We start from the raw sequence: 70,624 nt of genomic DNA, 5'->3' as shown, positions 1-70,624 counted from the left end.
ATCTTTAGTAGACAGTATAAAGAATTCTAGTTCAAGGCTTACAATTAATTAATGCATTTGTAACCCAAAAATCAAGTAATAACAATTTTCCTTTTTAACAGAAACGGGTGCACGATCGAGTTCTGTCAGTGAATATAACACAGTGGGAGAAATGAACAGTTTCCCGAACTGCTAATGAAAATTACCCATTTTTGCGATTTATTATTAAGGGCTGCTAAAATATGATAAAATCCAATTCAATTGTACTGAATTGAATCCATTGTATTGGATTGAATCCTTCCGCGTTGATCATGAAGTCAAAATATATTATTATCAATACAGGCGGCCAAATTGAAATCTGCCTTCTTGAAAACACGCGCTTTGCGGGCCGCAAATGACTCCTAGCGGGCCGTTAATGCATTAGCGCCCCTGCAGCTGATTGGTTCTCGATTCATCATCCGATTAATTTTAACCAATCAGCGTCGCTGACGCGGGAAAACCATTCAGGTGCGTACGCGTACAAGCGTACAGCAAGCTTTGAAGTTCAGTCTCGAACAGTTTTTCCACTGAGGGAATTGTGTTCGGATGGAAACTTCAAAGTCCATTGGTTGTAATATTGGGCAAATTCCAGCCAAAAAATCGGATTTAGAAGCAAATGCACAAGGCGAAGAGACAAAGAGTGCCACTTATTGTTGTCTTGCGAGAAACGAAACATATCTGCCTCGACCAGTGGAGGCACTAGCTTTCCGAGCTAACTTTTCCTTCCCGAGCAAATTCTTGGCGAACAATCAAGACAGATATGGCGTGCGAACTGGCCTTGTGTACATACTTCGCATGAGAACACACCAAAAGGATTGTAGTCAGGCTGGTCGCCGATTGGGCAGAATAATACAAAAAGAATGCAAAAGATTTTTCTGCCCAATCAGGAGGCAGTATTCAGAGAGCTTTTTGAACTGATCTGGTAAGACTCTTTTCCCAGGGGCACTTTTCAGTCGCTCCAACTTTTATATGCCGATTTTTTCCCCGCAGTTTCGCGCTATTTTAACCCGCATTTTCGCGGTTCCCTCGCCCCACTAACTGCCCCTGGGTCTCCGGGGATAAATTGCATCGCGTTCGAATGTGTATTAAACAGCAACTTGTCCGATGAGATTCAGACATCTACAAACACCTTAGTCGTCATTACCAACGACAATAACGTCACTATGACGTCTTAAATGTTAGAAATCACCAATTTGTATATTCATCTTGGATTTTCTTTAATTCATTACATTTGTGTATTTCGTTAATTAACTAAAACAGGGAAATCAGGTGATGTTTAAAACTAGTAGTAATGCAAGTAATTATAATAATAAAGAAAAAAAAATGTATAAAACGAAACTTAAAAAAGGGAGTAAACGAAGAGAGAAACTTCACTTCCTAATATATTATATGAGAAATAACAGTAGCAAATGAAATCATTCATCTTGTCATTTGACATTTCAAAATTCACATTTTATTCTCTAGTTAGTATAGTTAATTAAAAAAAATCTTTTCAGTTATAATTTGGTGATTGCAGCTTGAATAGTTTGGAAGTTACACAGCTTTAAATTTAGAGCAGGCCTTAAATGTATCACGCCGGTGTGTAGGGTAAATTGCAAGAACGCTTTTGATGGATAACGTGAATAAATTTATCCCCATTGGGCCCTGACATGTTTACCTCGGCCAGATTGTCTAAAACGATCTTCGTTTCAAAATGATAAGTCCTTTTTTCGTTTTTTTAAAGTATACTCCGTGGTGGGTGATACGCTGATGAACAAAAGGAAATCGGAACCTAAAAACACAATTATAACCATTTACAAATATATTCTCTAAACCCTATTGAAGGGCAACTTTTTATCTTCAACAACAGCTGCGTATTGTGACATTTGATGAAATCGATTTGTCACAACTCTTCTTATCTTTAATATCAAATCCTGAACTGGCCAATGATCAAGCTCCTCTTTCAAATATCAATCCCCCATTATGTAAACAAGGATGAAATGAGCGGTTGTTTTTGAAAGCATGACTGACTGTTTGTTTCCCCTTTATCAGCAGTAAGGTTTGATTAAGTAAACAGGGCTATGAGCAATACATTAAAAGCTGTAATGTTTTAGCTTTAACGAAAGGAGAAAAATAATTAATTCTAACTTGAACAGACATGTTTTCTACATTTTGCAATGATAAATTAGAGGAACTAACTGTATTGGTTCAGTTTCAGCCAGCTGCAATTTTATGTGTCTGTGTGTTAAACTTGTTGTCTTCCTTCTTGGCGACTGTTGGAAATGTTTTTGTCATTCGCGCCCTGTGGAAAGCATCGTCCATACCTGCTGCGCTACGACTTTTGTCCGTAAGTCTTGCCATCTCTGACCTTGCAACTGGAGCTTTTCAGTTGTTCAACCAGCATTTGCAGTCATTCTTGAAGTGATTCTGCATATAGCAGGGAATGATAACTTTGACTTTGACCATCTCTGCCCATCTGTTAGAGTAGCAGTGTACATATTTATTCCTGGGAGCGTCGTTTTTCACGATTGCCGCTATCGCTTTGGACAGACATCTAGCCATGTTTCTGCATCTGAGATACCAAGAGCTTGTAGTGGGCTTGCCACCTTTGCATTTATGTCGCTTCCCAGCCACAACGACTTAGTACCGGTAGTTGTTCAAGCTGCTGGGCTCCTCTTAATATCCGTAGCATATATTGCCATTTACAACGTTGTTCGATATCATCAGAATCAGATACAGTGCCAAACTTAGATCCAAAATGATGGATCAATGGAGGCTGCAAGAGTAAAGAAGTCGGCTTTGAATGCTTTTTACGTGTACATTGTCTCCCTGGCTTGTTATTTTCCTAGCTTAGTTGCAGGAATTCCGTTAGCACTCGATCATTTGCAATTAGCGTCTTTGATAGCATACTATTTCTCTGTTTTTTTTTTTTGGTTTTTCTAAATTCCTCTTTAAACCCGCTTGTTTACTGCTGGCGATATCGCGAGATTCGTGCCATTGTGAAAAGCTCAGTGAAGAAAATATTCAGTAGCATCCATTTGGCATAACAGAAACTACTATATTTCTGACCGACATCTTTTATTTATGCAATGTCAGTCCGTACTGCTTAAAAGCATGGTAAACGACATGTGTTTGTATTATTTATTTATAGCTTCGACGCAGCAAAGTCAAGTTATTTAAAGAAAACCATACGGTGATACCCAGTGATAATTAAGGAAAAACAAAGAACAAGCGTATCATCGTGGCTGCGTTGGTTGACATGTAACTTAAATCAGCGGCCAGCCATGGAAGAATCTATCTTTGCTTTGGCATGGCTAGTTATTTAGTGAAACATGTTGTTTGGTAGGGTAAGGGAGATTGAAGTTTGAGTTTTCAAAACGAACTGAAAAAAGAATTCCCGGAGCCTATTTAACAATTAGACTACTCCCCATCGTCTTCCATAGGCGAGAGTCAACTTGGTAAATATTTAGTAGACACTAAAAAGAATTGTAGTCTAAGGCCTACAATTTTATGCATTGTCAAGTAAGAATAATTTTCCCTTTTAACAGAAACGCGAGCACGATCGAGTTCTGTCAGTGAATATAACACAGTGGGAGAAATAATCACGGCAGTTTCCCGGACTGCTAATGAAAATTTTTGCGATTTATTATTAATGGCTGCTAAGATAAAATAAAATCCAATTCAATTGTACTAAATTGAATCCATTGTAGCGGATGGAATCCTTCCGCGTTGAGGTCAAAATAGGTTGAATGCAGTGATAAAATTTATAAATATATCCTTTCAGGATATATCCGTTTGTCAGTAACGCTGAACAGATGAGTTCAGTTTTTAAATGCCACCTATCAACCCTCGGACGTACGAGCAAACTCAAACCCCCAGCGTACAGTGGAGGGGTGGATGGAGCCCCTCCGCGGGGTTTTCGTTGTATTAAGGCACAGATAAATTATTTTGCAGTGTATAGAAAGCCTTTAGACGTCATATGACGTCATTAGAGCAGTCCTCTTAGAGCCGTCATCTTGAATTTCACCATTTTGTTAGAAAGACAGAAAATAACAAATCAAAGATCATTCGAGATATCGACTTTTTTGCATGAAGTTAGTATGAGTAGAAGGTTTATCCTGGGCATTGTTGTTCGAACATATCATGGAAGAGTTCAAACGTCTGTCAGTTCAAGCATTTTTTTTTTATTTTCGCGGAGGAAATGCTGTATATGTCAGTCGCGACGGCTGGGCGCTTTGCGACTCATATACTTTGGCTTGGTTAAAAAATGGTAAACTTTGACGCTTGCCTTTAATCGAAATAGTTGTTTCCTTTCGAGTTAGAAAGATTTCTACTGGGCTTAATGCAGGGTTCCCGATAAAGGTTACGCACGACAGAGTTACCTTTTGTCTCGTCACGCAATCTTAACCCCACATTGAGAAGTAAATTTTCGTTTGGATATTACCAAAAGCCGCTTCTCCTCGCGTTATTCTTTACGTTACGGCTACACGTGCCATTTCTAACGACTACATTTCCAGTAAAACAGTTGCTGTTTTTTTTTTCTAATGGCGATGCATTAACTTCTGAACAGAAGCAAAAACGTTTAGTGTTTATTTATTGCTACCACCGGAAGTAATTTCACAACAGGCTACAAAAAAACTTGTAAATATCACTTCACACCTGCATTGAATGTTAAAATTCTAAATTGTGCAACTCAGCAGAAATAATAGCCTCCCACGCAGTCGTTCTTAGGGGCGATCGTGTTTCACTCCTCCCCGTGGTGAGGAGTGAAACACGATCGCCCCTAAGAACGACTGCGTGGCCCCTAAGAACGACTGCGCGCCCCCTTTCAGACCCTCATCTGCCTTCAAGGTCTGTCGGAGCTAAGGGATGCAATTTTTTGGTTGGTAAAATTTGCAAAAGTGAGCGGGAAAGATCAAAATTCGGCTTAAAAGCAGAAATTGTCATTACGAAACCCTACATAGCGCTGTAAATTTTAGCCTAGAGTTGACGCTTTAGTGTTTACAATGTAAACAAAAATCGCTGAATTCAGGTTTTGCATGATAATGAAATTATCGAGGTCTCGATTTGTGTCTTAGCCCTCGGCAAATAACAGAAACCTCAGCCTTGATAATTATCTCAAACATGTTCAAGTTTATCCAATCATTTTCAAGAGTCAGATATTTCGTGATTTCTCTGAATGGCGATAAACCTTCTTTGCATAATTAGAATATGCATTTTTTTTTTCTCGAAAATATTTCTATTTATCCACCTTTAAGAGGGCGTCTCGTTTATTTCCGACCAGCGATTTTGGTTCAAGAATTCGAATTGTCTCATTTGCTGGGATTTTAAAGCCTTTACCGAGTTAATTAATAAAATGGGTTTCATTTGATTAAAAATTCTACTTTATGTTTTTTTAGGATCTATCGAAGTTTGGTCCGATCCAGAGCAATTACCCGCCTTCCGAAACGGTTAAAATAACACATATTGCAATTGCTCTCAAAAAATAAATATTCGCTTAAAAGATCCAGTTGTTTTTGTAAACTATATAATCATCATTGTAGTTTATTTAGCAATGTTTCAATTATGATTCACTCTTGTTTCTTCATAGGACAAAACAAGATTTCCGACCCGCCTAATCCAGCTTTGAACGAAACAAGGAAATAGCCCAACTTTGAAGGCAAATTTTGAAAATGTGGCACCTGCTTGAGACTACTTAATTGCATGAACAGAATCTATAAATGACCCTTTCTTGAAAACAAGAATAAAATTTGTCAGCACTTCAAGTCTACAAAGCTGACAACCGCTTAAAATTCAGGAAATTTTCAAAATTTATAGGTAACGAACATCTTCGTCGTGACAAATTCTTCTGATAAATTCGCATACCATAACCCCTTAAGCTCTCTTACCTGGCTTTAGAATGTCTGTTCCAGCCTTTACAGTCATCTCTGAATACTAGGTATCCTCAGAATTAATAGCTTTTTCCTCCAGCTGTAGGCTTGTACACGTTCCCGGCGAACCAGGTACATCTTAGTAGCGTGACTGTCACATCGATCGCAACATATGTATAAAAGAAGCGTGGAAGTTCTTTGCATCGCTGACCGTAGTTTTGCTCATAGCCGCTTTTGATCGGGCATATTCCTCTTAACAACGTTTGCAGGGACATGTTAAAGATTAGTGTTACCACGCATATAAGTAGTAAACGGTGAGCCGAGATCGATAAATGCTGCGGCCATCTTGTGTTTACAACTGGTGTATTCGTTCCCAGTCCCCTACGAGCTTTACATTTCAGTGAGCCTGACACTTTTGAAGGGGACAGTAAGTGAAATATCTAAGATCCGTTAGCAGCATTCATAATAAAACAGTTTATAGCAGTCAGCCGGCCAGCCAGACCATAATAAAAGGAAGGCAAGAAAACTAAGGGAAGAGATGGAAAGAGTCTGAAAAGAAAACTGATTTTTTTTTAAACAAAAACAAGAGTTATATTTCTATAATAAAAATTTGGTTTGTACCTGATCTTAAAATCGCTTTAAAAAAGTTGGTAAAAACGTGTAGAGCTGAATTTTCGGTAACTCTTTGTTACCTTCATCAGAGTTAAAATTGGTTCAGTTTTTATACGCCGCCGGTCTCTAGGGATGTTCCCAATGTTAATTTAACTTGTGGGAAATGCACATGCTCATTCACACAGTTAATGTCCTGGATAGAATGTAGCGCTTCTAGGAAAAGGCGTTGTTGCCTATTGTTGACATTTCTTTCTAAAATTTCAACATAATGTGGATGAATGTCATGGTCTGTTGTTTCCGCGTGAAATCTTATTGCGCTTTCGTTATTAGATCTTGTGCCAGGCTTGTGCTCTGCGCCGCGCGAATTCCATGATCTTTTGCTCTCTCCCACATAGGCAAAATCACATGTTTTGTATTTGACTTTGTACACAATTCCCTTGATTTGATTTGTGGCGGGGCGGTCTTTTGGTTTCTTAAAGATACTGCCCAGTGTTTTAACAGGCTTGAAAGTGGTTCTTATGTTTTCTCTGCTAAGCACACGTCGAACTAGGCTCTTACCGAAAGTGCTAGAATTTTTTGTGGCATTATTTGGCTTCGCAAGCATTTTTTTTTTACATTTTATCCCAAAAAGCACTGCTAGCATTATTTTGGATTTTCGACTGACTATTTGTCTAATTTTGTGTTAAAAAGCACAATCTGACTTTATTTATGGCGTCCAAAGATGCATTAGCCCTCATTTTAGTCAAAGGAGCCGTGGAGGCCTGGGGAATAGGTTTGATACGTCAGTGGTTGCCTTCTAGAAACCCAGTCCATCACACTCGTTCTTAGATGACGCCATCCACGTTGTCATCGAGGAACAATGGAAGTCAGCCAGCCAAGGCAGAGATAGCTCGAGAACGTACTCTGACATCAAACATTGATCGTTACATTTTATTGTTGACAAATGTAACTGAAAATCTGAAAAATTTAATATTCTATGTTTAAAAAAGATCGGAAAAAGTGAGCATTTTTATGTTATCCACGAGCACTTTTTTTTTAAAAAAAAATAAGCATTATTTTAGCACTTTTTTGGCAAAAAACGAGCACTTCTTTTAGCATTTAATGCTTTTTTTTACGAGCACTTTCGGTACAAGCCTACGTCGAACTCTTTCGGAAACACCCTTTATGTTAGGGATTGAAGCGTAACCCCTTGGACTCTCTCGACTTTCTTGGTTTTTTGGCTGTATAATTTCTTGAACTTTCTTAGGCACGCATTAAAATCGTCAACGTAGCGGCGCCACCAGCGCGGTTTTACTGGTGCAGAGGCTAAGTCCTTCGTACTTAACAACAGCTATTTTTCATCTGAAGGAACTCAGTACCACCGAGTATTTGGCTGTGCAATGGGATCGCCTGTCAGCGCAGTGATCGCCGAATTAGTCATGGAAGAAGTTGAGGAAAAGGCCTTAGCCTCTGCACCAATAAAACCGCGCTGGTGGCGCCGCTACGTTGACGACTCTAATGCGTGCCTAAAGAGGAAAGCATCAGAGTTTTTCACAGCCATCTGAATTCCATTAACCCTCATATCCAATTCACGATAGAAATGCCGACTACAGGCGCGGAAGGCCAAATCATAGCTTTCCTTGATACTATAACACGGTATCTGCGAGTGGTCAAGTGGAAGTGGGCGTGTACAGGAAACCCACGCACACAAACAAATATCTCGCCTTCGAGTCACATAGTCCCGCGCAAAGCAAACGAGCTGTAGTAAAGACACTTATGGATCGTGCCAGATATCTTCCCTCGACCTCTGTGCGGAAACAGAGCAAAAAACAACAAGTAATCGGTGACCTTAAAGTCAACGGATACGCCCAAAGTTTCATCGATCGTTGTCTTGTTTCGGCTCAAGAAACCATACAGCCAAAAATCAAGAAAGTCAAGAGAGTCCAAGGGGTTACGCTTCAATCCCTTACATAAAGGGTGTTTCCGAGAGAGTTCGACGTGTGCTTAGCAGAGAAAACATAAGAACCACTTTCAAGCCTGTTTTATAGATTAGATTTGTAAAGTGCCTAGAGCAGACCTGGATAGGGGCTATAAAAATGTTTTATTATTATTATTATTATTATTATTATTATTATTATTATTATTATTATTATTATTATTATTATTATTATTATTATTATTATTATTATTATTATTATTAAACACTGGGCAGTATCTTTAAGAAACCAAAAGACCGCCCCGCTACAAATCAGATCAAGGGAATTGTGTACAAAGTCAAATACAAAACATGTGATTTTGCCTATGTGGGAGAGAGCAAAAGATCATGGAATTCGCGCGGCGCAGAGCACAAGCCTGGCACAAGATCTAATAACGAAAGCGCAATAAGATTTCACGCGGAAACAACAGACCATGACATTTATCCACATTATGTTGAAATTTTAGAAAGAAATGTCAACAATAGGCAACAACGCCTTTTCCTAGAAGCGCTACATTCTATCCAGGACATTAACTGTGTGAATGAGCATGTGCATTTCCCACAAGTTAAATTAACATTGGGAACATCCCTAGAGACTGGCGGCGTATAAAAACTGAACCAATTTTAACTCTGATGAAGGTAACAAAGAGTTACCGAAAATTCAGCTCTATACGTTTTTACCAACTTTTTTAAAGCGATTTTAAGATCAGGTACAAACCAAATTTTTATTATAGAAATATAACTCTTGTTTTTGTTTAAAAAAAAAATCAGTTTTCTTTTCAGACTCTTTCCATCTCCTCCCTTAGTTTTCTTGCCTTCCTTTTATTATGGTCTGGCTGGCCGGCTGACTGCTATAAACTGTTTTATTATGAATGCTGCTAACGGATCTTAGATATTTCACTTACTGTCCCCTTCAAAAGTGTCAGGCTCACTGAAATGTAAAGCTCGTAGGGGACTGGGAACGAATACACCAGTTGTAAACACAAGATGGCCGCAGCATTTATCGATCTCGGCTCACCGTTTACTACTTATATGCGTGGTAACACTAATCTTTAACATGTCCCTGCAAACGTTGTTAAGAGGAATGTGCCCGATCAAAAGCGGCTATGAGCAAAACTACGGTCAGCGATGCAAAGAACTTCCACGCTTCTTTTATACATATGTTGCGATCGATGTGACAGTCACGCTACTAAGATGTACCTGGTTCGCCGGGAACGTGTACAAACCTACAGCTGGAGGAAAAAGCTATTAATTCTGAGGATACCTAGTATTCAGAGATGACTGTAAAGGCTGGAACAGACATTCTAAAGCCAGGTAAGAGAGCTTAAGGGGTTATGGTATGCGAATTTATCAGAAGAATTTGTCACGACGAAGATGTTCGTTACCTATAAATTTTGAAAATTTCCTGAATTTTAAGCGGTTGTCAGCTTTGTAGACTTGAAGTGCTGACAAATTTTATTCTTGTTTTCAAGAAAGGGTCATTTATAGATTCTGTTCATGCAATTAAGTAGTCTCAAGCAGGTGCCACATTTTCAAAATTTGCCTTCAAAGTTGGGCTATTTCCTTGTTTCGTTCAAAGCTGGATTAGGCGGGTCGGAAATCTTGTTTTGTCCTATGAAGAAACAAGAGTGAATCATAATTGAAACGTTGCTAAATAAACTACAATGATGATTATATAGTTTACAAAAAGAACTGGATCTTTTAAGCGAATATTTATTTTTTGAGAGCAATTGCAATATGTGTTATTTTAACCGTTTCGGAAGGCGGGTAATTGCTCTGGATCGGACCAAACTTCGATAGATCCTAAAAAAACATAAAGTAGAATTTTTAATCAAATGAAACCCATTTTATTAATTAACTAGGTAAAGGCTTTAAAATCCCAGCAAATGAGACAATTCGAATTCTTGAACCAAAATCGCTGGTCGGAAATAAACGAGACGCCCTCTTAAAACGTCCTGTTTCTAAGTTAAAGTATTACCTTGCACAATTATTATGTTTTTGTTTTTGTTTTCGCGCAAAATTTCATTCTACACATAACGAATCTGAACGTCTGCAGTCCGTGACTGGTCAGGAAGCATTGCTAAAGACGGGCGATCACTTCTGATATTTTTAGAACTGATGTAAATCGCATTTTACGACTTGTGCGAACACGATAAAAATATGTTTAGTTCTCCTGGTTGTGACCTTTGCGCTCGCGAAGCCATTCGGTCGACAAAACTTAATTGCGATGATGACCTATGTCCTTGAAACACTTCGGGGTTTCCTGTTCCAAAGGAAACGTCAATTATTTATGAAGAACACTGGTTCGTGAAATTGAGAAGCAGCAAAATGATTTACTTATTTTAATTATATTCTTATTCCTTCTGATAAAGATAGATCGTGCTCACTAGCTGGATAAACATTTTCCTCTTAAAGTGGTTTTCACAATTTGGCGAATCTCGCGATATCGCCAGCAATAAACAAATGGATTTAAAGAAGAATTGAGGAAAACTATGAAACCAGAGAAATTATAAGCCACTAGGAATGATATTTTAAAGTTATCCACTAACAGCAGAATACTTGATAATAATATTGGCAGGTAACAAGCGAGGAAAACGAGATAAACGTACAAGGTATTTAAGGCCGACTTCTTCTCCCTGGCGGCTTCTATTGTGTGTTCGTTTTGGACCTGACATTGACTTTGAATCTGATTCTGATGATATCGCACAACTTTAAAAACACGAAAATAGGCAACGGTCGTAACAGCAAATCCGATGACTTCAGTAACAACAGCTACCAAGACATTATGGTCTGAAAGTGAAATGAACACTGAAGAGCCAAGAGCGGCAGACAACCAGATGAGTGCCACGACAATTCCCACGCGTTTTTGCGTCACTAGTTCCTGATATCTCAAATGCAAGGAGACGGCTAGTAGCCTGTCAAGTGCAATAGCAGCGATTGTCAGGAAAGATGCTCCAGCCAGTAAAAAAGTAAAAAATACATGTATCGTCAGTGCAGTAGGGCACAAGAATTGAGTGTCAACCATTTTTAACTGCAGTGCGATAATTATGCCGTACATCGGTTGTAAAAACACTCCCACGGCAAGATCGGAGACAGCAAGACTCAGAAGTAACTTCTTTAAAGTAGCAGGAATCGACGAGGCTTTCCATATGGCTCGAATTACAAGGAGATTGCCAAAAATTGCCACGAAAGAAAATACGAAGTAAAATACATCAAGGGATAACATGAATTGTTCCTCAAGATGAACCGTTTTGGCAACTTCTTCAAGCCGCGTTTTACAGACTTCGGCCACCATGTTTATGTAGAATTCGTTTGGCATTGTCTGGAGTATTTTTCATTTAAATTATTAAACGCCAACGCTGTCATTCGATATCGAGAGACAAATTATATTTGCCCAAGTTCTTAATTACCGGTAAATTAAACTGACCTTCTTGAACATATTTATCTGGCGTCCAATCACGAGACAACGTTAATGTTGTTTGTTTAACGAAACGTCAGCTGCCAGTTTTGAAGTTGAATTTTCTTGAATATTCAAAGGAGACAATTTTATAAAACAGGAGTAAATGAAAAGGATGAATGCGTGGAACCTGTCAGGCTGAATACACTTTTCAACTTTAAGTGAAATGAACAGCGTTCCCCAATTGCAAAACGACGCGCGTTTGCAAGCACGTACAACAAAAATCTGCCTTTATTTATCCTTACGCTCCTAATTAAATAAGTTAAAAAGAAAGCCAGGAAAAACAACCATTATTTTTCCTACCGGAATCAAAAACAGAAAGGCTCAAGGGGATATTTGCATTACATTTGTCTAGTGAAAGGCAATCGGCACGTAAAGCAAGCTTTTTTTTTTCGCACAAGCGTAATGATGTCACTCCGGCAGGAAGTTCTACCAAAGGGCAGTGAGTAACATCGAAACTTAAAAATTATTGGGCCAACTGGAAAAAGCATGTATATCAATTTGCTTTACAGAGAAAGACAAAGATTTTTGTGTTGAAATAGGTGTTTTAAATTTGACCGAAAAAGACTGCTATAAGTAAGAGATGTCATTAAAATAAACCATGCTGAGTCTTTTTAACATTTGGCCGGCGATGAAAACCTTAAATAACATCTTAATTAATTTCAAGCAGTCGGGGCCTTGCTCGTTTGGATCAAATCTACTTTTTGCCGAGACGGTGAAAATATAGAGGATATAATACGGTGGCGAGAAGATATAAATGTAATTTTCGAGTGGCAAAAACAATATCTTACGAGTTAGGGCAGCAAACAAGTGAGATATTGTTTTTGCCACTAGAACTGACATTGCACGGCCACAAAACGTCCCAAAAGCTTATTCATAATGCTTCTGTCAGATGCCCTGCAGATTGCTTTACAATATTAGATCGTTGTCTGTCGGTTGGAACGTCACCTAACGTCATTGCATCCGCCATCTTCGGTTTAAAAAAAATCAAAAGTTAAGTGAAATATTAGGTTATCTTGACTTTTTTTCACCCCCCCCCCCCCCCCCCCCCAATACCACCACCACCACCGCAATTTTTGTTGAGGATTAACATATCGTTTCTACATAAAGGGCTTTATAACCTGATTTAGCACCCCAATTTAATAGAGAACATTTCGAATACATTACTTTTAACTCCATAAATTACATTGCTTATTTCAATCGTCTTGTAACTCTTGCATTAACTTTCTAATAATTTATACGTTTTCTGTCGCTAAAACCTTAACTGGCAAATAAAAAACAGCGTACTTAAGCTTCATGTTTTAGCATCGACATAACGTCTTGTAAATGTTTTTATGTACATCAAAGTCTCAATTTTTGCGTATGTAAATTGTTATGTTTCCTACTCAACCGGAGTGGACAGGTCAGGCACTCCAAATTTTGCAGATCGTTTACTACTGACGGCGGATACTTATGTGTGTTGTAAGTCGGATGGTTCTTACGTTAAATCTGTTTCAACCTCAAGATAACACTTCTGTTATCACTTAAAACAATTTGAATGAATTAATTGGGATTTATTTTTTAAGGATTCAAATTATTTTTCGTCACTGTAAGATTGTTATTTTTAGGTTGAAACAGATTAAGATTGGTTGAAAACAAATTTAACCTGAAAACTAGTTCGACCTACAACATATACACTCAGTGATAGGTGACATGTTTTAAATTCTATGTACAAATTGAAAGTTCCCTACTTGGAACAGTTCCTTAAACTTTCACTATTTTCGTGGAGTTATATCATTTCGTGTTCAAAATTACAAGGGCCTTCTCATGCCCTCTTACACCACTCGTTCTCGCCTAAGTGTGCGTCAAGTTGGTAACCTTGCGACGGTTGGCAAAGGGGGTAAAATTATGTTACGCCCAGCAGATTTCTCTTCCATCTTGCCTGAACTCCCGCGTCATCGTACACCCTTCCAGACTTCCAAATATGGCCAAGATAAGCGTGCGGATAATTGTAATCACACCGCAGTAGGAGGATCATTAGAATCTTTACTGACAAGCGAATAATTGCATTTGACTTTAGTTTTCTCCGGTAAAGTCACTGCCATCGTTTTCATCTCTGTTTCTTCACCAGCGTCCAGTGTTATGTCACTTTTCATGTTTGACCTACGTCGACGCCATAGTAGTACCAAAAGGCTTGCCGCAATAACAAAGAATAGCAGGCAACCTGCACCCAAAGCCGCATAGACATACCAGGCCATTCGCGTTTCCTCTTTACCTGCAAGGACTGGTTCAGAGAAGACAATTATCATTGAAATAAATTTAATTTTTAAACCGCGGATAAGATATTTTCAGCAGCTAGAAGTTCCAATGAAAACCTGAAGTGAAATCATAATCTTTGCGACCGCCAAAACAAAAGGCCAGTAATCTATCAGCTTAATAAAGCCTCTTAGGACCTCTTGGGACTGAAATAATTAAGTCAAGTCAAACTTTATCTAGGCTGGGAGGCCCAATCAGCACTTGGCTGGTATCAACAGTGGCCCTGCTTAACGTTAACGTACACTACATAATAGATAGCTATTTGCAATCTGCTTTTCAGATGCAGTAAAACTGTAGAGTTCTGCCCCTCCAAGTGAAAATATTTTTGCTATCGAAATATGTAGTAATCAGACATTCTTGGCGACATTTAGGGATAATAGTTTAGAAAAGGCACATACAGGCGGGTGTCACTGATCGTCAACTTGACAGAACAGTGAACCCGTATCCAACCCTTACTCTCCTGCTTTGTGCCGGCGAAGCACCAACGGACGTCGGCCGTTAAAATGGCAGCGAATGTTCCAAACCAACACCAATTTATAAATATATAAGTATTTGCAGTGAGTGCATTGGTATCTACCTCTTGCGCAGACAGGAATGCTTCCATTCCACTCTCCGTTCTCATTACAGGTCAGTGTGGCTTCTCCATCGATGCTGTAACCTTCATCACAGGAAAAGCTATAAGCTGCACCTGATGTAGATCCATTGCCACTGATGTGCCCATGTTCTAGAGTGGTGTTTATTTGAGGACAGTCTTGGGTAAAAAAAATATAGATATATGTAAACAGCGTTCGCTAGTGTTCATAAGCGCGATTTTCTTTTTTACTTTGGAAATGTGCCAATTTCAACAGGTGAGTTCATTTCACTGTCCGATTTCAGCGGTTGCCTCCTCATAAAGTGAGAATGCCTCTTTTGATAGCCAAATCAAAACAGCTTAAATTTCCGCGACGTAAAAAAAATGCGTGTGTTGCCACAGCCAGTCTTGTATGTTCGCGTACGCTAGATCAACCGAAACCCAGACGTGTTTGTTCGTTAAACGTTCGTTAAATGATCAAAATTTTCTTTATCCGTTCTTTTGCTGTTTGAGTTCTGTGTGCATATAATAATTTCAGTGTCAAATAAAAATTGCTCTATTTTTCCTTTCTTTGTTTTTTTTATTAAAAATTGAAGGGAGTTTGTTTCTTAGGAAAAAGACCAAAGATTAAATGTTGTTCTTTGGCCAGTCTTTCAATTCGTGTTGTTTTTGCAAATATCGATTCTTCGTAGAAATAGGCACACTTTTCAGTGCGTATCAAGGTTGAAAGGTTAAATTAGCACATAATGTTAAAGAAATCATAGGAAAGAATACTAACGAAAACCGTTCTGGTTTATCTTTACCTTTAAAACAACTTGGAGTGGTACCGTTCCAATGGCCTTTCTTTTCACAGAACAAATACTTATTTCCAACAAGAGAATAACCATCTTTACAGCTGAACCAAGCCAAAGAACCTTCTACAGAACCGCTGCCATGTTTGAAACCGTTATCAATACTTGAGGACAGAGAGGGGCATCCTAAACACAGATCGTACATATATTACAAAATAACACCACTTTTGGATTCAAAACGAAAATTTCGTCCTTTTCTTTCATACAGCGCTGATGTAAACAAGGTTCTATTAAAGGTTCTATAAAAAAAAAAAACGATCGAAAACGTGAAAAAATATGATATAGCACTCGACAATAAGTTTATTGAAGAAACGCCTTTTTTATTGATATGGCAACCAGCGGTGCATAATGGAGGACTTCGATTTGTGGCTCTCATTACCAGCATTTTGTTTTGCGTTTTCATTGGATTTTAAAACATTCACGTTTTTACGGCATCAGCCTCACGTGACGGAATGCCTTGCCTGGATTGGACAATAATTAATTGTTATGAGGAAAGAGTTTGAGAGTCACCATTGCAAAGCAATCCGCAAACTTTTAGTACCTTTAAGACAACTAGGGATGCTGGCGTTCCACGTTCCGTCTGCAGAACAGTACAGGTTTTGTTCTCCTACAAGCGAGTAGCCATGTTTACAACTAAATCTGTACACAGAGCCTTCCACCGATCCAGTGCCATTGATGTAACCATGCCTTATGGACAGAGGAAGAACTGGACATTCTAAAGAAACGTGTGATGTTTAATTTTACGTTTTTTATGACGCCAGACTATGACATTAAAAAAAAAACATGTCCATTAGCTTTCATGGCGCGCTTCGCGCTCCCTTTTTGCACTTCGCGCTTCGCGTTCGAACTCCTCTTCTCCTTTCCCTTTGATCGCCAGCCACGCAGGCATAAATAATTTGGGCAATGGAGTCTGAATTAAGAGCTTTTCCAGCCTCATAAATGAATAAACGGAAGCCACGAGCCATGCAGCTCACTGCCGGAGTTTATCCCGGTTTTTATAGCATTAAGCGGCTAGGAATATTTCCACTCCTCATGAATGGGATGCTAGTCCATCGCAAGCTACCACCCAGCACTATGTCGCCGGTACTCATTTAGACACCTGGGTGGAGAGAGGCACTATGAGAGTAAAGTGTCTTGCCCAAGAACACAACACAGTGACTCCCGGCCGGGGCTCGAACTCGGACCGCTCGATCCGGTGTCCTGCGCACTAACCGTTAGGCCACCGCGCCTCCCAAAAATAAATGAATAAATAAAAGACAATTGATACTAACTAGATCTACTAAATAAGATGTATACCAACATTTTTAAAAAGTGCACTGCATTAAATTTTGCATGGTATAAATCCAAATCTGTATAAATGAAGTGCTCTTAAGCTCAATTCCATTACACTGAGGTTACCTCTGAGACAGGTAGGGATGTTTGCGTTCCACCGACCCATGTCAGTACAATACAGAACGTCCTGGCCCTCAATGGAATAACCATCGTTGCAACTAAATCTGTAGAGAGCGCCTTCCACGTGGCCTGTACCGTTTATTTTGCCGTGTTCTATTCTCGAGGGTAGTTGAGGACACTCTATATAACAAGAAAACTATGACGTTTATTTGTTTATTTATTGTAAGTTCGGAATTCGTTTTATCCGAAAGTTATTACGAGGGTGGGATTGTTCGAAAGCCGGATAACCTTACCCCAGGATTTAAAGTTGATCGAGTGTTCAATTTCTTTTGAATAAAAGTGTTTTAACTACCTATATGTTTTGTGGAGTTTAGGAATAGTCCATGTCAGAACTGTAGGACAGAATATAAAAACAAAAAAAACCCTCACCGCTTGAACGTCAAAAAACTGAAATCAAAATTCACGCTTATCCTGGAATAGCTTAATCGTGCTTTGAAACAGTCCGGGCTAGCTTGCACTGCAAGTTTGAATTGAAGTGGCCTTTTTTCAACCAAAATGTTTCATAATGGATTAGCAACATAATTTCATACCAATGAGACACATAGGAAGCGAGCCATTCCAGACTCCAGCATCTGTGCACGCCAATGTGTCGGTCCCAATAAGGGAGTAACCTTTCTTACAACTGAAATGATATCGAGCACCTTCTAATGAACCGCTGCCATTGACGAAGCCATGCGATAGAGAAGACGGGAGAACAGCACATTCTGAAAGATTAACACATTACAATTAATAATTAACTACCAATTTCGCATTGTAGCGACGGTATAAGTAGGAGTGAACATTTCAGCCGGATATGCTATGTTTTACTGAAGCCAGTTAATATCGCAGACACACAAAAATCAAATCGTGTTTCTGTTGCCAAAATGTGCAAGATAACGACAGAGGATCACAACCCTTTATATCGAAACTATTTACTACTAGTGAAGCGTATTTCGACCAGAAAGCCCCACAGAACGCACTTGACCAAAAAAATATAAAACAATTATAATATAAACATGCGTAACTGATAACCTATAAGCACATCATTTTTCTCATTACCTCTGAGACATCTTGGAATGCTGGCGTTCCAACGACCCTCACGAGTGCAATACAGAACATTTTGCCCCACAATGGAATAGCCACTGTTGCAACTAATTGTGTGTAGGGAGCCTTCCAAGTGTCCTGAACCACTAATAGAACCATGTTGTATCATAGAAGGCAGTTTTTGACACTCTAAATGGAGAAAATCACACAGTTGTAGACACCCTTCATGAAAGAAATAACATTTGCATTTTACATAAGTGAAGTGGTTTAAGAAGCAATTCCATAACACTGGGGTTACCTCTGAGACATCTTGGGATGCTGGCATTCCATCGACCCATGTCAGTACAATACAGAACATCCTGTCCCACAATGGAATAACCTTCGTTGCAACTATATCTGTAGAGAGCACCTTCCACGTGGCCTGTACCGTTTATTTTGCCATGTTTTAGTGTCAAGAGTAGTTGAGGACACTCTTTAAAAAAAAAAACAGACAACAATGACGTTAATTGTTTTATTTATTCTGTATTCGTTGTTCCCGGAAAGTTATATCCAGGTTGCACTGTATTTTGAATTGAAATCGCCTTTCAAACCAAAACTTCTCCTAAGCCTGCCTAAGGGATTAACATAAGTTTCTTACCAATGAGACACGTAGGAAGCGAGCCATTCCAGACACCAGCATCTGTGCACACCAATGTGTCGACCCCAATAAGTGAGTAACCTTTCTTACAGCTGAACTGATACCGAGCACCTTCTAGTGAACCGTTTCCGTGTATGAAGCCATTCGAGATGGAAGATGGGAGAACAGGACATTCTGAAAGATCAACACAGAGCGGATACATCAGGAAAAACTATCAATTTCGTATGAGAGCGACGGTGAGTAGTAGACAGCAATTTCAAATGTGCTATGTTGTTTTTTACTGAAGTCAGTTAATATCGCAAATACACTAAAACAGACATATGGTTTTGTTGCCGGAATGTGCACAATACAGACAGAGGACCACTCATCCTTTATGTCGAAACTAGTTACTACCAGTGATACGTATTTCGAATATACACCCACTCGGAGCTTACTTGGTAACTTAATTAATCAGTCAGTCAGTCTGTCTGTCTGCCTGTCTGTCTGTCTGTCTGTCTGTCTAGCCTGTCTGTCTGTCTGTCTGTCCGTCTGTCTGTCTGTCTGCAAAATATATCCACTGCTTAGGGATCATTGCAACCGTATACTAAACAGCCAATCCGTACCATTAAAAATCGTTTGGTCATAAAGTGCGTAACAGATAACTTGCAATCTCACCAGTTTTTGCATTACCTCTGAAACATCTTGGAATGCTGGCGTTCCACCGACCCAAATCAGTACAATACAGGACATTCTGTCCCACAAGGGAATAGCCATTGTTGCAACTAAATTTGTGTAGGGATCCTTCCACGTGCCCTGAACCATTAATAGCACCGTTTTGTATTGTAGAAGGCAGTTGTGGACACTCTTAATGAAGAAAATAACATTTGCATGAAAGACATTTTTGCATGGTATATGGCGCAGCTCTCACTGAATTTCAAAAAGGGCTAACGTAACTATCCTGAGTTGATTGATGTCTTTATTATCCTCAGTGCACTCTAGTGATCGTTTTATAAGAGTAAATCTCAAGTAAAGGTTTGACTTTAGGAACTGAACTTCACGTGACGAGTCTAATCACGCATTTTATACCTCCATTATCTAATTATTTGACACGTTTTTATCAGAATACATTGTCACTTCTGTTTAAATGTTACTTTTATCTAGCAATGTGATTACAATACCTATAAGACAAGTGGGCACAGAGCCATTCCATGAGCCCTCTTTACTGCAGTGCAGTGTGTGTTCTCCTACGAGTGAATATCCTTCATTACATCTGAATTGATGACGAGAACCTTCCACTGAACCAGTTCCGTTCCCAATTCCATTTGGTATCGAGGAAGGCAGGCTAGGACAATCTGAAAAATATTATACGGAAAGAAAGTCCTTGGCAGTACTATGGAATATATGGAATTTTTAAATACATAAGCCTGGGATGCCAGTATTTTATCTTGGTTTCTATGATAGGAAGCACGGAGTAGGCACGTGTACAAAAATTATCATATTCAGGGTGTTGTGTACAGTACAGTTACAATCCAGATGCCAATTTGAAATCAGTGAAAAATATCTTTCGTCATCGATACACTCAGTTTCAAATTAAATATTTCTAAAGAGGTATTAACTTCAAAGAGCACGAGTTTTCTGGGATTGTGTTTTGGGACGAAGAATTTTCAATAGGTCTTACTCTACCCCTGTTTTCATAGAACACATCTACCTTTGAGACACTTTGGAACACTAGCATTCCAATTTCCGTCTTCGGTACACAGCAATGTTTTTTGTCCAATAACAGAATAGCCCTGCGTACAACTGAATGTGTAGATGGAACCATGTATCGAGCCAGTGCCATTGACATGGCCATTAGGTATAGAGGAAGGAAGTTGGGGACATTCTAAAAGAAAAAGTTAAATAAGTACATACATATCATATGATAGATAACAGTAGAAAAGTTGAGGCTGGGTCTAAGAACTGCGTTATTGTCATAAGTACCGCGTCATGACGTTTGAAATAGGACTGAACACAGTTATCATAATAAAATTAACTGTTTTTTGTCGAATAAGATTGACTATATCCTTTTAGTTAAAAAAAAAATCCCAGGTAACGTCGTGGATAGTGAATATTTATCTCCAAATTAAGCGAGCTCAATCGCCGAATACTTTCATACGTTTCTTTTATATCTAATGTCAGGCTAACTGAGGATTAGGAATTGTATCGATATAATACCGGCTCTTGCGCCTCCTTTGATTCTCTATTTGCTAGGAGTCAGTTTACTTATTCATTTTAAACAGGAAATTGACGTGACCAAGAGTTTTTTTTTAATCCACGGCACAAACTTGTGACTGAGTTTAATTTGTTATACGTAAGCGGGGAGGCGTTGATTAAGAAAACGGGTTCAATGCTGTCTATAAGCAACGATCTTGTCGTTTTTTTCGTATTATTCAGTTTTTCTTATTAACATTGAAATAAATGCCCTACCGATGAGACATTTTGGGATCGAGCCATTCCAATTTCCAAGATCGTTGCAGTACAATATGTTTGCTCCTACAAGTGAATATCCTTGTCTGCAGCTGAACTGGTGCAGTGACCCTTCCACCAAGCCCCTTCCATTGACAAAACCATTTGGTATAGATGAAGGAAGGAGAGGACATTCTAAAGGCAAAAAACAATTACAAGATCAGTCATGAATAGAACTGATGAACTTGATTAAAGACTTTTGCAAAATTATGCAAGCTGGGAAGCTAGAGTCAAAATCGTGACTGGTATTAAAAGAACTATTGCCGAACAGTGTTGCCGAATGGTGCCAAATAATGCCTATTATTAAAACATGGAGCATGGGATAATGCATTTTCAGAGTTACCATTGCATAAGCAGCCATTGGATAAGTCATCATATCAAGCCGGCAAACATGGTCGACCAAAGTCTTCTTACTGTCTTCTTTTACAATTTAAAATTAGCACGATTTACTGACATCCCAACTCAGCTTGACGCACCTAAAAAGCACGCCCGTGGAATAACCGTTAATTATTTTATTAATTTCAGACAACTTGATCAGAGCTTTGCATGCGTTTCTTATCAAATACGGAACGGTGCTAGGGAGGAAACACAATGACTGTAGTCTAACTCTTGACTTTTCTAACCCTACATGCTAATCACAAAATTGTCCTTTGCCAGACGGTAAAATTCATACTTTTGGAGAAATGAAAATTCACCGACGAATATACTAAGAATCTCGTGGCCAGTATTTAACTTAACAGCAAAAGAAAACGCTGCAAAACAGAGAGCGAACCTTAAAGTCACTCGAGGAGTTGCAAACAATTAAAAAATCTGTTACCTCTCAAACATGTAGGGACGCTAGCATTCCATCTTCCATCCTCAGTGCAATATAAAATGTTCTGGCCAATAAGAGAGTAACCATCGTGACAGCTGAACCTGTAGTGCGAACCTTGCACGTGACCCGAACCATGGACCTCACCATTTGATATAGACGAAGGAAGTATTGGACACTCTGTAAGTAGGCAACAACACAGAAGTCAAAGACAGTTACCTGAAAGTTATTACCGTTGCTATAACACTACAAACCCGCATAAAGGCGCTGGGCTTCTATTCTAAGTGCGTTCGTATTCCCTCTAATGTTGTATCAAGTTCATTTCGTAATATTGACACAATTTTGATCTATTTTATACTGTACAGTACTTTGAGGTAAGGGCCTTCGAGGTAAGGCCTAGATGATACTCAGCTTGACAATGTATTTCAAAGCCTTACTCGAAGCATCAGTTTCTCTTTTATAAAATTGTTTTTGACTGCAAGAGGGCAAAAAAGGACTGAATGACAACAAAATATAGGTAAAAAAAAAAAACTCACTGAAAAGTTAAAAAACTGAAAAAAAAAAAAACGTTCTGATTAAACAACACGACCCAGGACATCTTATATCGTGCTGTGTTTTATGGCAACTAAATGAAACAGACAATTCTTGAACGGCTGTGTTTACACGGCGACATGAAAGTAAGGAAGTGTGCTCTTGAAAGCTTGACAGTCATCGTACCATGGGCTTATCAAGGGTCACATGTTAGAGTGAAACGGTACACAGGCCAAGTGGCCCACACCATTGGTACTAAAAAAATGGGTTGCCGTCTATAATCTTAGAAGAGAGGGAGGGGCAATAGTCAAGCAAAACAAGCTAAGTTTTATTTTTTATGTTTCCTTGTATATCCTTTATCCGTCTTTTGGGTGTAAAAGGCACTGCAAGAGTAAATTGCATTTTGAAGAAAACGGCACAATGATCCTACTAAGAGCGCTAGCCAGCGTCCAACATTAAGCCGCATAAATAATATCATAGAATTCTGAAATGATTTTTGGTCAAGCTTGTTACCTCTCAAACAGCGAGGCGTAGTATCGTTCCAGGTGCCATTTTCCGTGCAGCTGACTGTATCATGGCCAAGAAGAACATATCCATCGTTACAAGCGAAGCGATACGTTGAACGATAAACGCTTCCAGTTCCTTCAACAAGACCATTTGTGAGATTACCTGGACCAGGCGGGGGACACTCTGTGTAAGAAAAAAGGACATTTAATCAACCATGTCCAAGGACATAATGGCTTTGGGACAGAAGACCAATAACAGCAGGTGAGCGGCATGGCTTAGGGCTAAGGTCACTGGACTGAATTGCACAGGTCTGTGGTTCACATGGTTCATACCCTGCAAGTCAGTACCTGGTTCAAGTCCCCACCACTATAGGTTTGCTTTATTTTTAAGCAGAGCAGTGCTAATACATCGACGCCCTGATTTATATATATATATATATCTATCAACTGAAAAAAATCTATGGGCTGGTTTTCTTCATACGATTATTATGATAGCAGGTGTTCCTCGGCGATTGCAAGGCAACTGATGAAAATAAGAAAATACTTTCTAATCTCATTGCATAAATAATAAGCGCTTCACAGAATTTGATTCAAATTATTCAAGTTACAGCATGCTTTCATGCCTTCGGGCAAGCATGATGCTTTGTAGACACCTCACATAAATTCACGGTCTTCGCCTCGATCACTGTCATTTTGCCGGCGTTCCGGTGGTCGAAGCATTTGTCACCCCACCCTCCTCCCCTAGTGACGGTTGACGGTGCTCACCCTTGACATCTGCTGTATACCCTAGATGCCACAGTAGCAAGAATCCTCCAAATAACTTAGTCTACCGTGATCTGGTAATGGAGTATGCAGTGAGGATAAATGTCGAACATTACGCGCATTTGATACACTATCTATTGGTATTCGTTTTCAATCAAATAGTAAGGTAAAGGACAAAATCGATCAGTTGCAACACTATGAAAACCAATCTCATCGTGTATGACGCAGAAACAGCTGCAAGGACCTTGCACTGTGCAGGGGAGACAAACAAGAGTATCTGTATGCCATCCAAGGGGTTCATTTGCGCACCACTTTAACATAAACATCTTCTTGTGCTAAAAAAATGAATCTGGCAGTTACTTCACCTTTAGGCAAGCATTTTGGGGCTGAACCGTTATAAACTCCATCTTGGCATGCCACGTGATTTGAACCGTTCATGACGAAACCACTGTTGCACTCAAACGTGTAATCAATTCCATCCTCCGTGTCATTTCTGTGTACAACACCACCGGCTAGCTCAGAATCAAGCGGTACACAAGCTAAGAAGGAAAGGGTGTAATTTTCAGTGAAGAAATATCCAACGCCCCTTAATTATACTGATTATAGCCCATCATTAGTGCTGTTATAGAGAGTGTGCTTTTTGAGTAGGGCTCCATCACAATTTTATTTTTTTCATCATTTTGCAAATTGTATTTTACTTTGAACGTGTTTTTCGAGTTCCAGAGGATATAAGAACAATAAACACAACCTGGCCTTATAAGACAAAAAAAAGGTTGCATGCATACAAAATACAGCTAATATTTTACAATCCCACCAAAGTCTAATTGTTGGTTTTATTATAACTCATTCAAATATTAAACCAATCTTTCTTTTTTATAAGTAAATTGTTATCTCCTTGTCATTTCTGTAAGCTACACAATAGGAACACCTTGATAAAAATTTTACCATATATGGCTGTCGTGGTAGCTAATTAAGGGTTTTGTCAATGCTAATGAGGAAATCATATCATGAGTGAGAACTTAACATTGATCATTAACCTGGTTTAACAGTATCGTTGACCACCGCAACGAACTGTTTCACTGTTTCTTTTGTTGCTTTTCCGATGCGCACTTTTCCAGTCGTGTAAATGTCAAACATGCACTCAGAGCTGTCTCCACAAATGTCCTGAGCCTCCTTTTCCAGTGCTTTGTCAGTGAAATCCAAGCTTTGGCTGTCTGGGAAGATCGGCTGGTAGCTTGGATGGTGAAATGTAGAATGGCTTTGTCCTTGTTGGTAGACAAACAGTGATTCGTCGGGTCTGGTAACCCCTAGAACGGAAGGTAATGATAAAAAAATATCAAGAGGTCGTTGTTTCTATATAAAAACAAACCTATCATTTACCTTACATAGCTTTAGTTTGGTTAAGAGAAACCTTGAAACTAAATGTTCACGTATAATGTGGAAACGGCTTGATCGTGAATTTATTACGGTTTCGTTTCTTTTCCACAAATAAGAAGAATTTTGGAAGCTATGACATTAGTTTGCTGTCATATTTTCTCAAAGTGAAAGAAAGTATATATGCCCTAGGCTTCCCTATTTGGACTGGCCGGATTTTAGATCGCAGGACTTTTTTTTCTCTACCGCTCAAAAAAGTTCAAGTATTTGAATTTGTATGGTGTAGATTGCATTCACAACTGTTATATATAACTGAGATATGGAAATTCGCCATACTGGATCCCCATCTTGGATTTCAAGATTTTGAAATGATGTCAGTAGATCACCACAGTTAATTAAAAAAACGTAACCAAAATCGTGCAAAGGTGTAAGGTGGTGCAACAGTTTTAACAAGTTGTCCCAACAATTCGCTGAAACCAGTTTATACTCATGGGTGGAGAAAAGAAATGTGAGATGAAAATATCTCGCACACGACCTGTCTTTCAACTGCTAGTCCGTGCACAGAAACTGTTTTACCACTTTATGGAGTTGTGGAAACACGGTCATCAGCCTATCAGAAACAAGAGACCTATTGAACCTGTCGTTAATTGGTACTGTTACTTACAGAGCTGTCCAAAATCCCTGTGTATAACTTCGAGGCTGGAGTTCGTGTTCAGGAAAGTTCCATCGGGTCGAAGGAATTCGGACTCTTGACTGTCGTCCCAGTATCCAAGGAGGCCGGTTGTATTTTCTGATAGAAAAAGTTGGATTAAGATTATCTCTCTTTTTGCTAAACACTTCAGTCTAAGCATGCAGTGACAGAGTTTGACACCAGACCGTGAATACCTGAAATAAGCCTCTTTTCGCGGGCTCGTTTCCTTAAAAGAAAAGAGAGGCCTAGAAGTTTGACAAATAGTACCATCCTGATGATATGCAGTATAGAAATCTAACGTAGCGTCTATAATTGTTTGTTAATCGTGCGCGGACCAGTATGGAATTTATCGTCCGAATCTTTGACCTCTCTTCGTCTCTTTTGCGAAGAAAGAGTTGAACGCCGGCAACATGACACTCACCAAATGCTAATGATACAAGTAGCTAGAATTCGTTGTAAATGTTTGTAAAGTTCTTTAATCAGAAAAGCTACAGATAAGGCAGACAAAATAGATGTACAGGTACTACTTTCCAGTCTCTTTAGAGACTAAAAAAAAGCCTCTTTTTCTTTTTTTTTCCTTCCGATTCTATGTAATCGCTTATACATCGGGCGACTTTCACGAAAGATGTGTTTGGTATACGCATAAATTTTGCCTGTGTCAACGGCATGGGCCAAACATTTGTGTTATTCTTCCGACAGATAGAAATGAAATAACTTACAATAACGCTAAACAACTACAGACACAGCAAGGTCTACCTTTAAAAATTGTTGGTACTAAAGTCACCAGACCAAGCAGTTCCTGCTGTCCTTCTACGGTGACGGAGATCCCAGAGTTAAAAATGGCGGAGTACTTGGATGTGTTTACATACTGTAACACTGACAGTCCGTTGAACTCCAAAAGGGAAAGCTCGTCAAAATTTACTGCTTCACCATTCACCAATACATCGACCAATCCACGACCATTCAACTGAATCTAAGTCAGCAGAGTAATAAATAACTGGATGTTACTTCGCATCAGATTCGTAAATCAAATTCGACGTCTTTAGCAAGCTATTAGGGAGATTAAGTAACTACGGGTGCGATGGCGAGGACAGGCAAAACAACGGCAATTAAAAGTGAATTTATATTTTATTTTCGAATCTCGTTCCGTGTCAAAGTTATCGTCAGCTGAGTGTTTTAAAACAACATTCAACTTGAAAACTTCGCCCCTGTGGATCAAGTTCTCTCTATAACGCAAGATTTGAGCCCCCGGGGGGGGGGGGGGGGTGTACTCCGGTCCCTTTTTCTGCCTTCAGGTATATAAAAGGGTAGGAATTTCACGAGTTTAAGTATATGAAAGGGTATGGAAATTTGTCATTTGGCTATTTAAAAAGGCCTTTAATTAAAATATTTCGAACAGACGCAATTTATGGCTTTATTATTTTAATTTATTAAGCGCTACATAAAAATGACAAGAAAACGTCCTATTTTAAGTCCACGCCATGTCTCTTAGGTATATGAAAGGGGTAGCTTTTTTCAGTTAAAGGTATATCAAAGGGTCAAAAATGGTATATAAAAGGGTAAGGGGTTAGAACTTGGGGCGGAGCCTCCCCGTTGAAACTTTTTTGAGTACCCCCCCCCCCGGGATTTGAGCATTTCACGTTCTTCTTTTGAAGACAGCGACAAAGAGTCCGTTTACAAGGATTCAACGTGACAAGATACGCTCTTTAAGGATAATACTGAGTTAGTACATTTTGACATTCTGTTCTTCACACACGCACGATTGCCCATGGGAAAACGCGATTAAAAATTAACCGGCAATGTTAAAGACGAATACTCACACACGACATAAAAAAGAGGTCCCATAAAATGTCTCCGTCATCAGCATCCAAATTCTCCCCTGCACATGCCAGGCCCCACCACCACCACCCTTCCCCCCTTTTTTTACATTTTTTTTTTCTGAAAGGATATTAAACTGGGTACGGTATATGAGTGAAATCCCATACCCATAGCACCTCCCATGTATAACATACTCGTAGGTTTTTTGTCACCATGACTTGATTACTAAACTTCACCGTGCGTTAGGCTTCGATAAATTTAAAATTTTGCTCAAATTCTGCTTGAAAATGCAGAATTCTGGCCGGACAATGCCAGCTGCTAAAAGAAGTAATTTTTGAACGTTTGTTATTCTGCCCGCAGAATTTTTTCAAGCTTAGGTCGTTTTTAATTACCCAAGCCTGAGCCGCAAAGATTGTTTTTAATATTTCCTGACCTGCACAGTATCTGATCCATGCTCTTTAGCGGCAAACGCTGTATAGACGGTGGCGCGTGATAAAGTTCCATCGTCTGCCACAAGAGGTTCCATGCGCCCCTGCAGAGCGAAGTCCACCCCGCTCACTTTTAGAATGAAGTATTCTCCGTAACCATTGAACGTGAATGGTGTGCCGTCTAACGTCACCATGTGTGGGTCACCAAATCCGGTTGCTAAGGGAAACATACCAAGAAAACGTTTCAGCATGATTCGTTAAAGAACAGCGACTAAATGTTTTGAATATAGTCTAAAATAAAATTAATTGAAAAACATAAGAAGAATGGCTTAAAGGTCTTGATAAAGGCTTAGATAGGAGTACCAGGTATTTAGGCTTTGATCTACCCGCGCGCCGAGAGAGAGATCTGGATCAACCCCCTCGTTTTCGATGACAGAAAAGAGAGATAAGCCTCTTTTCCGACAATAGAAAAGAAAAAAAATTCTTATTGACCGACCATGTTCGTTTTCGATGTTGAAATATTGACCCCGCTCATATTTGTGGTCATGATAGGACTCGAATTCATCTCGGTTCAAAACAATAAATAATAATAATAATAAAAAAGACTAGGTCAAAAACAACTACATATACCAGGTCTCGGCGCTTGATATTGTGACCCATCATCTGATGGCCGCTTTTCAAAATACTTGTCACAGTTGTCCGTGAGTTTACAGCAGTCTTGGTACGGTACTAGGTCATGGAAGAAGTGAGATATTACAGGAACACCAGCATTAGGATGAACTCGATCAAGAGACCCTGCATCTGGCTTGCCCATCATCAAATTACCAAAGTTATTATAGCAGCACTGTTGACCTGCACCTGTGGCACTGGTGATAAAGTTAAAATATTATGCATGTTGATGAATAAATTCAAACACTAATTATTTCAATAATAATAATGGATTGATGTGTGGAAAGAATGAACTCAGGAAAAAATTCTGAGTTCACAGATGGGACTCGAACCCACGACCTTCCGTACACTAATCGGACGCTCTAACCACTGAGCTACTGAGAACTCTTATGGTGAGCAGTGGTCATTTGTGGGTGACACAACGACTGCATCGCGCAAATCACATTATGTCAATGAACACACACATTTAACTGCATCACGCAGTGACGTAGTACTCTCAGAGTAAATAAATAATAATAATGGATTGATGTGGACTAATTATTTCAGATGTGAAAGCGCCATAAAAACCTCCTCTCCAGCTATTTTAAGAGCTCTAACGCCCTTCTTGCTGGGATTAAAATGCCTCATATCTGTATTTCTTTTTTGGCCCAACGTGGTCCAGTATGGTCCTGTAATCATTAGGGAAGACATTTTACCTTTACAGTACTTCGCTCCATTTAGACGTAAACTCCGGCGAGTACCAACGAATTGTACAGGATAACGGCGTATTAGGGCATAACCGGATCAAATTGCTGGAGGTTACTTGTTTTCCATCCAGAGTAGGAGACAAGACTGCTTGCCGCTTAATATTATATTTACTTTAGAGTTTAGTGCCCACGTGAATGAGCCATCTCCTCCGATCTTAAAGGTCGCAACATACTTGAAACATTTTATGTACATGGTATACGGACAATCAAATGACCAAAATCCACTGAAAATAGCTTACCTGGGATTGACCATTTTAAAACATTGAACAGCTCCCTTATGGTAGCGAGCACACCCATCTCGATTGGATGGATTGCACTCTTCATCAGACATGAAGCGCCCTCGATCAGCCATGGCTTGCGTAAATATCCTTGGACAGGGTTGTAGGCTGGGGTCACCTTAAAAAGAACAAGAGGCATTTTATTAAAAGGATTACGGAATTTGTTCTTCCCCAATAGAAACTATTTAAGGGATAAACATTACGGCATCCAAAGTACACTGATACTACATTCAAGCAGACTATTGCGGTGAGCTTACAGTCCTTCCATCCCCAATGCCCATAGTTATTAGCTTTTGAGAGCCCATTAAACTTAATAACAGATTGAACAATGTATTATTAAATTAATCAAGGCTGGCACTGAAGCAAGCTGAGTCACATTTTTCCACCGGCGAAAGCACCACACGGAAAAGTTCTTTCAAAACAAAAGATGCACGACTATCATTTTTCGTCCAAATAAAATCCCATGAACTGGTTCACAGAATATGTTTAATTTCAAGAATAAGGCAGATACCTTTGAATTTGTCTGGACTGGGTTCCTTTAGATGCCACTTCTTGCACCTGTCGTTGGCCCATGGCGCGTTTTTCCAGGCAAACAAGTCACTCCACACCCACTGGGACTGGGAGACATTGCTACTGCCGCTCTTCCTTGACACCCGTACAAGGTTAACAAAACGATCTTCTATGTTCCTGGCACAACGAGAAATATAAAATATAAATTATGATCAGCTTTTTATTGTGGTTCTTTTAAATAATTTAATATGGGAGCGTATTAAAATGGATTAATAGTGGCCAGTGTACTGAGCTTTATTTAGTTGCGAGTTGAAAATAATATGTGTTGTCAGGGATTGAGCTGAACTTTATTAAACTTCAGTGCGAGTAGCACTCGTATAGGAAGTACTATAGCGAGAATATCCGGTTTTATGGCCTGTAGTTCGGACGCGTTAAAATAAGAACCACGTCCTAAATAAGCGCACTGTTTTCATTAAGCGCCCACCCTCGAGCTAAGGCAATTTAAAATTATTAAAATCCCCGATGCAAGATCGCATTTAGCGGTATATTGCATAGCTTCAGACATCGCACCTGCCGTTAGTAATAGTTTATTTAATTTTTAAGCCGAAGGGAACTTCCTTACCCGTCCCCTTGGCCTTTGGTAACAACAAACTGGCTGTGGCCATTATTTGACTGAGAGTCCACCACAGTGTGAAAGCTGTCCAGTACCGGTACATCGTCATCGTCCATTTTATACCGAGCTAAATCAATCGATACATCATCGTCAAGACCGCCAATGCTTCCCGAGTCCCAGTTCACTTCTACTGAGGAATCTTCCTGCCATAAATCGCCGTCTGTTCTTTGGACACCAGGCTTGTATCTATTGATAGGAACTAAAATGATGGAGGCAGAATGTGATATGTGTATATATAATTTGTTAAAAGAGGATTTGTTGAGTTTATGAGCCTGTATCATAATAAAGACGGTGAAAAGTGGAATTATCGAAGAAATGATAAACCTCTTTGGTCTTGATGTGTCTCTAAATTTTCATAAGTAGCACCGAAATGCAATCTTATTATAGCAATTTATTAACGATAATTTATATTTCATCGTGGGGCTGCAAGGATTCACTTGAAGCAACCGTAGATAGATGTACAATCTTTATTTTAACGCGGATAATTCGTCAGCTATAAAAATACAAAATTTCACACAAAAAAAGTATGCTGTGTCAGATGGCGAGAAATGCAAAAGGTAAAAAAAAAACAAGGAAAATGGAAACTTTTCTTTGACTTAGAACTAGGAACATTTGGAGGAAAAATAGCCCTTACAGGAAACCTCGACAAGAAAGATACAACCAGCACTGCAAAAGCTTCAAATAGTTTTATAAAAGAAGTTTTGACAATCTGGTCAGAAGCAAATTTTGAAGAAATATAATTCTGAGAAACAATTTCTTGATCAATCCTTATGGTATAACTCGCTAATTAGAATTGATAACCGCCCTATTTTCTACAAAGAATGGTTTAACAAGGGCATTAAAAAAGTGAAAATTTGAAAGATGACTTAAACAACTTCCTGTCTTTAAATTAACTAAGAACTAAATACAATATCAATGCGTGCCCTTTAAGATATTACGGTCTGATATCTACAATCAAGTCTACTTGGAACACGCACATATTTTGTAAAAATAGCCCCGAGTACGAAAACTTCTCTACTAAGTTAACACTAAGTGCAACCCGACTTGCATATTCTAAACTCGTTACAAAAAATCAACTGCTCCAACCCAAAGCCAGCAGAAATGGATGAATGATTGTAACATCACAAATGCTGAAGATATAATGGCAAAAGACGTACCAGCTAGCTTCGAAGTGCACAAAAAGCACAGACTGAAAGAGTTTCAATAATTTGCACCGAAAATCAAAAAGATTCGTAAAAAGGTAAGCTCTAAGTACTTCTGCCGTGAGGTGCAGAAACATTAATTCATCTTTTCTGGAAATGCCCTAAAAGAATCCTTCTGGGCCGATGTGACATCAAGGATGACGCAGTGCAAAATTAATCCAAATAACTCTTGGAGTGTACTGTTGCTATGGGCTTAACACAATTCATCTCAATACTACAATAAATAACTGTGCCTGCTTGCCAGACACTTATTTGGCTTTGCATACAAAAGAAACTACCCCCACATAGATGGTTTTCGGCGATATCTTAAACTTTCATATGAAACAGAACAGATAACAAAAACCACTACTCCGAAGAAATGGGAACGTTTGAAAAATTTCATTTAAAAAGGTCAAGTAAAAAAAAACCCTTGTATCCCCTGACATTCCACTTTCTACCCCCACTTGCCTTGGCAATGCCACCAACAGCCCTGCATTTTTAATTTCTGCCACTATATTGATTTCGTCCTCTTTTTCCTGCCCCTTTATCGTTCTTGTGCTTATTATTTTCCTATGGTTAATTAGTGTAGAGATTTGTAATACATCGTTTCGTTTTGTTTCCTTACTTTATTACATTGTAATTTTTTTTCTTTCTTCCTTGTGTGTATTGTATTGTTGTAAGCATTGTTGTAAGCATTAATAAAAAAAAAAAATAAATACCTGAAGTGTAAACTCCGGTGTAATTGAAAGAATTTCCACCATCAATGGACAGTTTGATTGGCAGCCTTCCCGTCTTGTTTAACACTGGCACAGTAACTGAAGACTGCAGTTCACTGCCAAACGAAGCGTTTATACTGACCTCGTTGTCAAACTGAACGACAATGTTGTCGTCCGCGGTGAAGCAAGGTCCACTCATTTTAATGTTTGTTCCTCCTAACATAGTCCCTGAACGAGGCGACAGGGTCAGCGTCGGAGATCCTGAATGTAGAAATAAATATAATGATAAAATAAAAGCTAGAATGAAATTTAGAATGTCGGATCAAATTCAAATCGGCTCCACCGTCACGGATGGCATTATGGGTTAATGTCGGTTTCTAGTAATAATCATCATTATCATCATAATCATCATCATCATCATCATTATAAAACCTTCATTTAAACACGATCTGTGTTAAAGCAAACACATGCTTGTGGGGTCGTGTATTTATGAACTTATTTATGTTTTGACAAATTACCCAAGACAAATTGATATTTCATTATAATAAATTTAAATAAACGATACTATAATTGATTAAATTTAAGATTAAAACTCGATATCGCACATGTGCTTTGGAATCGACTGAAGTTCCTTAACTAAGGGGTCCATTCTCTCTTTTCTACAAAATTGCTTAGTTTGGTAATCTTAATCCTCGTCAACCTTAGCCATCCTTGTTAATTAATAACTTTTTTAACTTCTTTGGTGTTTGTCTACCGTCATCGACGTTTATGTAAGGTTTGAACAACTCAAGTGACTTTAAATAAACCGTTATTCAGTCTTAGCAAGGCATGCACAATTCTTCTTCTCCGAGCTTTAATTTCTTCCTTGACGAGCTTTGATCGAGTAAAGACGGCCTGTCATATCGGAACAGATTAAAAGCAGATTAAAAGCTCCAAGTTTTTCGAGTGATAGATGGAGACAAAGAAATAACGGTAACTTGTCGTGAAATGTTCTGTTATGTTTATCGTAGAACAATTTTTAACTGGTCGCGTACCGTTAAATGCCAGTTACAAGACCCCTGCTTATATGCCTCCCGATTATAGCACCCTCTGCACATGTCTGTTAACGACAAAAACATCCCCGTTATAACCCCTCCCGTATGTTAACAAGATACCAACTGAAAAAGCAAGCGATGGTACCTCTTGAATCACACCCTCCAGCTTCTACACTAGCCTCGTCAATTCGGAACATCCACTGCCCTGCGCGAGCAACGTTTGAAGTCGTGGGAAGGTTGAGAATTTCACTTGTTCTTGAGCCAGGAATAACAAAGAACCTGATACCATCGCCTGCGTTAAATCCACCCTGAAAAATATTGTTTGGGAAATTAGTAATAAATATACCACAATTCGTTTAGAAGATAGACGCACAAACGTATATTACACAACTTGACATAATTTCGAAAGACATTCGAGGTCTCCAGTTTTTTCGACGTTTTTGCTTGTTTACAAGCTAAAAACGTAGAATAGGGGTTAGTGGACAAAATTTGGAACCACATATTTGTAAACTCTCAAGGGACTTTTTTAATTTATCAAGGGACTGTTTTAATTTCTCAAGGGATTACTTTCCGCTGTGGGTGATCACTTGCGATCTCGTGAAAAAAACGTGACTTGTCACATTTACAAACGTTATATAACAATTTTAAAAGTGACATGTCAGCTTTCTTATCTCAACGCACGTGTGTCTGAAAGGCGATCTATAAAAAGCGTCGCACAAACAATGGATTGCGTAACTAAAACACGAATAAATAATCACTAGCACTTACATGGTTTAAAAATTATTCAAAGATATTATTGAAGTTAAAACAAATGCAAGAGATGGGGGCTTCTTTTAGCTTAGGAGCGGTTAAAAATTAGGCCAAATGTGGTCGCTACATGTAAGCGCAACTCTATTTCGTCATCAGCCTAGGTCGTTAGGGACGTGACCACGCGTTGACAGGGAATGACAGCAATGTTGCATGAATCGGCTTTACAACATGCGATCGTATCTACGCAGTTCGAGTGGAATTTCAGTCAAAGACAGCAAAATTCTTTCGTATTTCATCTTCAAATATAATTCGAAAGCATTCACTGTATATATGGCTTTTGTTTAATCCTGGGTCTTGATATCCGACTCTCGCAGAGCCTAGACAAAACGCAGCTTGAGTGTAACGATTTGTTTACGCCCCAATTATATGCGCAATGTTTTCTCCGACAGTAGTCGGAAATATCCGTATTTTTTTTTTCGTGCTTTTTCGTGGAGCAATCGTAACGATACGGCCTTCAACACATTGAACAGCGGTCTACCCGGCTATAACAATTCAAATATGGCGTCGCAAAAACAAAGCGTCGAACGCATATTTTGCTGTTTCATTTGCTAATTTCGCTGCCGTAATCGACTGCCTCGAAAGGTCCCTGCAATTTTAAAGTATAGAATTGTCAGATCTCGGTGAAATTTGCACTGTTTATTTGTGTAATGTTAAGGAATATGTGTATAAATACCCGGCGCGGACGAGCCATTTTTGACAAAATTATATGGCTGCATTTCCTCCGCGAAGATAGGAAATTGTTAAACTAAACTACACTGAAAAAAAATGATAAGTTCGAAGAACAATGCACAGGATAAACCTTCGACTCATACTTCATGCAAAAACGTCGACATCTCGAAGAGACTTTGATTCTCAAAGCAATGAGCTTGAAAGTCGTACCAATTTTGAAGGGACGTCAAAGATACATTAATGTCGAGTTTAGTGCAGCCCTTATCGTTTTTTTTATGTATAAGAATTCAAATTTATTTCACCAGGCGTGATTTTAATTAGTTGCATCTTTTACCGTTCATGACCAAGTGCAGCGGACTGTCATAACCAAATGCCGTTGAATTATTTTTTCTTGGGGCTCGCGGAGACAAGCTTTCCTTGCCTGTAAAGTTTTGTTACGATACTTCAAAGTACTATAAAAAGCTTCCATAGTAGAGCCAGCCAGGGTTTTGGCACGATCCTCGTTAAGTCACCCATTGAAGTTTTCTACGCGGTCACTGCGAAAACTATTGTCCTCCTGTTATCTGCAGAAAGCCAGCAGCTTAGTCATTTCCCCGAAAGAAGTATGTGATTCTAACCTATCAAAGACCTTTGTCTGGTTTTGTTCGTATATTTTTTGGGAATGTTCTTAAAATTTTGAACATCATTTTCAAAATTTCTTTAAAATGGGTGTGCTGTATAGGGGCGGATAGTTACTCTTTATTTTTCGAGCCCCTCTCTCTCCCCAACCCCGTTACTCACCTGAGCAGGGGTTCCGCCGAGTCCGTCATCATTCCCTCCGCTGGCTGTTCCTGTTGTCCACACAATCAGATTGTAATTGAAGATGACAAACGAATGGCGTCCGTCCGTGACCAGCACTGCTTGAAAAGTGTTAACCTATAACGGGCACAAAAAAGAACATGCGCTGTATTTATGTCCTGTCTAAAGAATAGCAGAATCGTACCAGAAAGAAGGACTTTGGTGCACGTAGCCTACTATAGATTGAGGTATAATTTAATGTCGGTTGATTAATATCGAGGTAAATGATTAGTTAAACTGACATTCATTAACATTCTCCCTCGTTTAGGAAGCTCTATAGCCCTGAGGCAATAAAATAAGAAGAAAAATTGAAGAACGAAGCTACGACGATGAACTTCACCTTGCAGGGTGTACTGCAAGTCCAATAAACGTAGGTCCGCAATTCGTACATGTGTCGACTTTAATATGAACAAATTGATAATGAATAAATCGAGGAGTCAATGTATTAAGCTTCATTCAAAATGTCTTAAAAAGAAATAAGACACTTGCCATTTAAAAAAACTAAGGAAACAATTTACCGAATATTTTTTTTCTCGATTTTTTATGCCATTAGGAATATTTTTCAAATCATAGCTCAAAGGACGCCTTTTTACGCGGTTTTAATATTAAAGGCCTTTTTCAATACTCCATGATCAACAGTGTTTTAAGACCTTTAGCAAGAAAACGCATTAGAAGCATTTCACGAAGTCATTTAAAATTTATCCTAAAGATCGATATAAAAGAATCGAGAAAGAAATATTCGGTAATTTGTTCGTCAATTTCTTTGGGCAGGTGCTCGGTCGCTAATGAGCTTGAGTTTTTGTGTAGCATTATTGGGATTGAATAAAGAGGAAATGGGTTGTTTGCAACCATAGCAAAAAAACGACCAGTTTTTCGACAGAGTTTTTCGGATAAGAGAGAAGACAGCCTGCGATCAGACGATTTTTATCAAAAGCGCGGCTGCCATCCATTCCGCGATTAGAAAAACGTTAAAGCGTTAATTTTTAATACTCTATGATCAATAGTGTTTTAATTAATGCCTTTAGCACGAAAACACGTTAGAAGCACTCTACGAAGTTATTTAAAATTTAACCTAAAGATCGATATAAAAGAATCCAGAAAGAAATTTTTGGTAATTTGTTCTGTTTTCTTTGGGCTGGTGCTCGGTCGCTAATGAGGTTGAATTTGTGTGTACGAATATGGGGATTTAATTAAGAGGAAACGATTTGTTTGCAACCATAACACAAAAAAAAAAAACGTTTGCAATAAATGAAACGGTTGTGTTTTGTTTTTGTAGGTACGTAGACGAGTTGCCCATTATCTTTTGAAGCATTAATCCATTTGCTCCAACTCAAATTTTGCTCCCAATCAGCGTGTTCCTTACATCGACCCAGTACACATATAGAATCTTCACTATGGGGGTATTCGCCCAAGCTTTCTCCCTGTGCCCGCGGATCTCTCCAATACTCTTGGCGACGCAGGTTCCTGAGGGATTTTTTTTTTGGTCTTAATTTTTGCCCCCATTCGTTTGAGTGCTAAAGGCTTTTTTTTTCAATACCTCTTGATCAACAATGTTGAATAAATGCTTGAGAGGCTTATATACAACTCCACGTACAACTCCAAGTAAGTAAAAAGTTGGTGAAAGAGAATTGTGAAATTAAACTGGCATGTCCAATACTGCGTTCACACTATCACCGAGACATGTTTTAAGTCAACGTGTTTATGAATATATGCAATGTCATCAGTATATTTTAACTACGGGTGAAAGATCATCGCAGTTATCCGCGCGACCTAAGCAGTCGCAAAAAGAGAGCCTGAAAAATAACATCTTGATTTATAGCTTTAGGCCACCGTTCACACTAATCTGGAAAAAATTAAAAATATATTTTCACCCTGGAAACGGATAAAATGTTTTTCCACGTCCCTACTATCGTTTTCGTATCGATTTTACCGTTCACACTAATCCTCACTTACAAAGGAACGCTTAATTCGATTGTAACGTCGGCATTTTCAAAAACTCCGGCTTTGGTAGTTACCACCACTTTACCACCCTTCCGGCATTTCCAAATTTCTTCACGCTTTAGAACGTTTCCGAGAAGTTCCCTTTTAGGTGACCGAAAATGCCGTTTCATTTTGTATATGTGGACGGTAGACCATAGCGGGAGAATAAAAGTTGCGTTTTAAAATTTCTCCCGATTACCGTGGAGGGGGCCGCCTATGTCACAAATACAGCGTTCATTCTTGAAGTGCGCGGGGAGCTACTCCCTGTCCCCTCACCGGTCCAAATAGGGTTAAACCCTTACCTTGCTTTTAGCGCTTTCACTTGCTCCAAAGAACGCTACCCTGTCCCAGGTGGCTATGAAAATCCATGTTGCCGAGAACTTCTGATGAGCCAGGAAGGCACGGCGAACATCGCCTGTAGCCCGCTGTAGTAACACGCTGTCTGTGGACTCCCTGTACGATACAGTTCCCCCATTCCTGGTATCCACATCACCCCAGAACGGTGAAATAAGGCGCCTCTGATCTCCCAGGGGAAAGGGTGCTGGGGTGTATTGACTTACTGCCACTAAAAATGACACAACGCCGTTTGTGTTCACCTAAAATCCGAAAGGAAAATATTATTTTTATGACACCAACCTAAGATAAGACTATTTGGCGCTTATTTTAAAAGCGGTACCATTTTATAACTAACTCTATTCTTGTACGAATTTTACCAAAAGCGCAAGAGAAACGTACATGTCTAAAATGAATTTAAATCAAAGAGCTCTTCGAGCCACGACTGAATTTTTTGCCAAGTTTAAAAGTTTAGTTTTCATTCCTTGTAAATTTATGAGCAGCAAGGTGATTCAAACATTCCTTTGATGCACATGATAACAGATAAACGGTGGAATGTCGATTACATTGATATAAGATATTTTCGTCTCACGTGACTAAGTACGTCTAAGTAGCGCAGTCGGGTAGGCAACTGACTGCGGATCGAAAGGTCGCGAGTTCGAGTCCCAGAGGGGGGTTTATTTTTTTTTCCTTTTTTTTTCTTTTTTTAACCCAAAGCACTAAAATGGTTTGTTTATTATATCGCTCCGTAGGTATGCATTGCAGAATAATTTACATGTAGGCTGTTAAGTAATAACGCTGTAAAAAAAATATAATAGACTGATTCAGGTACAAATGTAATATTGTGCTGTTTCATCTGAAAAGCTTTTCCTTTTCTTGGGAACAAGCAGCCACGCACTCGATTTTAGCCAACGCTCTGGTTTCTAGATAGATCCATCGCTTATGAAGCTTATGTGAAACCCGATTTAGTTTTCGAATGCTCCTACATTCGACTACATGTACTACGCTAGCTCGAAAGATAGACACGAAAGTCATCGATCGATTAATGCAGATTACTGGCTCTCAATGTTCACTTTTTTGGCGGTCGATTACTTAATTCTTCACGTAATTGTCAGCCATATTTTGTTTCTTTGCTTCTGGTTTTTCTTGTAAACCCCTTTAAATTTAAAAGACCGCCTTTATACGGCCGCTTTTATACGGCCGCCTTGCTACACTATTTCTACAAGTAAATCTGCTGGTCAGCGGAGTTGCAATGAGAAGTCTACAGATGATGGACCAACCGACCAACCGTGGCTACCCACAATACTCCTGAATAAATTCAGTCGTAAAAAGGGCTTACGCAAGCTCTTTCATTAAAAGACGAAAGCTTTAAATAGGTTGTTACAAGTTTTGCATCTATATGTAACCTGAAAAGGATGTCGCTTCTAACCTTACTTTTCACAGTGCTTGCACAAAATATTGCAATAAGAAATATTTAGAAAATCTTAGGTCTGACATGCATTTTTGGCCATTTTTATTTCCCCGGGAACGCGAACGCAAAAAGGCGTATGGTCGAAAATCCCTCGCCTCGCACTCTCTTCCTGGATTTCGAGAGTAAAACACTACAATCGCTGCAGTGTCAGCAATCCTTGCATACAAATTACAATATCAGATCAGTTGCTGTATTAAATTAACCCAACCCGTGCCAAGCCTCGCGCGAGGTGCGCGAGAATAATTGAACAAGCCAGTGAAGCGCTTCTACCCCAATTTCATCCTGTTAAGGCCATTTATCCCGGATCAAGCGTTGCACGAAGAAGAAACCCAGATGGGGAGGAGAGGGGGGCTCATTCGCCGTGTTAGCAGACCACAAACCCGTAACCGTGATATCTCACACTGTTGTATTCGATGTTGTATTGACCTCGTGCCCGCTCGTTACGATAATCTGATGCGTTAACTTTCACTCTCAATATTTTGTAAACTTCTAAATTTGTTTCGGCCAAGTTCATATTATATGTTGATTCTAAAACTTACCCTTCATTGATGTTGAAATTTCACGATTAAAACACGTCAGAACTTTCTTCAATTAAAAATCTCAATTTTCTTGTAGATAACTCAAATAGCGAAGTGAGCGTTGCAAAAAATTACGTGACCTAAACCACGTGCGCTACGCTTCATGAATTGCGTGATGGATGCGTGAATTAAATCTGAGTGAATCAAAAGATTAAAACAAACAAAGATTTTATAAAAAGATTCATCAAATAGAATGTCATCATATAACCGAATATATGTCATCACTCATGTTAACTACATATACAGTGAATGTAATTTATTCACCGCAGAAAACGCGACATAAAAAATGCATGTTATTTCAAAAGCCATCATGGATAAAAGGAGTATTTTGATTAATAATTGAAGCGAGACAAAAATTGCGACATCACGCTCGAGTTCCTAGAAAAACTAATCGAATGGAGAACTTGTCATCGATTAATTCTTTCGTATGTATTTACCAGTTGAAGGATATAAATTCTAGGCAAATGATAAGCCTAGAGAATATTATAGGCTGATCAGATTTTCGCTATCAAGCTGTTCTGTTCGCTTCGAATTGCTCTGAAATCACGAGACTTTATATCCATCATATGCACAATAACATTGAAAAATATCCATGACATATTTTAAATACGAAAGAATAAACGTAGGCTACAACATTTGGTAGTGCAAGCGAGTACAATGTTTTGCATATAAAAAATAAAGCAAGTGTACTTACAAAGAGCGAATTGTGGTTCCGGTCGAAATACGGGAATAAAATTGAAATTGGTATTTCTCCAGAACTGCCGTCGTCATTAGCAGGAAGTGCTGTATCGCCTTCGCTCACTCCATAAGGATAAAAATCACTCAAAGGAACTGTAAAACACGAATTAATGTGAAGAAATAGCGCGACAAATATCTTCCAACGCTGTGAAAACATGCTTTTGTAGGCCCTATAGGAACCTTCTTTTTGCGAAATATTCGAAGAAACTTCTAGGAAACACGATTTCTGTCTGAGGTTTTCAGACAACGCTTAGACGAGCCCGATATTTAAAATTTGCAAAACAAATCAAATTCGCACCCGATAATCCATGCAAATGACATTTTATGGCGGACGCAACTTCCGGTGTTAGATTCGTTTCAGCGAGCAGTCAAAATGATCTTAGTTTGGCTTAAGCGAAAACGGAAGGCAGACAAAACTGAAACATTACCACACAAAAAAGAGAACTCGGACCTTTTTTCGATTTCCTCTTGCTTCTTTTGATACTTTTATTTCTCTTTCTGAACTAAAACAAATCCGAAGTGATCAACTGATATTATAGCTTGCATAAACAACGGTCAAGTTCATTTCTGTTGAAGCACGTTTTTCACTATGACCTCATCTCATATCAAGCAGAGCGGACGGAAGTGAAACCTCGTTTTCGCGGCTGACTCCCTTTCGTCCCCCTAGTTATAACAAACCAAGGCCGAATCATGCTGCTTAAGTAAAACCTGACATGGAGCATGTGCGAAATGATTGAGAGAGCGCCAGCTTATAGTCGCAGGTTATGAAAAGCAGTAAACGCTGCCAGTATTACAGCACAGGGCGCCCATACAAGCGGCGTGACTGTTTATATGTTGGAAATTAGGTATAGGTAATATAAAGAAATGTAACAATCAACAGCAACAGTCAACGCAAAACCTTCCAAAATACAACAGTTGAGGTAAGTTTACGTTTATTTTGAACTTAAATATAGACATTACTCGAAATAAGTGAACGATAAGAAGACCCTTTCAAAATCCCCATACATTTCTTAATATTTCCAACATATAAACAGTCACGCCGCTTGTGTGCCCCCCCTGTGATTACAGTTAGCTGGCCACTACCTCTCTGAAACCTCTGTTTGCTCCAATATGAGTAATCAGTTTCAATCATAGTCTGAAAAGATATAAATAGATCGATTCAGAAAAAATAACCGAAAGTTTCATGAAAGCGTACCTTGGTGGAGCTTGGTCGGCCCCTCGCCGGCTAAGGGACAAACCATTAACTTAATGTTATTTTTTTATTTGATTTTAATTTTTTTTTATATTTTTTTATATTTCACTTTTATTTTATTCTTATTCTTATTCTTTTTTTTTTATTATTATTATTATTTTTTTTTTTTGGGGGGGGGGGGGGAGGGTGACACAATTTCTTCTGAGTTTTCTTCTGAGATATTTTTCCAGCATTGGCATTTGCAAGAGTTGTTTTGAAGAATTTTTACCATTTTTTCGAGCTTACCTGAACACGGGTTTTTTTTTTCATAATTCGCTGTTTTCACCGTTCCCATAATACATCTTGTTTACCCCCCAAAATTTTTGCATAAGCATTGTTTTCAATTTCTCTTGAGATTTACAATGACGTGCAATCGTCCCAAGAGAAATTGAAAACAATGCTTATGCAAAAATTTTGGGGGGTAAACAAGATGTATTATGGGATCGTGAAAAAAGCGAATTGCCCACCCCATCCCGCTTTCAATTCAAAAATTAATTGGTCCGTACCTTGCTAAAACTTATTAAGTCAGCATAAACGAGTGGGGAATTTCAAGTCAGAAAAAAAAAACATCACAAGTAAGCTACAAACCTTGGTCCCCATGAGTGCAAAACTATACAAAGAAGAAATGCAAGGTCTAACAGGCGAGAAGAAAATTCCAGCAGCTTAGCGGTAAGATTTTGTGTTCACCTATCCGGGAATCGATCGGTCTGAATGGGGGTACCTCGATAACACCACAAGAAGACCACAACAGTTGAAAAATGTAATTAATAATAAAAGAATATCATTCACGTGGTTCCGTACGTATTCTGTGTTGTTTTTCATTATGCGTAGTCGATAGACACGACAACACTGTTGTCGAATGCTGAGCTGTATTGTGCGCGAGCGGATTTCAGATATGCTAATTTTCTGTTTGACAAGGGTGGCAACTCTTTCACGAACCGATTTGAACATACTTCACGAAAGCGCTTCGAACTCTTTTCTTCCTCGCCCTTTTTCGACTAAAATCGACACAAACGAAAGCTGGATAATTTTTGAATACGCTCACCTGTCTGTTTCCTAAAAGGAGCGATTCCCAGAGAGAATTTGAGCTCCCTTTTAGCTGTTTTCCTCAGGGGTTTTTTTTCGTTATAGCTGCGGCCAGTTACCTTGGCATATTCGTCAGCGATTTACGCGCCATCAAGTGCAAATCACCTGCGCTCCTTCTCTCGCAGAGATTTTTTGCGCGAACACTCACCCCTCCTGGTCAGTCGAAAATTGCGCGCGACCGGAAGTCGCGATCACAGTGTCGCGCGGATTTGCGCCATAATTAGCGCAATCACTACGCGCAATTCCCGTGGATTTTTTGTGTTTTTTTTTTTCTCGCTAGGGGGCGATTTGCCTGACAAAATGTCTGGGTATATGGAACAATCTTCCACCCAAAGGAAAAGAAATGCATATAGCCCCAACTACAATTATTATTAAGAAAACAGAAAATTAGCATATTTGAAATCCGCTCGCGCACAATACAGCTCAGCATACGACAACAGTGCTGTCGTGTCTATTGACTACGCATATAGAAAAGCAACACAGAACACGTACGGAACCACGTGAATAATATTCTTTTAATTATTTATTACATTTTTTAACTGTTGTGGTATCCCTGTGATAACACTAAACACAGTTAATTTTGTATGAAATTAGCCGTGAAAAATTGGTGGGCGTTTGTCAAAATTGTAAAGTTTGCTGGCAGCATCCCCTATTCTCCCATCCCCTCACTGATACTCCTACATTCCTGTCTCTATTATATGAGTCATATATTATTATATGACACATATTATATGTCTCTATTATTATATACTTTGAATTCATATTATATGACACATATTATATGTCTGTATTATTATATACTTTGAATTCCCTCCCTCAGTTTTCGCGCGCCCTAAATGCGGACACCAATCCTCTTTTCGATACTCTGCCCAAGATTGCTTCCAGCCGTGGGGACCAAAGCTTTCTGATTGGCCAGCCTGTAATTGTGTTTACTAAAGTCAACAGAGTCTGTCAACACAGTCACCTCGTCTAGCACAAGCAAGGTGAATACACTATATGTACTAAGGCTAAAAGATCCGTTATCATGTGGTACATACTGTATAAAGTTTGAAAACAACTTTCTATTTTTGAAAGCAAACAAAATTACAGTTGTATATACCAAGCTAAAAGCTTAACACAAAAGACCTATTTGAGTAGCTGCCGGCCATGGGACTGATCTAGTAAGAGGTTCTTTTTTGGCTACACAAAGAGCACTTACACGAACAGTACCTGTTTAATTGTATGTAGTTATCTGGTGCTAAACTGTGCTGAACTGTTCCTAAACAGTGCCTGAACGCCTAAGTTCGCACCTTTTGTTTCGTGCAGTGCGTCTACGCAAAAACCATGCATTTCAACATAACACGAATATGCACAAGCACCAGTAGCGTGTGCTATGTCGTAGGGCACTGTACAATCAGTTTGAGGGTAAAGACTTGATTGCTGTGTTACCAGCTGGATTCGGCAAAAGCTTCATTTTCAGATGTTTGTTATTCCCTTTTTTAACGATCGCGTGGGAAGAAAAAGGCAAGAAGGTACAGGCTTAGCTTGTATTATCAAGCAACTTCCAGCGCTGACCTGAGGCTGAACGGTAGTTCAACCACAGGAATAAACCTAACATTCCACTTGTTTAGTTCCAAGTGAATTTTCAAGATTTACTGGTTCAAAGAAAAACATTTAAGCTACATTTAGCACCCGATGATATGATCTTTTACCAGTGATCTGAAATTTAAATTAAGGTTACAGTCAAAGTGTCAACACATACGTTATAGCCGAACAAAAAGAAATTCTATCGGTCCAAACATCTTGAGTGTTTTGGCTCTTTAAAAACCAATTGAAAATACTAAAAGTGGTGCCGTTATGGCTCACCGAAAAATCAAATTTATCGCCACTGCCAAGCTGTCAATCTTTGTATGAACTTAACCGTAAAAAATTGGTGGGCGTTTTTCAAAATCGTTCGGTTTGCTGGAAGAGCTTATTCTTCCTTTCCCCAGTCTAACACCTTCCTTATTTTTTTTTCGTTTCGCGTTCCCTAAATTTTCACGACCCCATAATGCGAAAAAGTATGAAAACGCACCACAGCTATTCTCGACATAATTTATTCTGCTCAAGTTGCTTTCAGTCGTGGGAACCAAAGCTTTCTGATTGGCCAGCCTGTAATTGCGTCTTCTAAAGTCAACAGAGTTTGTCAACATAGACACCTCGTCTAGCACAAGCAAGGTGAATACCCTAAGGTTAAAACAGTTATAATGAGGCAAATGCTATATAACGTTTTAAAAATATTTTCTACCAGTACATGCAAACAAACCTGTAGTCGTATATACTGAGCTAAAAGCCTGACACAAAAGATTTATTTGAGGAGCTGCCAAAGGAAATTATCTTGTAATAGTTTCTTTTTGGTTACACAAAGAACACGTACGCTTTTAGCTGGTACGTGAGTAGAATATTGTACTTGCACATACATGCATTATGAAAAACGTAACAAGGTAGCCTATAGGTATTTACAAAATAGAAGTGTTTTGCAGTTTGTAAAGCTACCACAGACTATAAAATAAGTGGGCCAGTTTCCAGAATGCTCAATTCCAATTGGAGTTTGCTCAGAAGAATCATGAAGATGTTGGCTGCCTTGCTTTTGCTATCCTTCCTCGCTGAGGTTTCGATTTGCGAAGACGACCAAACTATGGCCGTGGTATGTATTGAACTTGAAATACATTTTCAATACTCTTGTACTTAAATAAGCCTTTTGTAGTTGAACATGTTTCCTACTTTCAATGACCGAGTTTTAATTGTTTTGAACCATTTGGTGTAAAGTTAACAAATTTCGTTCTCCTGTCTTCAGGAGGAAGAGCTTCGCTCAATTTAGGCAAAACCAGTGTAAATCACATTTTTTTTCTAATGCACATCCACGATTCTTAAATTGTTGTGTTGAAGGAAGTGATTTGAAATCATCAAAGCATCTCGGTGAAATATATCGAACAACTTCGTCAGATATTTTTAGCAGAAGTCGTTTTTAGGACAATTTAAAATTTCTTTCAAAATTTCTTTTAACAGGTTTTATTTCTTTCTACTGTCAAGAGGCCAAAAACAAATTAAAGAAAACATGTTTTTTCATTGCGCCGTTATCGCAGAGATATCCTTTAAATGCATGAAAAAGTATCCCAGTTAAATTCGCAGCTTTAGCAAATGAGAAAAGAGAGCCTTAAATACTCCATTTAATAATTATCTTGTTATGCCTCTGGCACACAAAATACGAATATAACTTGCATTCTGTTGTAAGAGAAACTACTTTTTTATTAATTGGAACACTGAATGGGGCCTTCATTCGTTGCTAAAGCGTTTGTCTTTTACTTATTTCCTTGATTATTTTCGCGTCACGATATTCTATTGAATAATTCTTTATTGGATATTCCGTGCATTTTTTTTTTATTTTTCGCATTAACGTTATCCACTGTTTTTTTCTATTTTTCGTAGTCGGAGGTGCGATCAAAATGAAAGAAAAACAAATGGATTTTTTTTTAAATAAAACACTCTGTAGGTTGGTTAGCCTGCGTAGCAAGTTTCCCGTAATTCGGGTTCGCGAAAAATTGAGGGAATAAATGAGAAGACAATTTGTAGCTTTTCGATCGCACACGACAACACAATTATCTGCCACTCACAGAATAGAGATCGAGACGTAAATGTATAAACCCTATTGAATGCCGCGAGATTCACTACGACCGCTATTAGTTTAACTTTACCGAAGCATACATGATAATTATTCTTTCAGAACTTTCTAAACCGATACGAATACCTATCGCCCACTAGAAGTGGCAAGCTTGATGTGTCTACGGCCATCAGAAAGTTTCAAGAGTTCTTTGGTCTCCCGGTTAGCGACAAGTTGGATGACTCGACCATCCGCCTCATGAAAAGGCCTCGATGCGGTATGAGTGATCCGGTTGGAGGCGATCGTAGGCGCAGATACGTTACATCGGGACCAAAATTTGGTAAGACCCACGTGACTTATTATGTCCAACCGGGCGAGCTCGAGGACCTACTACCTGTAAGTACAATTTGAAGTGAAGGCGTTCTTTAGGTGTCGTGATGGTGCAAACGTATCTGAGGAGCATTTTTTGAACTATATTTCCCTTTATCTATGTAACACAGGATCAGCAAAGGCAGATATTTGCTGATGCACTGCAGATGTGGAAGGACGTATCTGCGTTGACATTCAGTGTAGTCGGTAGCCCCGATGAGGCCGACGTCAAAATAGGTAGTATGAGTAATCTAGGTATATATAAAGAATATCTACACTGATTTAATAAAAGGTAAAAGGTGGTTTCCGGGAACCGTGCTTGGAGGCGTGGGAAACATGAAGGGTGGGGAGAAGGGGGCGTCACGGAAGCTTGTGCTGGGTAGCTGAGTTAAAGACCTAAAAGCCCTAGGGAGCCCAGGGTCACGCATTGAATGGCGGGCTTGCTAGAGGTGTGGGCAAATTCAGGTTTTGGTCACTTTCAACAAACTTAGTCAGTCATGTCATGGTATTGTTGTCACGATTGTCATTTTTTGGCAGCTGAATTGAGCTGCCTGCAACCATGTGACAGCTTAGCTGTGATCGGAGATGAAAAGCGCTCCACCTACCCGAAGGTAGTTTTAGTCCTTAAGCGATCTTAATACACTAAAGAGAAATAAATGAATGTATGTCCAGCAGTAGCAATGAAATATATATATGATAAATGCAAATGCGGCCTTACACTACTGAAGACCTGAAAAAAATTTTCAGGCTCTGAGCGGGAGTCGAACCCACGACCTTTGCGTTGCCAGTGCAATGCTCTACCACTGAGCTATCAAAGCCACATGAGAGCGGTCGTATATGGGTAATCCCTTTATGGTGGACATGATACTCGGCCCAAGTATATGTGAAATAAATGAATGTATGTCCAGCAGTAGCAATGAAATATATATATGATAAATGCAAATGCGGCCTTACACTACTGAAGACCTGAAAAAAATTTTCAGGCTCTGAGCGGGAGTCGAACCCACGACCTTTGCGTTGCCAGTGCAATGCTCTACCACTGAGCTATCAAAGCCACATGAGAGCGGTCGTATATGGGTAATCCCTTTATGGTGGACATGATACTCGGCCCAAGTATATGTGAAATAAATGAATGTATGTCATCCGTCGTGGGTTCGACTCCCGCTCAGAGCCTGAAAATTTTTTTTCAGGTCTTCAGTAGTGTAAGGCCGCATTTGCATTTATCATATATATATTTCATTGCTACTGCTGGACATACATTCATTTATTTCACATATACTTGGGCCGAGTATCATGTCCACCATAAAGGGATTACCCATATACGACCGCTCTCATGTGGCTTTGATAGCTCAGTGGTAGAGCATTGCACTGGCAACGCAAAGGTCGTGGGTTCGACTCCCGCTCAGAGCCTGAAAATTTTTTTCAGGTCTTCAGTAGTGTAAGGCCGCATTTGCATTTATCATATATACACTAAAGAGAGTTGACTGATTGAGTTTTTTAGTCGATTATCATAGATTGCAACAGTCAAGTTACTTTAAAAATCACATTAAACCAGCCACTATCAAAACAAACAAAGACCTTCTAAACTTAAGTGGAACTATAAAATATTTAAATTTAAAGCTGTTCTTTGATAAGCCATATTCGTGCTCGTAATTTATGAGTAAATGTTTTTCTTTACTTAGCTTTGGGAGATACACTCACAATGGTACCAGTGCGGAAAGCACTTGCGATGCACCATTCGATGGACCCGGCGGCTCCCTGGCGCATGTGTTTGACCCTCCGCACGGGCGATGTCATTTTGATGAGGACGAAACCTTTACACACGAGAGCAACAGTGGTATCAATCTTTTATGGGTGGCGGTGCACGAGTTTGGACACGTTTTAGGCCTGGATCACACAGACATCAAAGGGGCAATCATGTACCCTTTATACCCAGACTACGATCCAAACATGCAGCTTCATTCGGATGACATTGCTGGGATTCAAGCTTTGTATGGTAAGAAAATCATGAGGGTGGTACTTATTATACGGTGGAAAGTAATAGAAAAACATCAATAGCTATTTTTGCGGGCTCAAGAGAGACTCGCAATCCCAATCTTGACAGTGACCAGCGGATTGCGTATCACGCACGCACGCTACGATTGGTTTGTTTGTGGTGGAAAATTTCTTTTTCCACCAATAACGATAAGAATGGGAAAATTTGTCAATCACAGCAGTATCACAGCCTGCGAACGCAGACGTCTTTCAACACAAAAACATTTCCGATATTTCTGGAAAAGGTTTAGTTTAGATGTGGGGAAGGTAGTGCGGCGATTCAGAATACTATTAGAGGGGGACTCAATCGTTTCATTTACAAACAGGTCCAATCACTGGTGGTGGAATGACAACGCCAGCTCCCACGGTTCCCACTGGTGGAGTGACGACGCCAGCCCCCCCGGTTCCCACGACGCAAACATCCACGATCACGTGGTCGACGCAAATCTCCTCCTCGATTCCCACTAGTGAAGTGACGGAGCCAGCCCCCACGAATTCCACTACTGAAAACTCGACGCCAACCGCCACGCTTTCAACTCACTCGGGTAGAGTGACGACGCAAAAGTCCACGATCATGGGGTCGACGCAAACCTCCTCTCCGATTTCCACTACTGAAGTGACGGAGCCAGCCCCCACGAATTCCACTACTGAAAACTCGACGCCAGCCCCCACAATTTCAACTTTCACGACGACTACGCAAACTGAAGTGGGGTCGACGCAAACCTCCTTCCCGATTTCCACTACTGAAGTGACGGAGCCAGCCCCCACGAATTCAACTACTGAAAACTCGACGCCAGCCCCCACGATTTCCACTTTCACGACGACTACGCAAACTGAAGTGGGGTCGACGCAAACCTCCTTCCCGATTTCCACTACTGAAGTGACGGAGCCAGCCACCACGAATTCCACTACTGAAAACTCGACGCCAACCTCCACGCTTTCAACTCACTCGAGTACAGTGACGACGCAAAAGTTCACGATCACTGAGTCAACGCAAACCTCCACCCCGATTTCCACTACTGAAGTGACGGAGCCAGCTCCCACGAATTCCACTACTGAAAACTCGACACCAACCTCCACGCTTTCAACTCACTCGGGTAGAGTGACGACGCAAAAGTCCACGATCATGGAGTCGACGCAAACCTCCTTCCCGATTTCCACTACTGAAGTGACGGAGGCAGCCCCCACGAATTCAACTACTAAAAACTCGACGCCAGCCCCCACGAATTCCACTACTGAAAACTCGACGCCAGCCCCCACAATTTCCACTTTCACGACGACTACGCAAACTGAAGTGGGGTCGACGCAAACCTCCTTCCCGATTTCCACTACTGAAGTGACGGAGCCAGCCACCACGAATTCCACTACTGAAAACTCGACGCCAACCTCCACGCTTTCAACTCACTCGGGTAGAGTGACGACGCAAAAGTCCACGACCATGGAGTCGACGCAAACCTCCTCTCCGATTTCCACTACTGAAGTGACGGAGCCAGCCCCCACGAATTCCACTACTGAAAACTCGACGCCAACCTCCACGCTTTCAACTCACTCGGGTAGAGTGACGACGCAAAAGTCCACGACCATGGGGTCGACGCAAACCTCCTCTCCGATTTCCACTACTGAAGTGACGGAGCCAGCCCCCACGAATTCCACTACTGAAAACTCGACGCCAGCCCCCACGATTTCCACTACTGAAAACTCGACGCCAGCCCCCACGATTTCTACTTTCACGACGACTACGCAAACTGAAGTAGGGTCGACGCAAACCTCCTCTCCGATTTCCACTACTGAAGTGACGGAGCCAGCCCCCACGAATTCCACTACTGAAAACTCGACGTCAGCCCCCACGATTTCCACTACTGAAAACTCGACGTCAGCCCCCACGAATTCCACTACTGAAAACTCGACGTCAGCCCCCACGAATTCCACTACTGAAAACTCGACGCCAACCTCCACGCTTTCAACTCACTCGGGTAGAGTGACGACGCAAAAGTCCACGACCATGGGGTCGACGCAAACCTCCTCTCCGATTTCCACTACTGAAGTGACGGATCCAGCCCCCACGGATTCCACTACTACCGGTAAGTCTACTATTTATTTATATACAGAAGGAAAAGTGGCGCGGTAGCCTAGGCATTTGTTTTTCAGATTAGCAATTTTAAGCACGGTTATAAGTCGATTCCTTCCATTGCCCTCGTTCAGTTTGCAATTTAACAAGGGTTTAAATGTAGTTGCTAGAATCTTAGCTATCTGGAAATGTTCGGCGGTTTCTCAGCTCAGAAAATTTTGCAGATCACAGTTCTCAGCTTTGACAAAATAAAAATGCGCCATTTCTTAGGTTACAGCTTTATTAATTTTGACCAAATCTCAACTCTCAATTAAACATCATTCAGACCCACTTTAACCCTACAATAGAAAGTCTCTTCGGTTCCACATCGGTTACATATTTTTTTGCAGGAGGCCGTTAAACATTTGCATATTTTATATCTTTGCTGAAGAAGGCTACAGTAGTGGCCGAAACGCCCATACTTTTTTTTAGCCAGTGTCAACTTTTTAATTCCTTTTTACTAATTTTTTAACATGCCTGGTTACACACCGAGCATTTTTAATATGTTGTCACGTCATATGAAAAAAGTAAAATGCAAAATAGCATAATTATTGTAAACGAGGACCTTTTTACTAATGCTTGACGTATTTTACGTCATTTAGTCAGGTAACCACCGAATCTTCTGGACCAAGCGATGCTGCTTAACTTAAACTCTCCCCCACCCCCCCCCCCTCCTCCCCTCACCCATCTTATACTGTCTTGGGGAGGTGATTTTGCTCCAGGTTCTACTAATATTTTACTAACTTTTCTTGACAATGAAGGAGACTGCGTCGACGTGATGGATACTAGTTCATGCCAGTTTTATAAGGCTTATGGTTATTGTGCGACGTTCTATGACTTCATGGTCGAGTGGTGCCCCAAGACATGTTTTGATTGCATGTAAGTAATAGAAAAGTTAGAAATATAATAGAGACAAAGAACACTTGCATGCTGCGAAAGATGAGGATCTTAGCTAGTAGAACTAAAATATAATAATAAAAATCAGATGCTTTCCTTTATAAGCCAAGGCACGAACATTAATGCACATATAACACGCTAAAATCAAACAACTATTAATTTCCACTCCGACCACGACAGAAATGATGCTCTCGTTGTTTATGTTTGACATCAGAAATTAAAGGAGTGTTGAGGTGTAGGAGTGTGAAACATAGATTTCATGTGTAGGTAAAATAACTTATTGAAACTCTTTCCTTTCAGTTGAGTGCAGTAACGTGTGAAAGAAAAAGAAGACAAAGTGCTTGGGGATCGATCTTGCCTGACTTGCGGTTTATTGTTGTAGCAGGGTATAAGAAATGTACAAGAGAATAAAGGGAATATAAATCATTTGGTGGTGTTGTTTCATTCATTTGTTTCCTTTGTGTTTCCATCTACCTTTAGATTTTAGGTTATAAGTTTTCACAAATCATTGAAAATTGAGAGCAAAATATTTAATGTTACTGAGTGGCCTGATTAAAAATGGTTATAGGACTGAGTGGAGTTCAATTCGGTCTGTAATCAAACGAAAATTTTCGGGCAAAATGCTCAGAATATGGGCAATAAGCCAGAGAAAATATTGAAAATAAGCCGACAAATCTCAAAGTTATGTTCAAAACGAATTACATCAGCAGAAAAGTATTGGAAATATACCAAATTTTGTGGTTCAAAAGTGTTAATTTCTCATACCGCATACCATATCTTGTCTGCTTTCGTTTCCTCTCGCAAATTGCTATAATGATATTCGATTTTTGTCGAAAATTCTGCCTGACCCCTCAGTTTGATTCAGTTGTAATCATTTTGAAGTGAGTAGAAAATTGGCGAGGGCGACCAGAAGTTAGGATTTTCCATAGCTTGAGAGTTTGCGCATGGTGGATCCAGTGTAATACTTTGAAACAAAGCTGTTACAGATGTGATGAAGCGAATGCTCTAATAATGCTTTTGACCCAAACGTTTAGTTAGTTCTAATGGCTAGCCTAAAACTTTCAACGAAATGTTTGAACCCATTTACGCCTGAATGTTTTAACCACTTTTCTATAACTTTCAAGTGGGCGAAAACAATGCAAATTGGCTCCCCAAAAATACTTTAATTTTTTTCTGAACTAGAGTGAAAAAATAAAATATTTCCGAAGAAAAAGGATTCAGTGCATTGGGGGCGGGAAGATGAGAGACGCTGGGAACGAGGTTGTGCATTGACATCTACGGACAACGCCACGAAATTAATTAGAGAACTTTAAGAAGGCAAGGTGCACAACTATTTCAATGCACGTTTTGTTGTCCATTCTATATGCCTCTCTAATTCGCTTTCAACGCATGTCATTGTTTTTCGGGCAATAAGGTTTCCGCCCCCCCCCCCCCCCCCCAGGTCCAAAGGTGCCCGTACGCCTATGGACGGTGACTCTATTTGTTTTCTTTTAGCGGCTGATTTTGGATTGTTTTGAAGAGCTAGAGCTAGACAATAAAAAGAGCTTTTGAAAATAAAAAGAAATTTTCTTGTTAACACCAAGAGTGATGTAAAGCGAAGAAAGCTTTGCTATCGTTTTATTTAGTGGCGGGCATTCTTTAGTTTTTTAAAGCGAATTCTCGAATATGCCTCTGTGATTAGTACATATTTTTTCATCTCAAATGACTGCTTTCCTCTGCCAAGAAAATACCACAGTGTTATTGTATTAATGTCCTTGTAAGTTGTACAGAATGAAGACTTACCTATTAATCCCGCGTTTAAAAATATTTTAGGGACTTTTTACTCCGTTTTCGTATTTTTTTCAAGTTTGTAAATTTTAATTTTTGTTTTGAAGTCTGTTTCGTGGGCAATTTATGGTGGCTGATATGTATTTTAATTTGTAAATTTGTCCCTCAGTATGTCTATATGTAAAAAAGCTCACTTCAGAAACTTATTATTTGTCTAAATTTACTGCGTCTGCGTTAAAACTAATTCCCGTAAAGGAGGCAGGTATTTAGGGGGTGGGTGCGCGCTTAAACCGTCAAGACCCTTTGGGTTAATAAACTATTACTTGGTATTACAGTCTCTCTTGAATAAACTACTCTTCTAATAAGGTGGTTTCAAAACTCCCATTTGGCAAAGTGTATTAATCAATGAACAACAATCAAAAAACAACAACTACAGCTGAAACGAATAAAATCGTAAAACATAAAATCCTTAAAATGTATTAAACCGCATTTGCAACCACTCTATACGCTTCGTAATTCGCAATACCGTAAAATTCCGGTTATAAGCCCCCCCACTTATAAGCCCCCCCGGTTATAGGCCCATCATCCTGGAAACAAAAAAATACATCCGATTATAAGCCCCCCCGGATATAAGCCCCCCTCTACCAGATGACAGTACTGAACAGGGCTAAATGTTGCTTTATTATGCGTTTTTAACTTAAAAACGTATTTCCATCAACACTCCCGTGGCTCGTTTCGAAACGTTTTTTTCATTCCGCTTATAAGCCCTCCCGGATATAAGCCCCTCCACTTATAAGCCCACCCAAAACCCCTTACGAAGTTGTATAAGCCCAGGGCTTATAACCGGAATTCTACGGTATCAGGTTCCTGACCCGGTGTCTTACTTACTCCACGAGCTCACCACAGGATGCCTTTGATTGTACAGCACAATCACAACCGTCAATGCATGAACTATTGTCTGAACTAATTACAGTGTACCAGACCCGGCACTTTTAAAGCCGAAATGAAAACGCGCAAAAATAAAAACACAACCTAACATATCAAACGCAATTTACTGCAGCATAAGATGAGTAAAGTACAATTTTACCATTTGTATGCATTCCTTTTTCCGTTTACTGCACTCTTCTTTGAGGGTCAACAATTCCAGGTTTATACTCGTCGATAACACTTGGAAATCGCAAGTCATAATTTACAACTAGAGCAGTTTTCAATTGAGTGTCGTAAAACCAAAACCAAAGTAATTACTCTGGCTAATCACAAAGGACACAGAAAATCCAGGGAACCAATCAAAACTCGAAGCAAATACATGTAGCTGACGCGAAGCGCGGGAAAACGTGCGCGAGCGAGTCACAATTGGTTATGGTTTTAGTTCTGATTGGCTGAGAAAGTGGTGCGAGATTTTTAAACCAATCACTGATCGTAGTAATGCAAAACCAAAGCAAACGCAAATTACTTTCGACACTCAAGTGAAAACCGCTCTAATGGAACTATATTTCACAGCCGCGCTCGCTGAAGAATCATCAAGTCTCTATTCATGCAGAGCAAAATGATCTAAGTATTTCGCTGGGTTCCGTTTCCTTAGACGCGGCCGCATAAATAGCAAATAAACTTGATTTGGCTCGTTGGTGGGAAGCGCTTAATACGTCGTAGTCGCTCTTTGCTTTCGTATACTTTTGTTCAAGTTCTTTAAGTTCACGCTATAATGTGCGAATATTGGTTATTATACAGCACACACTTTTCCCCGCCTCTCATAAGCATTTGGTAAATCTTCCCGGGCTTTTTGCTTCTCTTGTAGATGACTTTTCGCACTTTCCGCTTGCACTTCTAGTAGCTTTAGATTTTCTTACAGCTCTGTAGCCCTTCGATACAAAGGACTTTGAGTTCCTTGGGCGCTTATGTTCAAAGTGGTTGCCCTCTGCCGCTCCCGGGCTCGCTTCAAAACCGAAGTTAATTTTTCGGTCTCTGATGCCTGCTGCTGGGACGTTTTATTCAGGCTTGGGGACATATTGAGTCGTTTTGGCTCAAGATGGTTGCACTGGTTGGGCTGACGACGAGTTTCTGTTTTGATGTTGTTGAGTTCGGCTTTTAATACGCGTCTTTCCGCCAGAAACAGCTTATCGGGAGACGGGAAGAACGAGTCCAAATCAGATTTCAAATAAGCCAGTGACTGTCGTGAGCGGAACCCCCTGTTTTCGAACTGGCTCAATTAAACTTTAAAGGTTTTTTGGTTGGCCAGTCTCTTATTGCGTTTACTCAAGTCACCAGAGCCTCTCAACACACTTATTTCGTGTTGAAAAAGGAAGGTGAATAGCAAGGTGCTTGTACAAAACCAGCAGACATATGTATAAACCGTCGTCTCTCTCCGCTTTCAAGCCAAAGTTTGTTTCCCGGAGGAAAACGTTTCGAAAGAAAAATTACAGAACGTACATTTCTTTTCCGATATTGCCCAGGCTATGCCAAAGATTTATTCAAACACAATAATAAATCGCTGGCCAAACGGTAACGCAGATGGACTTAAATAGGCCCAAGTTTGTGTTGGGTGGCCAAAGGGACACGCGAGTTTAGTCGCAAGTGCACGCACGTTTGCTAAAAAGTCATTTTTAAATGCTACGAGGTGCAATTCGGAACTTGAAGTAAACTGCAAAAAATGCGTTGACTTGTATTGGGTGGCCAACTGTGACAAAATTGTGTTAACTTGTGTGCAAAATTTGATCTCAACCAGTGAAAAGTGAATGCAAGTCAACGCAAGTGTGCACAAGTCCTGACCAAACAGAAGTAGTAATGTACTACACTCTGAGGCAAAAATTTTTGCCACAGAGATTTAGTACATACTACTTCCAGTGCTGAATTTTTGCGCTTGATCTAAAACTGAATTTTTGCGCTGGACCTAACCTGGATTACAAGCGGAGCGTTTCATAGTATTTTATTTATAAAATGCATGAAACTTATGATCAAATATAATAAAATATTATATTTGCTCCTTATCTTAACAACTGACACAAGCCTGAAAACATTCTTATAATCTTTTTTATTTTTTTACTGGCCTGAATTCTAATCTGGAAATTAAATCTTGAATACAGTGCTGGCAATACGCGATAGCTTTTTTGGCAGTGAGACGGAGTCGAGCCGGGGATGAAAAAAGCGAGTAATCGCACAGGTGCTTGGTGGGAAGAGAGCTTTGCTCGATGGCACCTGTCAGCACTAGAAACAAAACTGAAAAATAGGCCTGATTTTTAAAAATGACTCCAAAACTGTAATCAACACTGGATCCAAGCGGAGCAAAAACCAACCCTAACTCAACCCTAGGTTCAAAATAAAAAAAACTTCTTATACTCTTTTTCAAAATTTTGGATACAGTGCTTTTCAACAAGCCGAGTTTTTATGCTGTTGTTATTATCATGGTAAATCTCTTGTACTGAATATCTGTTGTGAATTATCTTCTAAAACGATTATGATTTTTGTTATTTTTGAATTCATTTTTTCTTTTTCAAGGTCGGATAATACACTGTTTAAATCATTGTAAATGTTACATAGGTATTTACTTGTTTCATTTTCTTCATTTAATAATTTTGTTAATGGCTTGCAATGTCCATCTTGTTTTAGTTTTTTTTCTAAATATACTAAAGTGTCTAGATTTTCATATACCAAATCTCCGAGTTTTGATAATTCTTTTAATGTTACGATATACTTCAGTGCGTTTATTGCGTCATCAGGCATATTTTTGAATGTATCTGCTTTGAAACATATTTTCTTTAAATTTTCCATGTTTATTTTCATGTTGGTCATTTATCTATATATATAGTGTATGTTTTTATTTTTATGCGTTTTTTCATGAATCTCTTATACTCTTTTTTAAAAATCTTGCATCTTAGTGCGTTTAAAACAAACCTCGTTGACATAATGAAAATCAAAACCTAGGATAAACAGATGAGTTTGTCTTTAATATCCATAAGGATATGTTTCTATACAGCTATCCGATATGTATTTTATTGTGCGTTTGTCATATCCAAAGCTGTATACTTTTTCCTCATATTTGTTAAAAATTTGTTTACTCTGTCTGGTTATCTTATTTTCATTTACTAATGTGAGTTCTTTGATATCGCCCTTAACCATCTTAATCATATTTGTGTGATTTAGTATTTGTGAATTTTCATGATTAAGGGAAAAACCTTTAATAACACATTTCTGTTTATTATCGCCATATATGAAACTGTAGTTTTTAGGGCCACCGCTTACAAAGGTACCTTTTATAACCTCACTGTCTAACTCATCTGTTAAATCACCTAACATATCACCTGTTTCTATTGTCTTACCATTTTTGGATTCGATATACACAATACTATCTGTATCAAAATATAATACCTGTTTATCTAAATAGTCTAGTTTTTCATACAACATTAGCCGTGCACTGCTAGTCGTAAAACATGCTACATAGATATTTGTATTATAGCTATTATCAACAAACTGATCTTTATAAGTATAACTCATCTGTACCATTTCTTCATTTATGAAATTCATGTTTAAATTATCAATGGTATCGTCGAGAACTACTTGATAAAATTCATTTATATCAGTTACATATTTACATTGATTCATGTTGGTTCTCTGTCCAAATTTACCCCAAAGTGAGTTTAAACACATTTTTGCAATAGCTCGTAAACCTGAATTTTCATTTAATTTACCTAATTCAATGTCTAAATTCGTTTTGACTTTATTTCTGAATATCATTTCTTCTTTGTCATTTTTAAAATTGTATTTTGTTGATTCGAGTTTTAGCTTCATGAATTTTTTTATATATCCTTTGAATAGATCATCAAATGACTTCTCAAAATGCCAAACCTCATATATTTTTATAATTTTATAGCCTTTTTTAATGGCCTTATTGACCTCATCTGTTGTCCATGTACCAATAAATGCTCGTTCATTTTCACTATGTTGGCATCTTTCTTGTTGCTTTGTTTTTGCACATGATATACACAGAGGGAACATTAGCTTTTCAGCTTTTTCGCATTGGATTTTCACTGGTAAAACAGGATGATATAACCCTTTTGGTGGTAAAAATTTACATTTTATTAGTCCATACCATTTTTTATCGTATTTTTCTGGTGATATAATTTTTATAGGGTGTCCAATGGGGTATTTTTTATAGAACTGAACAGTGGGATATAAGGAGCAAAAATCTACGTATTTTCCGTATTCATCATCTTTGAATTTATAAAGTAGCTTTGTGCTATTAGTTCTACCTCCGAAGAATGAATCTCTTGGATTTAATGGAGCGACGACTTCTCTATTCCAATCATTTTTATAATATTTTTGAAAACTTTTGTCATTTTTCAACTTGCATTCCCACTTTTCAATAAGATTGTAACCAGCAGTTGTTATTTTGTTATTTTTTGCTTGTGTTTTATTATACAAAGTTACCATATCGCATTGATTCTTATTATTGATTACATCAGGCTTGTAACAATCTGGACAACCATGCCAGAAACAACCTTGAAATTCATAAACAGTATTTGTAGATTCACAAAATCCATCTACTTTTAATTTGTTATTGATAACTTTTTCACCACCTTCCAAGGCATGTTGAATTTTAATGTTATTTTTCTTACTTATGTAATCAAGCCATGCAATACTGACTGCACTATGGTTTTCTGTTTGAACAACGTTATCAACTACAGCTATGGTATTTTTAGCCATATAATTACCTCTATAAATAGCCATACAAACACCAGCTATTGTGATGTATTTTAGTGGATCAATATTTTCTTCATTTATAAAATCTTGTCTAAATTTTAGCATGCATCGCCTCAATATATCAACATCCGAACGACAGTATTCAATTATTTCTTTTTTGAAATCGAAAACATAATTTTCATTAACACGCTCATTATACCATTGTAAAAATTTCTCTCTATCTTGTGTTTTCATTTGATTATAGCCATAATGTTTTTTGGAAGGCATCTCTCCTATATACTTTTGATTACAAACTTTGTTGAAATAATGTGGAAAATATCCTTTTTTCAACTCGTTTAAACCAAACGTTTTAGGAAACGATGATAACGATTGTTGAATGAAATTTAAGCTGTCGATTATTTTGATTCTTAATTGTGAAATTTCCATCATCATAATTTTTGCACCATTGTAAATACAATAAGGTTTGAAACCATTATCTATACACCATTTTAGTATAAAATGATTGTCATACGCTTTGCCATTATGAGCAAGAAGGGTGTATCCTTTATATTTTTCATTTAGAATTCCATTACAAAAATCATTAATATCATTGAAGATTGATTCATTACCATTGAAATCATGACAGATAGCTAAATTGACGTCGTGTATTCCAGTGTTTTGTGTACATTCGAAATCAAAAAATAAATATTTTTCATTATACGTTTTACATGAGTAGCAATAATCTTTTTTGAGAATGTTTTTATTTAATCGGCATGGTTTTTTGCTATTTTTGATGCAATTTCCACCCATAACTTTTATCTTTTTCATGAAACATTCATGTTTGCTTTCACAATATTTATTACAATTATTACACATTTTGAAACCGCATTTATGTATTTTAATATATGGTTTTAGTATGATTTGATTGCATTTTAAACATTTTGCTACACTGCTACATACTGAATCATCACTATCTTTTTTCGATCGGTTACTAGTATGGTTTTTGAAGCAAGTATTACCATGAAAAACACGATTGCATTGATTACATGTAACGTCTTTACCATTACATTTATTTCCATCTGGAAAATATTTGAAACAAGATAGACATTTTTGGGGGCATTTGTGTTTATCACGTCTCGTATAAGCTTTTTTACAAGAATGGCAGTAATATGCTACATCTAAAAAAGCTGTCATTGATTTTATGACATCAAAATGATTCCGTGTTTTGTATAAATAAATTTTGTCTGTTTTACCATTATTGGATGTATATATGATTTCATTGAACTGCTCAGAATCGATAATGTTAATCTCAATATCTAAATGTGATGCAAAGCTATTTACATCTTCTAAAGAATTTCCATAATCATTAATTTCAACATTAGCATTATTATGAAGTTCTTTGGCTTGAATTTGTTGTAGTTTTCGACTTTTATTGAATCCATCTTTCAACTGAGTTGTGGTGTAATTCTCAGGGTGTAAATTAGCATAAGCTGTTACAATGGCTCTTGCTAAGCATAATGTATCATTATTTTTTATCGTAATAATACATTGTTTTCTATTCACTGTTTGTTTTGATAAATATAACCGCCCTTTACCTGAAGGTATTTTAACAGATTGAATAATTATTTTGCAATTTTCTAAATTTATTTCTTTATACTCCAACGTATTGATTACATCTAAAAGTTGATTTAACTTGAAATCAGAAACTTTTAACAATTTTGTTGAAATCGGATGTGTTAATTCATTATTTGAAATTACCAATCTGAACCTATCATTTGGTTTTAACTGTCTTTTCTTTATTGTCATTTTAACCATTTTTTCAAAGACACTGAAAACGTCATTTTTATTACCTATGAAATTTTTGCGTACAATTATTTTAAATTCATTTGTGTAAGCATTGTACTTTTTATTTACCGTATTTCCGATTTCAGTTATTTTGAATAGAGGTTGGTCATTGGATGTTGAATCAAAAATGCTGTCATCGAAATTAAATTCATTTGAGACCTTAGTTCTAGGCAATGGAACAGGCTTTTTACTTCTTGGCAATGGCACAGGCTTGTAATCATCCCTAAATTCTAATGGTGGAAGAATTATGTTGTCTTCATAATCCTGAACCCTCTGTTTTACACTCTTACGAGGAGTTGGGATTGGGGGTCTCGGCTTGTAAACTCTTGGTTGGTTTGCTTTTAGTGATAATACAAGTTTTATGAGTTCAGTTTTAGATAATTTTTCTAGATCTAATTCATTCATATTAATATATGAGATATTTTTATCCATTTTTGTGTACTATATAAAATCACCAAACCTTTAAGTCCTTTTATAGTAAAAATTATTTTTGAGATTTTTTTGGTGCGTTTAAAAGATAACCAGAAATAAATATATTTTTGGTCACCTAAGGCGACAGATAACAGCAATTCATATATACTGTGCTATACAATATATAATTATATAATATTGCTTTATATGTTTTCAACTGGTATTATGTTGTATTGGTCTTCAATAGCCTTGATAACAGTATTTTTAATATGCTTCTTTGTCCCCATGTGCGAGTGCTTTCCAGCGAGCGTGTAGTCATGTTGACATGCATCACATATCCATGATTTGTTTAGCATATATCTGGTCTTGCTTTCCTTAATAGCGTTTTGTCTGTCTTCTTCATTATCGTATTTTTTATTTCGTCCCATTTATTATATACTATATATATATTTCTTTATATGTTTTTTATAGTGCGTTTAGATATAAACAGATAATTATTTTCTTTATTAATATATATAGAATGTGTTATATAACATTAAATATCAAACACCTACTAGAAGCTGATAAAAGCTCGAATGATATAGCCTTCATTAATAAAATGTATTGTATTCAGAGCATCCTTGACGCTAATATTAGTATTATTAAAATGCTATCTTCAGACCTTAACAGCAGATCTGAAATATCAAATGAAGACAAAAATCATGTACGTTTAGAGTGTATACCTAAAAACCAGAAACGACGACGGGGGAGACCTCGTAAAGATCAACATTAAATAAATAATTATTCAGTTTACGGTTTTAGCCATAAGTTATAAATGATTAATGACTAAACCATTGACCGAAAATACCTGCTGACGCGTCAGCAGGTATTTTAATCTGGTGTGATTTCTATTGACCAATCATATTTCAACAAATTTTACTCAAAAAGTTTACACAAAAGTTTACACAAAAGTTTACACAAAGGTTTACTCAAAAGTTTACTCAAAAAGTTTATTCTGAAATTTACTGCCAAAAACAGCTGTGCCGTGAAGTTATGTGTGTTATATATATAATGGTTTGTAATTCTGAAATCCACTATGATTTAAAAATTTTAAAAGAACCTATATGCCATTTATGCGATCAACTATTGATAGAAGGTAACAAGGATGCTGAGCCATGCTGTAGTAAGCAGGATATGTCAAATCAAAACGGTATAAATGTTTGTATTAATTGCGGTTTGGTTCATGGTTCTATTTATTACAATGAGTTCATTGATTTTTACAAGAACAGAAATAAGATATGGCGTAAAAGCATCTATAATCGTAAATACCACATTGAGAATGTTTTAAACGATTTATGTATTAAAAATGGAGTTCAATTGTCTCATGATAATCGCGATAAAATTTATAAAATATTTCATGAGATTGATAGTATTCTTCCATCTATAAATAAACTCCGAAGACGAATGATAAGCACTAAATATATCCTCAGGCAGTTATTTAAATTGCTTGATCTTCCTTTTGAGTTTATAAAGGTTTCAAAATCGATAAAAACGCTTGAATTTTATAATCGATATTGGGCAAATATTTTAGCATTAAAATCGTCCCAGATCGCACGGATTATTTGGTAAATTTATCATCATACTTGAGCAGATACCGATCGATTATTGGACCGGTATCGCATATATAATCGTCAATGCTTTTCATTGTATTTAGGATGCTAGACGGATTATAATCGCCACTTCTCATAGCGCCTTTAATAGAGTTCAAAAGGTGTTGATAGCTTTGGTAAGCATATATGGAGTTATGAATTTTTAGTTCGAGATTCTTATGTATCATCAAAGCCTGAATCAATAATGAAATTGTTGATATTGTGATCAAAGCAATACCACCAGTCGCTATAGAGGAGGCGAATCCGCTTGATGCAAATATGATAGACAATGAATTCCCTAATAATTTCCATTTTTTGAAACGTTTAACAGCCTGCTTGTAAGCCCAACATTTTCGATGATATGTTTGATAATAAGCTTTCAATTCTATAATTTGGTCTTCAGTCAGTTCGCTTGATATATGGTTCCATGTAAATATGCATTTTCGATGTTTAGTCATATATATTAGTTATATATGATTTTTTTGTTTTATCATTTTGTCATTTTAGCATTGCGCTTGTTCTTTATTGTGTAATACAGCTTCCTAATGTTTTGAATTAATCTCTCAATAGAATCAATAATATTGCTAACCAATTTCACTGTTTTCATATAAGTGAATTAGATTAAATCGATTTATTCAAAGAATACATCGTATGTTTTATCTGAAAATTGAATTTTATGATAGATGGGCCCATTTATCGGGTATATATTTTTACTAAAACCGATTCTTTGTACAAAGTAATCTGAAGAAATTTTAATGCTAGATGTATTGATATTAAACCCAGAAAATGTTTGATCAATACTCATAACATTATTGCAAACAGCGATTCTAAATTGATCCTGTATCTTTGTATACCAGAGATTCATATATTTACCTATATAACCATCTCTAATTTGCTCTGTATATGAATCTAGATCATAATCGAGGAATAGCTTATTATGCTCCACTTTAACCCACGGAAAACTAAAGCTATCACCATCGATAAATTCAATTTTAATCCTTTTATTATCACTGGGCTTATAGTCATATTTAAATCCCATATAAAAAGTCCAGTTATCAGCGTGAGTGATATTTGTATTTAAATTAATTTTAAAAACACCAAAAAAACCATTCTTCGGATCAAAATCTGCTAACAATTTTGTGGGATTAAAGACAAGATTATCATTTAATCCAGACAATACAGCTCCGTTGCTATCTGACATGATGAAATTTGATGGATCTAATAAATCAAAAAAGTATTCAAACACCTCATTATAATAACTTTTGGGTTGGAGTGATAATATTTTTGTTTCAAGATAGGCCTTAAGATTATCATTGAAGCTATTCAGTTGTTTATAATTGACGGCTTGGCTATCACTATTTCCCTCTAAAACGCCATAAATAGCTTTATTATCCATATTGATGGCTGTGTTGAAATTAATTTGGTCATTAGCTATATAATATATTTGATCATAAATACTTGGTTCGACATTGGATTGATGGCCAGATATACCATAAACAGTAAAATATGTTTGTAGTTTTTGATCATAAGAGCTTCCAGGCATATTTTTCATGACTATATCAATATATAGGTAATTATTCCCAATGTTTTGACTTTTTGTGAATTGACTTATTAACCTGATATACTTTTGTGTTTTAAACGTTTTTCTGCTAACGTTATGAATAGTTTCTATGGATGATGTGCCATATATTTCCAAACTGTCAGGGTCAATATCATCACTAACCCACATAATCTCAAGAACAGCAGTATATTGATCATTGGTCAATAAATACAGATTTAGTCCAATTCTTGAACTGTAATAGCCTTTAGAATTGTCAAGCAATAATTTCATGTCAACAACCTTTTTATTTACCTTATGTGGTGAATTTTGAAAGGTTACAACATGCCCCAATTCGACATCATCTTCTTGACTCACTTGTGCATTGGGATCATCCATTATATATTTGAATTTATTTTCACCATTAGCTGATTGAACATGACTTTCACCAACATAATCAAGCATGTATTTTTTGTTTACAGCGTCTGTATCATTGCTTGGGTCTTTTAGATGTGTTATATTATACCCACCCATATCGAGATTTGCCTGCATCATGTTACTACCGTGAATATTGAGCCTATTTTGTATGTTTTGAGCTAAACCATTACCAACAACCTTCGTTAAAAAAGTACTGTCGGCATATATTTTGGAAGCCTTGCTCTGAAGGGTATTAGCTAAAATAGCACCTGTTTTCTTCGTTAGAAAAGTATTGTCGGCATATGTTTTATCGGCTTTAAGCGCGTCTCTGGAGTCAATATATTCTTTATTCATTACGTTTGACATATTGCTGTATCCTTGATCAAAATTCGGAACATTTATTATGCTGTTAAACGTTTGTTCGTTATTGATACTAAGATCGGCTTTATTTTGTATTTTACTATCTATTTTTTGTTCAAGGTTGGTGTCCATTAAATCAACGTATTCTTTCGATACTAGACTTGTTTTTTGGTACAATCCGTCATAGTACGGTGCACTGTTGTTTATCGTTGCTTGGTTGGCATCGAAATCGTTTCCAGCAACATCTTTTGTCAAACAATTCAATTTAAGATATCCTTTGTTGACACCTGAAGACAAATCAAGAGCATACGAATCGTAATCGGCGTCGATGGCTACATCGGATTGAGTCTTTAACCTGAATATCTTTTTGTTATCCATATCGAAATCAGCTCCCAGTTGTTTAAAACCAATTGCAGGTTTTGCACTTTGAGAATATTTGGTATGCATAAAATCATTTTCGTCATTAATGTAACCCATTTTATGTTAATATGTTAGATTAAATCTTCTCATCGAAATTTTTTGTTATGAATTTACGTGGTTTATCAATATATAAAAAGCTGAATGGGTCTTTAGTTGCTTGCTCGTATAGCTCTTTTGGAATACTGTTTTCACGGCATATCAGTGACCTCTCATTAGCACTTGGGAATTCGTAAATACAGAAATGCGAACAGTTAAGTCTTATGTCTTTTTTCGTTTTAAAATAGCTTTGAGACAAATATATCACGCTACAGTTTTTATGTCTCCCTTGTATAAAATAATCGATTAATGGTTTTTGATTTTTATCACAAACATAATCGTCAAATATCACGAGCTTTTGATTATCATCATTTAGTTTAGAAACAGGAATTATTTGGTCGTTACTAGCTTCAATAATGTTATAACCAGCTTCATCGCTTATTGGTTGGAACACATTGATAAGATTCTGGTATTTAGACTGATCTAAATTTTTTGCATATAAATATATTTTATCGAAATATAATAAATTGTAAATCATATGCATTAAAGTATTAGTCTTTCCCATATTACTCGGAGCACAAAGTAGCATACGAAAACATTGATTTGGCATGAAATCGTATACTTGTTTAAAGTTCGAGACTATATCGTCTTCAGTGTCATAATTTGGTATTTTCATATTATATATATCAGTTATATAATATGAAAGACGCCTGAAAGACTGATGAAAGACCGATGAAAGACTTCTGGAAGACCGATGAAAGACTGATGAAAGACTTCTGGAAGACTGATGAAAGACTGATAATAATCTACACTAATATATATAAATGAGTCTATTAGCTTGGCAAAAAATTGCTGATCAAAAAGAAGAAGTTGAAAATCAAATCAAGAATATTAATAATCAAATAATGTCTTCAAAATTGGCAGATGAATTAGGCCAAATCAAATTCACAAAAATGTTTAAACCAGTAACATCTCGTCTCGATACACAAATTGAAGCAACTAAAAAGTTGAATAATAAAGGGTTAAAAGAGCTTGACCCTCTTCCAGAATTTCCAATTGATGAAGATGAGGATGAAGATGAAATGCCAAATTATCCACCCCCGACACCCATTGATGAAGCTCAAACAGAAGATGAATATGAAATGCCCGATTTTGATCCACCGCCACCCATTGATGAAGCTCAAACAGAAGATGAAGATGAAATGCCCGATTTTGATCCACCACCCTCAATAGAACAGAAGAGAAAAAAATGGGACACAAGTGCTAATCAAAAGGAGTTAGATCGTCAAAGGGAATCTCTCGCCGAAGAAAGGCGTCAGGTTAGTGTTTTATTAGGCAAACTGAAGAAAAGTGGTAAAAATATGATCAAATCTGGTAAATACAAAGGAAAATCATATAATGACCTGTTGGAAATAGATGAAGATTTTACAAACCAAATTGATAGAATTGAAAACCAGTTGTTATTAACTAAGCATAAAATACAACGTATGGAGTACAAACGGGTTCCTTTCTCAGCTTCGGATTTACAGGAAAAATCAAAAAAATTGAAAAAGACCCCCAAAAAAACTAAATATAAAAAAAAACCAACTATAGAGGAATCATTATTTGATAAGATAGATGCTATGAGAAGGGACACAGCGCCTGATTCTGATAGAGAAGACGATGAATGGGAAGGTGGTGGTCTAGCCAATAATTATAAGGCTATTTATTACAGAGACCCTGAAAAACTTATTGAAAAACTGGATGTAATTTGCGGAAGCATTAACGCTGGGAATACGAGTTATGAATTAAAAAACCAAGGTATTACAATATTGGATGAACTGTTAAGAGTGAAAAGAATTACAAAGCGTCTATATGAAAAAATTTATAACAACTATTTTATCTAATTTAAATATATATAATGGAGAAGCATTTAATACTTAGTTCATTCAGGGCGAAAAGACAAGCCAATAATTATAATCAGAAAGCACATGATTTTACAATTTATCTTGACCAGCCTTTATTCCTTGATCCAAACAAAAATTATGAAATGGCGTTGGACGAAATAATCAGTATGACGTATAGTTGGTATAACGTGACAGCATCATTCGGTAACAATAAAATAAGATATCGAAAAACAACAGGTAGTGATACAAGCTTTAAAGATATCGTTTTTCGAGATGGTATGTATTCATATAGTGACATCGATACTTTTTTAAAAAATGCAGTGGGTAAATACGATGATGATAATTATATATTTGAAGTCAAGTTTGATTTATCATTATTCAAAGCAATAATAACCATAGCACCAAATTATGAGTTGGATCTATCTGTTTCAGACTTTAATTTGATACTGGGTTTTGATAAGAAAATTTTATCAGCTGGAAGCAACATCAGTGACCATATACCCGATTTGACGAGGAGCGTTGATATGATATGCATCCATACTGATTTAACCAGTAGATCCTTAACAGATGAATCAAGAGATGTATTATTTTGTTTTAGTATAATAGCACAAGGAATCCGTAGATCATTCCCTTTCACTCTTGAACCAAGACGACTGAAATTTTCACCAATTAATAAAAATAGTATTGATTCAATCAGACTATATATAACCGATTCGTATAATCGTCCCATTGATTTAAATGAAATCGATACGGCGTTTCATATCGTTATCAAAGAGGTGAATTAATCTAAACTAATAATATAAAATGAATCGAGTATACGAATGGTCAAAATTTTATAACCCTAAAAAAGGTTTATATCAATATCGCCATAAAGGATCAGGTTTAATAACTAATGATTTATCAAATATCGGACAATATTCTAAAAAAATGATAAAAGATATCAATAAATCACCAATAATCAAAGCACAAAAGAAAAGTTTAAAAACCGTGTTAAATAGAAGTGAAAAAGCTGGGGATCTTATTTTGAAACGATTAGCACAATTGAAGTAAATTATATAATCTAATAATATAAATGAGTTTCAGAAGCATAGAAAATGTTGAAAAAGTTGATTATCTCAGATTCAATCTGCAAACACCTATTATTCAGCCGGCAAATGGCTTATATCAGGAAAAAACAGGGTATATATTCAATATGACCGATCGCTCTTCATGGTTCGATTGGTATAACGGATACTTTATCGTCAAATACAAACTTCAGAAAAAAGAAGATGGAGCAAATATTATCGCCAATGTTTTAGCTACCCCTATTTTAACCTCAACGATAAATGATAGTTCCAGTATTATAAATCACATTATGATAACTTCAGGAGGTAAAAAACCTTACGATGGTAATGACCTGCATAAAATCTGTTTCATAAAAGGATTGCTTGAATTTTCTGATGACTATAGTCGTACAGTAGCTAGCAATTTTAATTGGTATCTTGACGATAGAGCTGCATTAGTGGGCAATTTGACAACAGCCCCAAAAGTAGGAGCAATTAAAAGAGCTGAATTGTGCGCAGAATCAAAAGACGTATATGCTTGTATTCCGTTGAATAGGTTTTCCATTTTTCAAGAACTACGAGATAAAATGATACCACCTATGCAAATCGAACTAAACATAACACTAAATGATGATAGAGAGTTTATTTACAGAGTTGGGGGTGATGAAACACGATATGTTGTTTTAGATTTTCAGTTATGGTTACCACGTTTGAATTTTACATCAGCAGGACAAAAATTAGTGAATAGTAGTTTTTTAACAGCAACAAAATGGACATATTTAAGAGAGTTTATTAAGCATTCATCACCAACAACAGCAATATCCGGAATATATCAAATTACTCCTGCTATTAAAAATCCAAAGCATGTTTTTGTTTATCTGCAAAGAAACAAGTCAAATAATGAATTACAA

The 70,624-nt window shown here is 37.9% G+C and overlaps 3 protein-coding genes and 1 non-coding gene across 7 annotated transcripts; 2 read left to right on the top strand and 2 right to left on the bottom strand.

The window, feature by feature from the left end:
• Window positions 1–10,384: 10,384 nt before the first annotated feature.
• On the bottom strand, window positions 10,385–11,937 carry LOC144648467 (melanocortin receptor 4-like). Its single transcript, XM_078508012.1, has one exon. The coding sequence runs from the start codon at window positions 11,750–11,752 to the stop codon at window positions 10,820–10,822; it is 933 nt and encodes a 310-aa protein (XP_078364138.1). The 5' UTR covers window positions 11,753–11,937; the 3' UTR covers window positions 10,385–10,819.
• A 991-nt stretch (window positions 11,938–12,928) lies between these two features.
• Window positions 12,929–41,650, bottom strand: LOC144655648 (protein mesh-like). 4 transcript variants are annotated; one of them, XM_078515942.1, is made up of 29 exons: window positions 41,304–41,650; window positions 38,530–38,823; window positions 36,191–36,325; window positions 34,077–34,239; window positions 32,901–33,158; window positions 30,950–31,199; window positions 30,329–30,504; window positions 29,779–29,935; window positions 28,755–28,990; window positions 28,130–28,341; window positions 26,635–26,851; window positions 25,852–25,977; window positions 24,851–25,120; window positions 24,179–24,352; window positions 23,059–23,235; window positions 22,021–22,194; window positions 21,165–21,338; window positions 20,407–20,580; window positions 19,877–20,050; window positions 19,389–19,562; window positions 18,720–18,893; window positions 18,381–18,554; window positions 18,098–18,271; window positions 17,590–17,763; window positions 17,006–17,179; window positions 16,149–16,322; window positions 15,560–15,733; window positions 14,763–14,936; window positions 12,929–14,153 (listed from the first exon to the last, which is right to left on the bottom strand). In XM_078515942.1, the coding sequence occupies exons 1-29, from the start codon at window positions 41,502–41,504 to the stop codon at window positions 13,885–13,887; spliced, it is 5,577 nt and encodes a 1,858-aa protein (XP_078372068.1). In that variant the 5' UTR covers window positions 41,505–41,650; the 3' UTR covers window positions 12,929–13,884. The 4 variants fall into 4 exon arrangements, with proteins under 4 accessions (XP_078372068.1, XP_078372075.1, XP_078372083.1 ...); XM_078515949.1 differs by lacking the exon at window positions 16,149–16,322; XM_078515957.1 differs by lacking the exons at window positions 18,381–18,554; window positions 18,720–18,893.
• A 3,862-nt stretch (window positions 41,651–45,512) lies between these two features.
• Window positions 45,513–53,116, top strand: LOC144636565 (uncharacterized). Its single transcript, XM_078495804.1, has 9 exons — window positions 45,513–46,329; window positions 47,407–47,679; window positions 47,784–47,907; window positions 48,190–48,263; window positions 49,167–49,180; window positions 49,314–49,648; window positions 50,013–51,767; window positions 52,555–52,672; window positions 52,991–53,116. The coding sequence occupies exons 1-9, from the start codon at window positions 46,213–46,215 to the stop codon at window positions 52,992–52,994; spliced, it is 2,814 nt and encodes a 937-aa protein (XP_078351930.1). The 5' UTR covers window positions 45,513–46,212; the 3' UTR covers window positions 52,995–53,116.
• On the top strand, window positions 48,991–49,062 carry Trnaa-ggc (transfer RNA alanine (anticodon GGC)). Its single transcript has one exon. It is a non-coding gene; the product is annotated as a tRNA-Ala (tRNA).
• Window positions 53,117–70,624: the final 17,508 nt, after the last annotated feature.

The sequence above is a fragment of the Oculina patagonica genome, chromosome 1 (assembly GCF_052425735.1).
Source record: "Oculina patagonica isolate OP01 chromosome 1, crgOcupat, whole genome shotgun sequence".
In the NCBI taxonomy this organism is placed as follows: Eukaryota; Metazoa; Cnidaria; class Anthozoa; order Scleractinia; family Oculinidae; genus Oculina; species Oculina patagonica.
The sequence above is the reverse complement of the archived record's forward strand: the minus strand, read 5'-3'. Positions and strand labels throughout refer to the sequence as shown.

What these genes read in the sequence shown, in the direction of transcription:
- LOC144648467 (XM_078508012.1), bottom strand. Translation starts at nt 11,752, where the DNA reads ATGCCAAACGAATTCTACATAAACATGGTGGCCGAAGTCTGTAAAACG.
- LOC144655648 (XM_078515942.1), bottom strand. Translation starts at nt 41,504, where the DNA reads ATGTTTTCACAGCGTTGGAAGATATTTGTCGCGCTATTTCTTCACATT. An exon ending in GGAACCACAATTCGCTCTTT is followed by an intron (nt 38,824 to 41,303) that starts GTAAGTACACTT and finishes TTCGGATTTTAG; the next exon opens with GTGAACACAAACGGCGTTGT. An exon ending in TGTGCCCACTTGTCTTATAG is followed by an intron (nt 19,563 to 19,876) that starts GTATTGTAATCA and finishes TTCTTCATTAAG; the next exon opens with AGTGTCCACAACTGCCTTCT.
- LOC144636565 (XM_078495804.1), top strand. Translation starts at nt 46,213, where the DNA reads ATGCTCAATTCCAATTGGAGTTTGCTCAGAAGAATCATGAAGATGTTG. An exon ending in AGGTAGTATGAGTAATCTAG is followed by an intron (nt 47,908 to 48,189) that starts GTATATATAAAG and finishes ATTTTTTGGCAG; the next exon opens with CTGAATTGAGCTGCCTGCAA. An exon ending in CACGGATTCCACTACTACCG is followed by an intron (nt 51,768 to 52,554) that starts GTAAGTCTACTA and finishes TTGACAATGAAG; the next exon opens with GAGACTGCGTCGACGTGATG.